The 53051-nt window shown below is 31.7% G+C and overlaps 4 protein-coding genes across 4 annotated transcripts; all 4 read left to right on the top strand.

Moving 5' to 3' along the window:
- Positions 1 to 2391: 2391 nt before the first annotated feature.
- On the top strand, positions 2392 to 8594 carry LOC135131575 (pickpocket protein 28-like). The gene is made up of 8 exons (XM_064059386.1): positions 2392 to 2612; positions 2664 to 2939; positions 3012 to 3111; positions 6353 to 6504; positions 6580 to 7052; positions 7107 to 7166; positions 8078 to 8273; positions 8330 to 8594. The coding sequence occupies exons 1-8, from the start codon at positions 2392 to 2394 to the stop codon at positions 8592 to 8594; spliced, it is 1743 nt and encodes a 580-aa protein (XP_063915456.1).
- Positions 8595 to 16011: 7417 nt separating this feature from the next.
- On the top strand, positions 16012 to 21825 carry LOC135132568 (pickpocket protein 28-like). Its single transcript, XM_064060692.1, has 8 exons — positions 16012 to 16240; positions 16292 to 16567; positions 16641 to 16740; positions 19354 to 19505; positions 19576 to 20048; positions 20101 to 20160; positions 20506 to 20701; positions 20758 to 21825. The coding sequence occupies exons 1-8, from the start codon at positions 16020 to 16022 to the stop codon at positions 21017 to 21019; spliced, it is 1740 nt and encodes a 579-aa protein (XP_063916762.1). The 5' UTR covers positions 16012 to 16019; the 3' UTR covers positions 21020 to 21825.
- A 3498-nt stretch (positions 21826 to 25323) lies between these two features.
- On the top strand, positions 25324 to 31649 carry LOC135132571 (pickpocket protein 28-like). The gene is made up of 9 exons (XM_064060694.1): positions 25324 to 25402; positions 25452 to 25634; positions 25684 to 25926; positions 29713 to 29970; positions 30020 to 30218; positions 30266 to 30536; positions 30589 to 30648; positions 31161 to 31365; positions 31418 to 31649. Exons 1-9 carry the CDS (start codon positions 25389 to 25391, stop codon positions 31647 to 31649), a joined length of 1665 nt encoding a protein of 554 aa, XP_063916764.1. The 5' UTR covers positions 25324 to 25388.
- A 10565-nt stretch (positions 31650 to 42214) lies between these two features.
- LOC135132569 (pickpocket protein 28-like) lies at positions 42215 to 45816 on the top strand. The gene is made up of 9 exons (XM_064060693.1): positions 42215 to 42291; positions 42341 to 42523; positions 42573 to 42815; positions 43883 to 44140; positions 44190 to 44388; positions 44436 to 44706; positions 44759 to 44818; positions 45329 to 45533; positions 45585 to 45816. Exons 1-9 carry the CDS (start codon positions 42278 to 42280, stop codon positions 45814 to 45816), a joined length of 1665 nt encoding a protein of 554 aa, XP_063916763.1. The 5' UTR covers positions 42215 to 42277.
- Positions 45817 to 53051: the final 7235 nt, after the last annotated feature.

The raw sequence follows: 53051 nt of genomic DNA, 5'->3' as shown, positions 1-53051 counted from the left end.
TCATCAGGTCAAATTTTAAATACTGTTTTTGATAAATAAGTCATTATATTTGATCTGAACATTCCACACCAGAACTTTTCAGAAATTTCGTTTTCCTATGGATGAATTTTCTGTAAGTGAGAAAAAGAAAACATGAAAAGTTATTTAATAGTAAGTTATATCATAAGTAAAGAAAAGTGGTACTTTTCCAGTGAGTGTAAAAGGTTTAACTTTTACACAAACATGGAAAACACTTTTCTTAGGCATTGAACATACTATTTTCTTGTGTTCAGTTTTTAAAACGTAAAACAGAATTTCAAAAATAATGTTTGAGTTATATACTTACTTATGATACGCTATTGTCTATAATTTTCATCAACGATGTTGTTTTGCGTCTAGAAGAGAGCTGCGATGTTTATATGTACGCGAATGATATAAAAATTGTTAACAATATCAATGACTGTAACATATTACAAGGCAAAATAAATGTGTTAACCCAAATGTTGTATTGAAAATAAGTTATTTTTAAATTATGATAAATGTTATTTCATGTCTTTCTTTAGAATAAGAGACCTATTTCTTATAACAATAATATAGGCAGTCAAATGTTGAAACGGTGTAGTTCTCAAAGATCAAGGTATAATTTTGGATTCATCTTTATCATTTATTCCGCATTATACATTTGTCCATCTATAAAGGAACTTTACATATGCTAGGTTTCATAATAAGGAAAACCAGAAAATTCGTCAATCCAGACTGTTTAATTCATCTATACACCTCATAGTCCTAGAATATTATACAATCGTGTGGTTTCCTTATTATAACGTACACATTACATTATTGCGCACTGCATTATTAGATATCCAAATATTTATCTAGATAATTTATTTAGATACAAATATCTAGATAATGCCCAACAATGCTGATTTCTCTAACTCACTTTTTAAGTGATACTCGACTTCTTCTTTTACTCTTTCGTCCATTGAGACCATATTTCGTCCAACAATATTTTTCATAACTTCCATTATTTGCTCTTTAACTTCTTCTATTTCATTCTTGTTTGCTTCTTTATCCATTTGAAATTTTTGATTTACGCTGGTGATTGTCATTTTTTTGCAGCCATCATTCTTCAGAATTCTTGTCCAATCTGCCCGGAAGTCGTCGTAAAACCAGTTATTAATCTCAAATCTCACTTTTTACATCAATGTTACTATAATCGGTGATTGAAATCGGCGTTCATAGAACTCAACAATTTATTTCTCAGTAACTCAAATTTACACGACTAATTACACAGCGATTATATACAAAATAATTCCGGCGCAACTTGACTGGACTCTGTCATGACTGAATTGAATTATTCCCGAAGGTGGCCTCTATTTAAACCCATACTCCCTTTCTAGATAGTCGGCGATCGAGGTTTTTCTTGAATAGCCATCATGACTTCCACTTCCAGACTCTTGTACAGTGAACGCCATCCCGACGCCGTCAGCCACGATGAATCACCCCATTATCGCCGTGCATACTAGAAAACCCTCGCGCAAACCATAGACGTCATACCGAGGCGGCGTATGAGTTTACTCCGATTTAAGTGACTATTTACCAGTAATTCAACCAAAATTTGTGAAGAAGATTTGCCGAAGTCTAAAGGGGTTCGCCAATCTTTAAGTTTTAGTGATTACAAGAATACATCTAAGTGACAAAAAAAATTACTGTTAGTCATTTCTAGCGATCTGGAATACCTAATAGGTACTTGTCCTAGGAAGCGAATGATTCGGAAACCTGGAATTCTACACAACTGCACATTGAATTTGAATGCTCAGTATTTTTCTTCCAAGTTTAAAATCCTCAGTAATTTTTTTTTTTACAACAGAGACCTAAAACTTACAACAGTTAACTTATTAAAACAAATATCAAGTTATAAAATCACAAATTTTAAAATTAAAAAGTTAATATCAAACCATCTGCCCTAATGGCAAAATTTGTAACAAAGAAATAAGTGCGCTTTAAATATTGACCTAACTATATTTGGATTCAATCTTTGGATACAAAACTTTTGAACTATAATTAGCTGTAATCAGTTCAAAAAATGAAAGCCTACCCTTCTAAAAAAATAATGAGATCGTCTCGTTTATTGAAAAATAATAATATCTACGAATAACTAAATCTCTTGACAGCAGCTTAATCACCATACGGTATCATTCACCCCCAGTAAAAAATTATAAAATATTCCCAAGCCACCGGGTGTGAATCTATTAATCTATTAGCGAACGTAAACAGGTATAATTTTATTAAATTTAATATATATACAAGTGTTCAGAAAAGGGCTGGAGAAGTGTGTAGGTAGTTCCACATGCAGAAATAAAAGAGATAAGACAACCCCATCTTTTCCATTAGTCAACATCGGAAGTAAGAATGGCAACCAGCCCAGATAAGACCGAAGCTATACATCCAGAAATTGGGCCTTTCGATAATGTGAAAATCATCGAACCTAAAAATAAATGTGTGGAACATAAAAAGTGCAAATATCCTGGTTTTCGCAGAAATATTTATGATTATTTTACGGAATTTTCGAGTAATACCGGAATCCATGGCTTCAAATATATGGGCGAGCAAGAAAGATCTTTCGCTGAAAAGTCTTAATGGTATGTTGTAAAAAGATTTCTAAATTAAACTTGAATTTATAGATTTTACTGGTTAATTCTCTTCTGTATTTCTCTGTTCTTCTGTATTTATCTAATATTACAAGCATGGCTAAAGTGGGATGAACCTCCAGTTTTGGTAAGTTTCGCCCAAAGCCCGACACCAGTGTGGCAGGTGCCTTTCCCAGCAATTACCATTTGCTCCGAAACCAAAACGAGGCAGAGAATGTATAATTTTACGAATTATTATCACAAAGTTATAGATGATATGATTATAAAAGAAAGAAATATCTCAGCAGCAAGCAGTCTCACCGATGAAGAGTAAGCCATTTTTATTTTATTATTTAATGTACTTTCTTATTACATGAATAATGTTTTTATGTAAAATTTTAGGATACAGAAATTTTCTGACATCTCGTTGATTTGTGATAATCATCTTTATTCGGAAGGAAATAAAACTACGGGTTTTGAAACCATTGAATACCTAATAAGTGTAAGAAACTTTAACTGTTAATGCACATGTTCACCGATTGCTTCCAATTTGCAGATCGCTTTTAAAGACATAATTATTTTAAGACAGCGTTTTCCTTCAACAAGTGTAAAACAATTGCGAAAACTAAATATTTTCATTTATAATCTAGCAAATACGTTTTACACAAATCTCTGAAAGAATGACATTTTAATTTAAAAATTTATAGCTGTAAAAAAGGTGGTCAATTTAAACATTTTACATACTGTTTAATAATCCACTTTTATTTTTTTAACATCTCTGGAATATAAATATAATACATTTATGTGAAAATCATTGTGGTTGTCAACCATAGTAACTATGGTAGTAAATGAAACGCAAGGAAATAATAATAATCATTTAAAAAGAATGTTAAACGTTTGAAAATAAAATATTGTATGTATTTCGGAGTGTAAGTGACTTTATGTGACTCGTATGGATTTAATTTTTTAATGGTCTATACTCCGTCACATAAAGTATCACTTAAACTTCCTAATAAAATAAGTATCTATTATTTGATTGACACGTGACATGGTTAGTACTATTTTATCACAAATTGCGAATTCTTTTTTTATTTCAATAACATAAGGTGCTACAAAAAGCGAGAATTATTTAGACACCGTTTTTTTCGTTATCTACAACTTTTATATGCACCGTGTTGATTAAAAATAATTTATTAGGACAGCCAATATTTGCAAATTTCCGTTTTTACATTTAAAATCCCTATGTTCCAAAAACGATTCAACAGAAATATTCACGAATTACCGACTATTTCCTTTGATTGGGCTAAATATTGCATACTCTTTGTTAAAATTCTTTAGCACACTGTTTTTTTTTTTACCTTAAAGCTCTGTACAGCCATGACCATGTGTATACTATACATTACTGTACAGGCTGATTTAGCGTAAATAACGAATTTGATTTGTCCCTAGAGGCACCCCAAAATAATTACATACATTTTTCTTCTGTTCCTTGATTCATAGTAAAAATTTAAAAAATATCATGAATCCAAGTTTGCATTTTTATGTCACTGTCAATTTTGAGCAGAGTGTCAAGAAAATGTTCTAGTGGCGACAGAAATATCCCGAACGTAGACATCCAATAGATACAATTTTCACAAGACTTTATAACACCAAACATTTGGCTTCTGAGTAAACGAAAAAAAAAATCGGTTGTCTGTAAAGTCGGTTTACTGACGATAGTTGAACGTGACAACGTCTTAAGAAAATACTGATGGAATGGTAGCATTTTTCAAAAGAAAGTTTTAATTTCATTTGTTTAATAGATTTGTATGTATATAGAGAAGGAGGTAATTAGAAATCACAATGAAATTGATCAAGTTAGATTTATTTATACGCATAAATACAATTATGTCAATTTTTTTTTACAATTTAATAGTTTTTACAAGTATAAATGTGCGTTGAGCAATTGTTTTACAACTGTTAAACATGTGTAATATTTAATTTCTTACAATCTGTGTTATTCTGTTGAGAATAGGACGATGATAGGAAAAGTAGGAAATGAAAGGGAGTGTTTCGAGTTTAATGTGTCTTGAAAAAATTGACACTACATTCACTTTTCACTGCACTTGATACTCGACCAAAACATGTAAATGTACTATAATATAGCAGCTGTCCACGCAGACGCATCGCTCACTCAAGTAGGAGAGAGACGGATGGCGAACGCTGCCGAACGCGAAGGCCGATTGTGCCTCTTTGTCGCTCGTTCCGCGTTCTCGCTTGCACTTCAAGCCTTACATGGAACGCCTCAGAGCGAGGTAACGCCGCATGAGTCATGTCGAGGTAACGCCGCATGAGTCATGTTTTTTCGTGCGTGCAGCCGGCTCAATCGAATTATAAGACGTTGTCACGTCAAAAATGTTTTAATCGCTACACATTTGGACAACGAGATCTGAGTTCTCTTTTTTTTTTCACATTGGGGAACGGATAATTGCGTGAGAAATTGGCGTAACTCAATCTTGCGTTTGTCGGATGTTAAAGACTAACACGTTCCATCCGTATCATATCTGATCATATGCAGTTAGTTCATGAACTACGAAAGACTGACTTTTCATGAAGATTTGCATTTTCCAATTTTTTTTGGAAACAGCTACTAAATGATCTCAATTTTATCAGGAACATTTTAGTGATGAATCTAAATTTTCAAACAATGCTAATATTAACAAACACATTTACATCACGCACAAAAAAATCCACCATGGATTCGTGAAATTCATGAGTAAGAGTAACAGTGACACTTTGTTTCGACGTTTTTAAAAGCCTAGACTTCGTGGATTCGGTTTTGACTATCTATCTTGAAAACATAAATGACGCCAGTTCTATTAAAGCACAGTTCAGCTATTGAACTATTAAAGCATTCATTTGGGGCCTTTAATAGCTCAGGTTATAAACGGAAGGGATAAAAAAAGAGTAAAAAATAATCGCATTCGAATATGATTGATATAGGGTATCAAACTAGGTAAATGCGAGATATTTATTTAGATTCTCGACACATTTTAAATACGATATCAACATCTTGAGCATGTTCCTTTTCTTTAAAACACTTATATCGATTGTAGTTAGGTACATTTTAAATCATACATGTATAGCTGCATAAACGAAACTATTTTCACAAATAAGGAAACATATAAAACTTTTTTTTCCAATTTCTACTAATAAAATGCTCATTTTGTATGTTAAATATAGCTATTAAAACAACAGTTTAATCGAAAGGATGAATAAAATGTTGATAGCAACACTTTATTATTCACACTGTCATTGACAACATGAATAAAGTAAAAAACTAAAAATTCGCACTACCACTGAAATTTTCGTTGCTATGGATGTGTGGATATTCAACTAAAATTTGCAACGCTTGATAGTCCACCTCCTGTAAAACAATCCTAATGAAAGTCCAGGAGCATCGTTTAAATTTGACCGTGACGAAAGTACACGCAGCTTAGGCAATTTACCTTTTTCAAATGTTCATCATATTAGTAATAGCACAATTAACATTTAAGTATATGGATTACCTAAACAATAAATTTTTTGAAAAATTTTGCGAAATAGGAAAAAATCTTGTATGATACACGTGAATAAACGAATTTTATCCACTCAAAAACATTATCACACTCAGCTTCACCTCTTGTGCTAAACCGTTTTTTTGTTGGATAAAATTCATTTTTATTCACTTAGGTATACCATAAATAGCTATTCTTAATTTGTAGCTCGCGCCACCATTTGAAGAGGTTTTCATGGGCTGTAAATGGACAAGCACGAACGAGACTTGCAATGACCTTTTCTCTCCAATGTTAACAGAAGATGGCATTTGTTTCACATTTAACATGCTAGATAGAAGCGAACTGTTTACAAATGCTGTGTAAGAAAATACTTGTTTTCTTTAATGTATACTATGTCTACGATTTATGTTATGCATAATTATAACCGATTCCAGCTACTTACATGGAGACTACATGGATCACGACAAGCGCTCAGACGGATGGACCCTTGAAGATGGTTACCCTCGAGTCGCAGGAAAAGACACATTTCCTAGAAGAGTTATGTCAGCAGGGTCGAAAGCTGGCCTATTTCTTCTTTTGAGAGCTTATGAACAAGATCTGGATTATGTTTGTCGTGGACCAGTACAAGGTTTTAAAGTATGGTTGCATGATCCAGCCGAAGTACCAAGGGTCGGAACCCAATATTTTAGAGCACCACTTAATCAGGAAATTGTAGTGGCAATTAAACCTGACCTGATGACAACTTCTGCAGGCTTAAAAAACTACGATCCACACCGAAGGCACTGTTTCTTCGCACAGGAGCGACAACTACAATTTTTCCAAAGCTACACACAGCAAAACTGTCAAGTGGAATGTGTTGCAAATTATACTCGAACTAGATGCGGTTGCGTCGCTTTCCACATGCCACGTAAGATTAAATAATTAATTTCAGTAAAATCTAATATTATTTATACTGTTGCAGATGAAGAATCGACGAAAATTTGTGGACCTGGAAGCAATCAATGCATATTCGAAGCAGAACGTAAGACCATATTATACTGATATTAGTGAGATTAGCTTCCCGACGAGTTGTCTAGCCTTCGGTGTGATTAATCACTTTGCAAATTTAGAGGAACGCGGTCGTTATCCGCAAAAGTGGCGACGCCAGTGTAGACAGGTGTAATTCAGCGTCCGGCGGGGTTTTGGTTCCCCCAAATAGCGCGAAAGTACGATCTTTCGGCAAGTGGGGGTAAACATATAGGTCGCCACACTACTAACATCTCACTAACACCTGGTTGCACATAGGCGACACACAATGAATTAGTAGACAACTCAATGGGATGGTGCTGTACTGATGAGATCAAACAAGATCGAAACTGCAGTCTACAGCTTCCCAACGGGTTGTCCCTAGCCTTCGGTGTGATTTATAATCACTTTGCAAATATACTGATATTATTTATATTATTGTTGTTGTTGTTGCTAATGATACCACCGCTAAAGTAATTCACAGACAAAAGTAATTAATAATTTACTTCTGAATCACTTATGGGTTGAACCATAAATTTTATTTTAGCTGGAAGAATAATTACTTTAGAACATTTTAAAAGCAACGATGTTTTCAACGTAAGTAACGGGTGATCAAAAAGTTTTCAGATTAGAGTTGGCCATGGAAATATTTGTCATGTCTTTGATTAAACTGCAAATGTCATGCATAACCTCATTTGTATTTCAATAATTTGGATTCTTGACATTTGCATTTTAATGAAAGACATGACAAATATTTCCATGGCCAACTCTAATCTGAAAACTTTTTGATCACCCGTTATTTTTAACAACAGAAAAATTATAAAAAGGCAATAAAATCGACAAATGATGTTTATATTATAAATATAAAAGCCGCAATAATTTTTCGAAAACATGTTTTACACATACAAAAAAAATATTTAATTTTAGAGGAGTTGCTAACTCGCGAAGTAGAATCAGGACTTCATCGTTTTGAAGGTGATGAAGAAGACAGTGTTTCAAAAACAGAGTGTGATTGCTTACCTGCCTGTACTTCCATAACGTATAATGCAGAAACTTCGCAAGTCGACTTCAATTGGCCTATGCTTTTTCAAGGATTCAAAGCTAATTTTAGTGAATTTCCAGGGTAATTTTCATTTTCCAATAATATTTCCCTCAATAAATTATTTAATGATTTTATAGGATTCAGATGACCAGGTTAACACTCTTTTTCAAGGATATGAATTTTCTCAATTCAGAACGAAATGAACAACAACTTTATGGACAATTAGATTTCCTTGCCAATTGTGGAGGATTATTGGGTGTGTTTACTGGATTTTCGTTCTTGTCGATCGTTGAAATTGTATATTTTCTGTCATTAAGACTACTGTGTAACATTAAAAAGTATGGTGTACACTTCTGGTCTGGATCGAAAACGTTATTAAATGACGACGCTTATCACAAGTAAACTCGTTAATGCTAATTTACTATTATTATTACTATTACTCATAAAAATCTTTTAATTTCAGGTTTAATAAATGTCAATTATTATAGATGAAAATTTTAAATATATATATTATAACTTTTCCAATAGTTTAGCCACATACTAATGTAAACAATACTAGACACACATGAAAATTAGAATGAATCCTTTTTTTTTAAGTTCTATTTTATTTCGTTAAAAATCCATCAACTAGATTAAAGTGTTTAATTTAAGTTATGGTAATAAAAGATTTTATCACCATAACAAATTTACTTGTTAAGCATGCTACATTCTGCATTCAGTGTATTCACTAAATAGTGTTTAATTTACTATAAAGAAAAATAGCACCATATCCATAACATATTAACTTCTTGGTCATTCTACAATATAAGTATATAGGGTGGAAATACTTAAAAATTGCTTACCACATTATTATAACAATATTGCATAGTTTTATGTATGGTATAAATTTAGAAATGCCGGGTGACTCGGAATTTATTTAATAGACAACCAACTCGCATATTAGTAACGTTCTTTTTATATCAATACCTAGTGAAATGCGATAAAAGTCAGATTTAATGTGACATTAATTAACACGAAAAGATTTTTAAGGTCGTTTCTTGTTTAACATGATAGAAACTCAGCTTTTGTCGCATGCACATATTGTCACGGTTAAATAAACTCCGATACAACCAGTCTACTTAAAAACATAATGTATTTTTATAAAGAATTACATATATTCACTTTCAATAAATATTGTTTAGTAGTAATTAGATGTTATTTAGACAGAACTTCCCTAGCTGCTGAAGTACAGTACAACATATCCAGTTTTTTCGAAACATTATAAAATTTGATTTTGTTCCACATAATGGTGGAGTATGGATACATATGGTTCCCGCACATTGCGCAAAACTATCGAAGTTACTTGGTAACACTCCCAAATGATTGTTTCCCTTCATTTTTCCAAAAGATTCTAGTCCAGCTTATTGACATAAATAATCAAGAACTGCAGAATCGAATACTTTCCAATTTTGGTGGTTTTAAAGTTATCATAAGCATGGTAAATTTTTGATCAAAATGTATTTGCTCATCTACCCTAAAAAATTGATGACGCACCTCAAAATTTTGCTGACCAAATCCTTACCATATTAAATGTTCAAAGTATGATGAATCTATACTTGTGATTTACCACTGCATTAATATTTTTTAGATTTGCTTATGCAGAGTGTCTAAAAAAAATTAATGATTGAGTCAATTTATTGTAATGATTATATCAAGAATTGCAAAACTGAATACTTGCAGACGTTTTGAAATTATTGTAAGCATGATAACTTTTTAATCAAAATGTAACTGTTCATCAACCCCAAAAAATTGATTACGTCATCTAAAAATTTTGCCGAATAAATCCATAATATCTATTTATTTTTCTACAATAATATCGGCTGAATACCGTGATTTTGTTTATATATCATATAACCTCATTAATAAAACAGGTCAATTGTTTGTTATGTTATTGAAAGTAGGTTGAGCATTATGTCCTATAGCAATTTTATAGTAGGTAATCAAATTAAAAAATTGGTGCTTATTAAATAAATATTAATGGCGCATTAAAGCTTTATGTTGAAGATTTGACCTGTTGAACTTAATTAAGTTAACGTTTTCATAAACCGGACTATAATAAAATTATGATCGCCGCCAGGCTTCTTAAATATATACAACAAAAGTCAAAACAAAATAAAGAGTGGAATTTTTTACTAGACATCAATTAAAGCTGTGTAAATAAATTTACAGTTTTTTTTATATTTCATAATCAAATGGATATGACGACAATCTCAACAATAAGGGAACATCGCCACTGCAAATCAGTATTCATCTACCTGTTAAGAAATCTGGTCATACATCTAACGCTACAGAATTTCAGACAATTTTTTTTCGGAACCTCAGATTTCATTATATGGGGATGAATTTTATACATAATTATTGCACATAATAATTCTTTATCACCAAGATTAATAAATACACTTGTCTAATCTTTTGCAGTAATGGAGGGTTCAGATTTGTTGTTGTTTAAAGTTTAACGTTTTATTTATCATCCTATCCTACAGATGTAATATGCCCTGTCAGGTTAGTAATTTATGCAGTTTATAATACTCTGTTATTTGATAATAATCACATATTATCGACTCTGTCTGCAATTATCTTTCTTCAATTGTAACCTGGAGGAATACAATGCAAATTTATAGTTATTAACAATTTCAGAAAAAAATAATTGTGTTTTCATATAATTTGTAATTTTCTCATCAAAACTTTCGTTGAATTAGCATTATGTTGATTGAAACAACGCACTGTACAGTGTATTCTCAAAAGAGAGTCAATTCCATTATCATGACGGTTCGAAGATAGTGTTACGATGAACAGATATTTTAAAATCGGCGTAGATAAAACTCAACAATTTATTTCTCAGTAACTTAAATTTACACGACTAATTACACAGCGATTATGTACAAAATAATTCCGGCCAAACTTGACTGGATTCTTTCTTCACTAAATTGACTGAATGCCTTGTCCCCGAAGGTGGCCTCTAAATATTCTGCGATCGAGGTTTTTCTGGACTAACTGTCGCGACTTCCGCTTCTAAGCTTTTCTTTAACAAACTTTTGTACTTCGTTAATTATAACTGCTTATATACGAAACTTCACCGATCATCGTGATTTTTGCAACAAGAGAAACTCCCGTATGAATAATTCCATTTCCAGCTGTTACTATATATTTGTCCAGCTTCAAAAACCAGAGTTTCAGTATTTTATTTTACACAAACATTATTATAAAAAAAAAATACAGAATGAAGCTTTAATAGAGGAAGAATAAGTGGAACTACGAATGTTTGTTTCTGTATCTCTAACAGTATCATAATACTTAGTACCAAAGTATTCTTAAACGATATTTGAAAATCGGATCAGTTTAATTAAAGCGACACTGCAAAAAAACATGGTAACATAAGTAACTATGAACTTTACTCTTTTAATTTCTCAACTATGATTTAATACAAATCTGAAGCGCTAGCAAAATCTTCAAATATATATATAAAATGTAAAAATAAATAGGAGTATGATAAACTACAAAAAAAAATTATAATCTCATCTTAACATTTTGACCAGTGCAGGTTAGTTAAAAAATTTTTGAATACTTGTAATATATCCCTGTAATTATGGTTTATGAATCCACTTTGATTTTGTTTATTAGTAATATAATTTTTATTGTTTAATTCTTCTTGTTCTTTAGATACATAATATGAGATTCGACAAACGTAGTTAGCCTTGTATACGAAATTCCCAGGTTTGATTTCGATCCCCAGCGTTTTAAATTTTTTTGTTGCTCTAATCAAGAATCGTTCACTCCATTTTCCCGAACATATGACAAAACAGTACTATTATTGTTAGTATTACATTGTACCCATTCAAATTGATATACGCGTCTGGCTAACGTGTGGATAACGTCATAGCAGAATTTTGTTATGGAAAAACTCACTTGAAACATACGTCTAGCCTGCTTCTTTACCTGTACTTTAACAGTTCGCATGCATTTGATCCCCCAAAATATAGTGTTTTTATAACTTAATTGCAGTACATTGCAAAAAGGAATGCAGAAAAAGTCGTGGTCTTAACAATCATCGACGACAGCACCAGAAAACCCGAAATCTTGGTTCGAACGCGTCTATAAAAACATTTAGTGTCTTTGGCATCAGCTATTTTAGATTCGTGTTTAGTCCTGTCGCTTTGAATAATGAGCGAAAGCTAGTTGAAAAACACTGCGAGCCCTGTAATCAACCTCCGAACCCGCTCTCTTGAAAGTTCGCTGCAGGGCTCGTTTTTTTTTATCTTTAAAATTTTGTTCTTAATCTAAGGGTTTTTAGGAGACCTCTTGTCGGTGAAGGTGACTGTATTACATTCAGTGGTGATAAGCAAATTTTTTTTTAAGATCCCAGTTGTTGGCAACTGTAGAATGGAACAACATAGAATTCAAATCCATCTCGTTTACATTTTGATTTATTGCTTTATAATACAATGTTCTTAACAGAAACTGTCCAGTCAAGTAGATGTCATTTACACTGACTTTAACAAGGCTTTTGATCAGATTGATCACTATGTACTCTTTGCGAAACTTAGCTCATTTGGACTTTCTAACTCATTACTTCAACTGTTTAAATCTCACCTCCTGGACAGGAAACTTTTTGTTAAGTATGAGAATTTTGTTGTGTGATATTGTGGACTTCTTGCCAAAAACTCTTCGCTGATGATCTTAAACAATTTTTGACAGTTAATACGATACAAGACTGTCAGCTTTTACAGGATAATTTACACTTATTATCTGCATGGAGTGAAAAAATCGTTTATTCTTAAATATCAACAAATGTGTTGTCAGCTACTCCAGGAAAGAAAAAACTACCATCTACGATTATTCGATTGATTCAGTGGTCTTAAGCAGATTGGACTCATTCAAAAATTTAGGGGTTACATTTGATTATAAATTCACTTTTAGAAATCATATCCTTGATTCTGTCAGCAAAGGCCACAAAATGTTTGGTTTCATTTACAGGAATTGTTCCGATTTTACTAATGTACAAGCTCTGCTTAATTTATTATTCGTTCATACGCTCTAGGTTAGAATATGCTACTGTTATATGGTACCCTATTTATTCTACCTATGTACATTTAGTTGAGTCAGTACAGCGGAAATATCTTAAATTTTTTTCATTCCTAATCGACGGTGTTTATCCTCCTCGGGGATATGATCACACCGCTCTGCTGGCCAGATTTAGTTGTAGCCTTCTTCACTAGGCGTTTCATTTTTAGTGTTAAACTCCTACATAGCCTTCTCACTTACAAAACCGACTGTATTCATTTTTGTTAAGTAAAATTGTATTTCGAATTCCTAGATTTAATAGCAGAAATTGTTTAACGTTTTACTGTAACACATGCAGAACTAATGTCTTAACCAGATCGCCGATAGTACTCATGTATGTTAATTACAATTTAATTAATAGTTTATGTGACATCAACCACGACTCGTGTAATCATATTTTGGATGTTATACTTCGTTATTTTATTTTAATATTGTTCGCTTATTGCTATTGGGTATGTTATAAAAGTTATCATTTTTATTTTACTTTAAGTATGGACCGTTATGCCTACATCTAGTATATTTTCTTTTGTATTTTCATTTCCTGTAGTTGGGTGTTTACCCATTGGAAATAAATGTATTATTATTATTATTATTATTATTGAGGTTTAAAACAAATTTAAAGGTCCACTGTTAGGGTCAGATGATCCGACTTACCGATAGAGTCGAGGTATTCTAAACTGACGAGAGAGTTATTGTCAGATAATATTATAAGTCCAGAGTGAAAAGCTGGCTCCTGGTTAGATCTATGTCCTATTGGTTGCGAACCACCCAATTTAAGTGAATATTTACCAGTAATTCAACCAAAAATTGCGAAGAGGCAGTGTAAGATCTGCCGGAGTGTAAAGGCGTTGATATATGTTCGGTATATTGAAGTCACAAAAGATAACGGTATTATATTATATTATGTTATATTTACCCGCGAGACTGAAATAAAGTCAACCAACATTCTATCATTGGCAATCGAGGACGACGGAGGTCAATAAACACAACCCACGACAAACGAAACAGTGTTATCAGATATTAAAAGAAATAGCTCCTGAACACCACAATTGTCAAATGATATAGGAGTATAGTAGCCTGCATAGATATTGTAGCCGTCCATAGAGTCGAAATTTGCGAATAAAAATAAAATAAAACCGGCTCAAACGGAGCCGACAACGGCTTGCAAGTTCTGTCACTGCGGCACGCGTCACCTCACACAGGGGTGTATTTAAGGCTGTTTGCACAAAATCTTACGGTCACTGTAATCTTACTATTTTCTATCTACGATAAACGATTTGTCACACAGCTACGAAACCGATGATCTAGAGAAAGATGGAAGTTTGAAAATTTATTTCAACAAGTGTAATAACCGTTTGGTGCAACACGATTGGTTCAAGCAAACTAAAATATGACAGGAAACAAACAGTCCACGTGGACTAGTTTATAGGTGTGTTTGCTGCAATGTTGCTGCTAAGATGACTAGGTTTTTCGCTCCACCTGCCTCCGCAACGATGAATATACCATACCACAACTTGTGTACAGTGAACAGAGGTTCGATTTTATTGACGAGATTCAGCTCAGAAATTAAACAGATTATATCATAACGGAAAAAATGACATTTAATATTAAATACGTCTCTGTGCAACGTGTGCCAGAGTGACGTCAGATTTTGCAAGCCACCGTCGGCTCCGTTTGAACCGGTTTTATTTTATTTTTATTCGCAAATTTCGACTCTATGGACGGCTACAATATCTATGCAGGCTACTATAACACAAAATTTCGAAAAGACTCGATGTGAAAGACACCTGCAAACATCACTACCCCCTCTACAGCCAATAGTTCGGAATATAGTGTAACTCTTCAAGGAAACCAAACCATTCATCCTGCAATGAAGCACAATATATGGTTTGTCGTGCTCAACGAAGGAACAAAAATCGTTATATGTGGCCGAGGGAGATGCAATATTAGAGTAGCCTATTGAACATAGAAAGTAGTTAAGGTATAGTGTGAATGAGAATATATATTAAAAATTTATTAACTACGGACGATTGCCTTTAGCTACTTGTCCTTGGAAGTGAGTGATCCGGAAGCCTGGAGTTCTGCTCAAGTACACATTGAATTTAAATTTTCAGTATTTTTCTTCAAAGTTCAACATGATCAATAAAATAGACACTTAAAACCTATAATGGTTAACTTATTGTTAAAAGAAATAAGTTATAAACTAAACAATTTTAAAATTAAACATTAAAAAAAACCCTCTACTCCAATAACAAAATAAATATATAACAAAGAAATAAGTCGGCTTTAAAAATTGACTAACTACATTTAAATTCAAATTTTAGATACAAAACTTTTGAACTATAATTAGCTGTAATCAGTTCAAGAGATGAAAGCCTACGCTTATAAAAAAATAATGAGACCGCCACGTTTATTGAAGAATAATAACAGACCTACCTACCCGTGAAATATCTACCAGTCACAAAGAACTAATTCTCTTGATAGCAGTTTATCATATTAATCACTATACGGCGTCATTCACCCCCAGCAAAAAATTATAAAATATTCCCAAGCCACCGGGTGTGAATCCATTGATATGTTAGTGAATGTAAACAGGTATAATTTTATGTATATACAAATGTTTACAAAAGGGCTGGAGGCGTGTGTGGGCAGTCCCACATGCAGATATAAAAGAGATAAGACAACCCCATCTTTCCCATTCAGTATTAGTCAACATCGGAAGTAAGAATGGCAACCAACCCAGATAACAACGAAGTTAAAGACCCAGAAATGGGGCCTTTAGATAATGTGAAATTCTTCGAACCTAAAAATAAATTTGAGGAACCTAAAAAGCGCAAATATCCTGGTTTTCGCAAAAATATTTATGATTATTTTACGGAATTTTCGAGTAATACCGGAATCCATGGCTTCAAATATATGGGCGAACAAGAAAGATCGTTCACTGAAAAGTCTTAATGGTATGTAGTGAAAAGATTTCTGAATTAAACGCGAATTTATAGATTTTACTGGTTAATTCTGTTCTGTATTTCTCTGTACTTCTGTATTTACTTAATAATCCAAACATGGCTAAAATGGGATCAATCTCCAGTTTTGGTAAGTTTCGCCCAAAGTCCTACACCAGTATGGCAGGTGCCATTCCCAGCAATTACCATTTGTTCTGAAACGAAAACTAGGCAAAGAGTATACAATTTTACGGATTATTATCACAAAGTTAGAGATGATATGATTGCAAAAGAAAAAAATATCTCGGCAGCAAGCAATCTCACAGATGAAGAGTAAGTCATTCATTTTTTTATTATTTAATATACCTACTTGCTTGTTACATGAATGTTTTACGTAAAATTTTAGGATACAGAAATTTTCTGATATCTCGTTGATCTGTGATAATCATCTTTATTCGGAAGGAAATAAAACTACGAGTTTTGAAACCATTGAATACCTAATAAGCGTAAGAAACTTTAACTGTTAACGCACATGTTCACCAATTGCTTATAATTTGCATTTCGCTTTTAAAGGCATAATCATTTTAAGAGCGTTTTCTATAACTCAGCGTAAAATTATTGCGGCAGCTAAATTATTTTATTAGAAAACAAATATAACTTGAGCGCACTTTAGGAGAGTAAAGCTACAGCTTTGAACAATTTATTGTCAGGGATATAATGGTGTAACTAACAAATAAAACTCGCAAATTTATAACCCAGTTATAGGCAAAAAAAATTCAACAGATGCTAGTAAACATCCGTGTAACGGTATTGCCGGTAGCATCTAAACTTATTATTACTTGTTTACCTCGCAACATTTGAGCATTTGTTTCTGCATGTTTGTAACTTCAAATAATCTCCAAAAAAACTGACATATTTTGGTTGTTTTTTTTATTTCTCAATTCTATTTGTACTACCTACATGTAAGTAGATATTGATGTTGATGTTGATGTTGACATTTAAATCATGCTCGAAAAAAGGGTTTAATGGTTATCTTCGTTAACAATAAATCTGATACATCTTAAGAAAACTGTAATAAATTAAATATAACTTTTTTGTTAATATTATCTTATTTCACATTACCTACCATACGATCGAAAAAAAAAATCTCTAGTAGGTCGCGCAATTTATTTTTAAAATAATGTTGTTGGCAACAACAATCTTTTCCTTACAGGGATTGACAATTAGAATCAAATAACTGTCAAATAGCTGCAATGCTAACATTATTATTTTAAAAATAAATTGCACACCCTACTAGAGGATTTTTTTCGATCATATGGTTTTAATTCAAAGAGAATGTATGACATTTTACGAGTTTAAAACCTAAAGGGACAGTTTTTCCAACATTTTAACTGAGATTTAGTTAATCACGCATTTAACGAGGCGTTTAGCGACGTCTGATTGGCATAGATTTGGTCACGTGGTACTTTAACGCTGTGTTAAAAATTTAATCGCAATTAAGTCAGACAGAACAAAAATACTTCTGTTAGATAGAATATAATTATTTCAAAAAATTCAAATTTGAACTGTAATTTATTTACAACGCATTGCGTAAATACAGAAAAAGTAACAATTTTTTAGTAATTATTTTTAAATATTTGCGTATTGCCAATTTCAGATATTAATGCATGTACTTAGGTATGTTCATACAAAGTTATCTAGCATAATCAGCAGCAATAAAGAATCGCCAAAAAGAATGAGTGTCAAAAATTAAGAAAAGCACTACTTAATAAACGGTTCTTACGAAAAAAACATTACACGGGTGTGCTAAACGCATTTTTATAAATAATTCATCGAATATCTAATTAAAGTTAATTTACCTACTTTAATGCCAACATATTTTGTCCAACATAAATAATCTGGACTCTGCACAACCACAATCATATCCTATACACATAATTATTCCGCTAAAACAACCCAATCCAATAGAGAGAGAGAGAGAGAGAGAGAGAGAGAGATAGTAAAAATCCATTTCTCTGTCGTCGGTTAGCAATTTTATTAAACAAATAATCTCCAAAACTATTGAACTGATTGTTGTGAAATTTTAAATGTATTTTAGAAACATCGTATAGATGATAAACCGCTATATAAAATTTGTTCGATCACCCCCACCAACATTATATGACGGCATGTCAAAATTTTATACAGTAATTCTTACTTCGATTTCATAAAGGTTTAACATACTTCTACACTTTTGACTTATAAATCCGCTTTAATTTTTTTTGACACAGAAAATTAAATTGTTTTAATCATAATTGTGTACCAACATTTTACAATTAAGCTTTTAAAGTGGAAAATTATTGAATGTCCTGAAATCTTGCAAACGTTGTAACATTATGTTAAGCATGGTAAATGGTGAATCAAAATGTATCGGTTTATTCCCTCCAAGAACTTGCTGACGTCATCTCAAAATTTTGTTGAATCTATCTCTGTCTATTCATGGAAAACGTGTAAAATATATTAAATGTCTACATTGTGGTTTATCATTGCTTTCATATTTCTTAGAATTACTTTTGCAGGAAAAAATTAGTAATTGATCTAATTTATTTCGGTTATTAAATTAAAAACGTATTTCCTCATTTTCTCCAAATTTTGGAAATACAATATTATTGTTATTAATATTACACTGTACCTGTCCAAATTGTGTCTTTAATAATTACTGTAACTATTAAAAATAACATTTCATTGTTTTGACGTTTAGTTTATTTGCTATTTAACAGTGACCTTTGTAATGATTACCAATCTTGAAAACATAGATTACACCAGATTTGTTAAAACACACAATTCAGCTATGAAACTATTTTAAAGCACTCATTTGGGTGCTTTAATAGTGCGGTTATGAATGGAAAATAGCAAAAAATACTAATCGTATTCGAGTATATTGATGAAGTATCAAACTAAACTTCCTTGAGCGTTACATGTGATTCATCATGCATTTTATTCACATATTTATTCACATCCTCGGCACATTTTAAATACATTACTTACCAACATCTACATCTATATCTAAGGCATGTTCTTATTCTTAAAAACTGTTTTCACAAGTATAACACTTCTTCGAAAATGGTGATGATTTGTAGATCGCACCACCATTTGGAGAGGTTTTCATGGGCTGTAAATGGACAAGCATGAACGAAACTTGCAATAACCTTTTCTCTCCAATGTTAACAGAAGATGGCATTTGTTTCACATTTAACATGCTAGACAGAAGCGAACTGTTTACAAATGCTGTGTAAGATAATACTTCTTTAAGGCATAGTATACCTACAATTTATACTATTCATAATCATAACCGATTCTAGCTACTTACACGGAGACTACATGGGTCACGACAAGCGATCAGAAGGATGGACACTTGAAAATGGTTATCCTAAAGACGAAGGAAAAGACACATTTCCTAGAAGAGCTATGTCAGCAGGGTCTAAAGCTGGCCTATTTCTTCTTTTAAGAGCTTATGAACAGGATCTGGATTATGTTTGTCGTGGACCAGTACAAGGCTTTAAAGTATTGTTGCATCACCCAGCCGAAGTACCAAGGGTCGGAACTCAATATTTTAGAGCACCACTTAATCAAGAAATTGTAGTGGCAATTAAACCTGACATGATGACAACTTCTGCAGGTTTAAGAAACTACGATCCACATCGAAGGCAATGTTTCTTCGCAGAAGAGCGACAACTACAATTTTTCCAAAATTACACACAGCAAAACTGTCAAGTGGAATGTGTTGCAAATTATACTCGAACTAGATGCGGTTGCGTCGCTTTCCATATGCCACGTAAGTTTATTCTCAATTTCAATAAAATCTAATCTTATTTAAACTGTTGCAGATGAAGAATCGACGAAAATTTGTGGATCTGGAAGTAACCAATGCATATTCGAAGCAGAACGTAAGATACTGATATTATTTATATTTATGCCACTGTTGTTGTTGTTGTTGTTACTAATGATGCCATCGCTAAAGTAATCCACAGACAAAAGTAACTAATAATTTACTTCTGAGTCACTTATGCGTTCAACCACAAATTTTATTTTGCCTAGAAGCTAAATATAAATAGGACATTTTAGAAGCAAGGATAATGTTTTCGACGAAACTATTTTTAACAACTAACAGCGAAATGATGAAAAAAGACAATAAACAAATGATGATGTTTTGTTATAAATATAAAAGACGCACGAATTTTCTTGAAATGTTACATTCACACATTTTCTATAAGAAAAATATTTAATTTTAGAGGAGTTGCTAACTCGCGAAGTAGAATCAGGACTTCATCGTTTTGAAGGTGATGAAGAAGAGGGTGTTTCAAAAGCAGAATGTGATTGTTTACCTGCCTGTACTTCCATAACGTATAATGCAGAAACTTCGCAAGCCGACTTCAATTGGCCTATGCTTTTTCAAGGATTCAAAGCTAATTTTAGTGAATTTCCAGGGTAATTTTTATTTTCCAATAATATTTCCCTCAATAAATTATTTAATGCTTTTATAGGATTCAGATGACCAGATTAACACTGTTTTTCAAGGATATGCAATTTATCACTTCAGAAAGAAATGAGCTTTATGGACAAACAGATTTCCTTGCCAACTGTGGAGGATTATTGGGTTTGTTTACTGGATTTTCGTTCTTGTCGATCGTTGAAATCGTATATTTTCTGTCATTAAGATTATTGTGTAACATTAAAATGTATGGGGTACACTTCTGGTCTGGATCGAAAACGTTATTAAATGACGATGCTTATCTACACAAGTAAATTTGTTAGTGCTAATTTATTATTATTACTATTACTCGTAAAAACCTTGTTTAATTTCAAGTTGAAATAAATCGCAAGTTATAGTTTCAATTTTTAATATGTAACTTTTCCGATAGTTTAACTACACTAAACACTAATAGACACACATGCAAATACACAGACTACTAATTTTGCAACCATGATTTTTCAAATTAGAATGAATTCTTTAAAGTTTTATTTGTATACCTATAAGGTAGTTCTTTACAAATCCATTAACTAGATTAAAGTATTTAATGTACCTACCACAAAAAATTTTATCACCATAACGTATTTGCTTGTTAAGCATTCTACATTCTGCATTCACTAGAAATAACAATTGTATTTATGCGTACTCATCAAACAGTGTTTAATGTACCATGAAAAACAAAATTTCACCATAACGGATTAACTTATTTTATTAGTTTTTTACATTGTATATACGGTGGAAATACTTACAAATTTCATAGCAGATTATTATAACAATGTTGTAGTTTTACGTGTGGTATAAATTTAGAAAATTTAGAAATGCCGGGTGACTCGGAATTTATTTAATAGATAACAACTTGCATATTAGTAAGCTTCTTCTCATTTCAGTACCTACTGAAATGCGATGAAAGTCAAATTTAATGTGACTACGGAAAGAATTTTTTGAAACAGAAAATTTTAAACAAAATTTAACAAATTCCGGCAGCCATGTGCTCAACAACCGAAATATTCTTGATGTATGTAAGTGTAAATGTATTACAAATTTTCTGTGATTAACTTATCTGTTATTATCAATTTTTTTTTTTTTTTAATATAAAAAGCAATATGTTGTCACGGTTAAATAAACTCTGATACAACCAGTCTAATTAAAAACATGTATTTTTATAAAGAATTATATTCACTTTCAATAAATATTGTTTAGTATTAAATAGGTGTTATTTAGACAAAACTTCCCTCTCTCTTGAAGTAAAGTACAACATATCCAGCTTTTTCGAAACATTATAAAATTTAATTTTGCTCCACATAATGGTGGAGTCTGGATTCAAATACTTCCCGCACATTGCGCAAAGTTGTCGGAGTTATTTGTTAACACTCCCAAATGAGAGATTCTAATCTAGTTATGTCAACCTTTGACTTAAAATGCTCAAAAAAAATCAAATGACGTGAGATTTGGTGAATTGGTTGGGTATTCTACAGGACCTCTACTGCCTCAGAAATTTATTGTCTAAGAAACTCACAACTAATACACAAGGAAGAAATGAATAGATACTCAACTAACGAACATGGCATTAGTCAGTAGTAACTGCTACTGTAAAAGTAGTAACTTGATATTTTTAGCACTGAAGATAGAATTCACTAAGATAACTTTTTAGATCCGTAATTGTCCAAGTAACTTGACAAACCTCTTCTTGTTGCTTGAGAAATTAAAACACTAAAGCAACATTATTTGCAAGACCTGAACAACAATATATCGAAGTTCTGGTTGTAAGAATGTGTCATTAGAATAAACAAGTGTCAATGTACTTTTCCACAAAACAATGAATCCATAGAATGTCTGAAATTGATTAAGATTCGATGCGACACACTATCAACAAACATAATTAAGAACCATCCAGATTAAACCAGCTTCCACAGAACAAAAATCTCTTTGAAATTGGTTCACCCGTTTGTCCACACCAGACAACAGCTTCAACGTTATAACACCTCTCCTTTTGCGTTGGAGGTTAAAAAATGAACTCTCTATCTTCCGCTAACTCACGCAACTTCATTCATCTATTGGTTAAGACCATATCATGGACTTTGACAATGATTTCTGGTATGACGGCAGTTTTTGAACCTCCAGAACGTGGTGCATCCTCAACGGTTCTTCTCCCGCGCTTGAACTCATTGTTGGAAAAATCTTTTGATGAATTTCTTTCTCAGTTTTCCGTTCCAAAAAGAAAAAATGAAATGTGAATCACACCACCAATTGCAATTTTCTCCATTTTAAAATCACTCGACACATGAGTAGATACTTAATTAACTCCTAAACGAAGAATTACTGACAAAATGACTTGACATATCAAATCGTCAGCCATAAGAAGCCTATGTGAAGTCTATTATTTATAAATATATTTATTGCTTTTAAAGAAAAAAAAAAAAGAATTGAAATCATTTATCCGTTTGAGAGCTATGGTGTAAAAGACAGACACAAAGACATCAGCTGATGATTTTAAAATGGCTGAAGCGAGTTTCATCAAACATAGCTAAGAACCATCCCGATTAAATTAGCTTTTAATGAAACAGCCGCATTAAAATCGGTTCATCCGTTTGGGCGCTAATTTAAAAGTCCCTATAGATAAAAACTTAAGTAGATCCCTTAAAATGAAATCCCGTAAAAAATTCATTTCTACTCTTTTTTACCGCATTTGACGTGTGAATCTCTTATTATCTTATATGATCATTTGAATGAGAAACATTAAATCAAAGTTAAAATAATGAATTGTAAAAGTAGATGATATTTAATTCGTATTTCAGTCTATTAACTACCAAAACTTTTAACAATATTGCAATTAAAACATATCATCTTGATTAAACAAAAATATACTTTTAATAAAATATATAAGTAAACACAAGAAAAAGTTAAAAATAATTATCAAACTCCTGCTTTTCTTCCACATTAAACACTCTGCGACTATTTTTCTTTGTTGGTGTTTCAATTTTTTAACAATATCTTCTTTGTCGTACTATAAAACATTTACGGGATCCTGCCATTTCCATTTTTTGGCCCCAGTGTTGGCATCACATTTACACATACCATTGACTCTGATCTGATCTTAACAATCTTCTTTTTTAGTCCCAGTTAGTGTTTTACTTTGGTAATAAACAAAAGGTATAAATTGTGTCAAAATACATATAACAAGGTGCTTATACTCTGCATATCATAGAAACAGATTTCTTTCAAAAAATTTAATAAACATTTGTTATTATACCATAGGTATACCGTTTGTCTCTCGTGGGTCAACGCTTCCACGTGTCTGAAATATGAGATTTTTTGGGATCATTATACATGTATGGCGCTATTAACTCGCTCTCCTAATCTCATCGCAGTGTTTAACGATTACCAAACTCTTCGTCCATGAGATGTCAGTGTAATTTTCCATACTCCATACAAAGGACTAGAGAAACAAATTTTCAAGGATAACATCTGACATATCTCAAATGCTTATATTAGCGAATATATTTTTATAATTTTTTTATTACAGAAACACATAAATAAATATGTTTCTAATGCATATATTCTACCACAGCACTGTCCAAATTAAATTGATAAGTTGATTTGATGGTGCTTTCCTCTTTTTTTATGAAGATTTAAATTAGAACTTTGATAATGCAACAATAATTTTAACAAATACAAAATCGAGATAATCTACTTTCACTTACATCATACATAAACATTTTTTTTAACTCGTGTGCAGTGAAATAATTAACATAATACCTTAATTTATCTACAATAATATCGGTTCGATACCCCGATTTTGTTTTTATACCATATAACCTCATTAACAAAACAGGTCAAGTGTTTGTTGTTATTGAAAAAATGTTAATGTCCTATAGCCATTTTATCGAAATCAAATTAAAAATTAGTGCTTATTGAATATTAATGACGCATTAATCTTCAAGATTTGACCTGTTGAACTTAATTAAGTTAACAGCGTTTCTGTAAACCGGACTATACCGCTAGACTTCTTAAGGACAAAAAAAAACTAAAAACAAAATAAACAGTGGCATTTTTTTTTGGAATCTCAGATTTCACTATATAGCGCTGAAAGTTTTAAATTTTGTGCATAATTATTGCACATAATTCGTTATCACCAAAATTAATAAATAGATTTGTCTAATCTTTTGCACTAATTGGGGTACAGATTTTTTGTTGTTTAAAGTTTAAACCGTTTTATTTATCATCCTACCTTGCGGATGCAATATGCCCTATTAAGTTATTAATTTATGTACAATTCACAATGCCCTGCCATTTGATAATTACAACTGTCTGCAGTTATCTTTCTTGAATCGTTACCTGGAGGAATACAATGCAAATCTGTAATCATTAGCAATTTCACAAAAAAATTAATTATCTTTGCATATAATTTGTACGTAATTTTCTCGTCAAAACTTTCGTTGAATTGGCATTATGCTGATTGAAACAACATACTGATGCAAGAATTTGGTGATGTAATTAGAAGATTTCAAGAAAATACCTAAAAGTTCAAGGTCTCTACTGTAATGCTATTCCTCTACGAATATTTCAAACAGTCATCTTTCACCATTCTTCGGGAGCTAAAAGAGTAACACAGTGTGTTCTTAAAAGAGAGTCAATTCCATTATCATGACAGTTCGAAGGTAGTATAGTGTGTGTAAAAGTATCGTCGCAATGCGTGCTTTGTTAAAGGATTTGCGCAGGAAACGAAACAGGTGATTTAGAACTGCAAAAAACTAACCATACAAACAGTGAAGACGGCAAACGCAACTACTCGTGTGGTCAAAATGTGCGTAACCATACTATGGAATTTTGTTCGTTTGGGACTATTCACGGAATACGCTATTTTGGAGAGAATCGTACCTTTATCGAAAAGTAACTTTCTTTTACAATGTATCTTTAAATTACTTCTTTACAATTACAGATTGTGGTGGGCGCTCAGTCTTACTCTGTCTTTATACTTCTGTATTTCGTTAATTATAACTGCTTATATACGATGGGAAACTTCACCAGTCATCGTGAGTTTTGCAACAAGAGAAACTCCCGTATGGATGATTCCATTTCCATCTGTTACTATTTGTCCAACTTCAAAAACTAGAGTTTCAGTATATAATTTTACACATTATTATCAAAAAAAAATACGGAATGAACCTTTAACAGAGGAAGAGTAAGTGAAATTAAAATTTTTTGTTTCTATGTCTCTAACAATATCATAATAGTATAAAAGTAAAGTCTTAGACGATGTATAATTTATGAATATGAAGTGTTTAATAATTGGTAGGACTGTCCCCATATTTTTCCAAATAATCCTTCTCTAAAATTCGCAAAACACTATTTGTTTGTAGTTTACAATGCATCCAAGTTTTTTAAAAAAATAGTCAATAAAAGAATTTATTTTATCGATTATCCATTTCTTAACGTTGCTACAATTAAAGCAACAATGTAATTTCCACAGTAACAAAATATCTCAGTGAATAAACGGAACTTGAGTGAATATTTTTGAGATTATTTCGCGAGTAGCTCCACAAATCGAATTTTCCTTGAATCTCATTAAAAACCTTAACTACACAGTAAACAAAGGCAGACATATTGGATTTTTAACGAAAAGACTGAAAATAATGTCTGGCCGATTTGGCAATGCAAGTTCTACAGACATAGAAAGTTCAATAAATTTGGTTTCCTGTGACTTGTTGTGTGCTCTAATCATTGCATAATCGCAACATAAGTTACCATTCGTGATCCAAATTAAATCTCGAAAAATTTCTTTTAGTCACTCGATGTTGTTGCAGGGAGATTTTTTCTTGACCAATTGCCATTAGAACAAATCACTCGACTGTGCCTCATGATTTATTCATGTCAATTGAACTCGAAAAAATTTCCTTAAGCAACAACATCTCGTCCAAAATGAAATTTATCCGAGTAAATTTGAAGCACTTATGAGAAAAAAAGAAAAAGAGAAAGACATGTCTGAATAACTTCAGACCATTTTTTTTGTTTTTTTTTTTTTGTTTTTTTATGTATTTCTAATTTCTGACGTGTCGTAAATGCGCCAGTATGTAAAGTGGCGAAATCTATCTGTCGATCTATCTATAAAAATTAATATAATGTGCCAAGATCCATACTATAGCCTACATTTAAAGTTTAGAATAATTTGGCTCTACAAGAGTGGCCAAGAAGTTTTAATTTTCACCACAATTGAAACAACCAAATTATTAATTTATCAACGTACCAAACAAAAATCTCGTGAATGAAACGTCCAAGTATGAGTATATTCCGCCAAAACTGTATTTGCTTTAGAAATTTCCCTCCTACTATTCCTAAGTATCGGATATGAAGAATTTGTTAATATTACAAAAATACGTTTTGAAAATATAATCTTTTAATTTCTCAACTATGAATTATTAATAATACAAATCCGGAACGCTAGCAAAAAGTTGAAATAAATACTTAAGTGAAAAAAGAAATACCATAAAATTTGTCTTTAATAAATAGGTACAAGCGGCCTTACTTTAACTTTTCGAGCATAAGCTAAGGAAATATTGTAATAGGCTTCATCTGACGAACGGCTACTTTCATGTTTCCTCAACATTTGGTGGATCCCTAAACTATGAAAAAATTTAATGACCTCATCTCAACATTTTGCCCAGTGAAGGTTATTTAACTTTTATAAAATACTCGTAATCTACTCTTGTCAGTGGCGGCTCCTCAGAGGAGGCAGGGGAGGCTGAGCCTCCTCTGTTTTGGAGCTGAGCTTCCTTTAATTTTTTCGATGAAAGAATTTGTATTTTTATAGACATTTGTTACTTTTCAGAATATTTTGTTTGATTTAATTTACTTTCATCATATATCAGGTTAAAATATCGAAAAAAATTATATTTGCGTCCTTACAATCATAATTCACACCACTCCGCGTTTGGCTCCAGCGGTAGAAGCTAGCCTCCGCCGAGAATGCATCTTACTATTGAGACCGCAACCTTGACCAGCGTTGCCACGCCGTTTTGCTTGCTATCGGTAGATTTCTTGGATAATTTTCGGTAAATTTCGGCATTTTTTCGGTAGATCGGTTTTTTGTGATAGAAAAGGTATTACACATAAATAATACGGTTTTTTTTTATCATATATGAAGAAGGTAGAAGTATTTTGTTATTAAAAAGAAACAAATAAAAAACAAATATTAACATAGATCATTTAAAAAAATATATCTATAAGTAAACATGCTAAAGGTAGTAGGAAGATTTTGTTAAAAATAAAAACACAATAAAACTATAATATTCCCCTTAATTATTGCCTCAGGTGCTGAACTGTTTCGGGGATATACCGAATTTTGTCTAACTAATTAAAAAATCCCCTTTTAATTATAACGCGCTTAAAAAGAATAGATATTTGACGCTATCTGTAAAAATGTATAGTGGTTACGCTGGTGCGTAATATAGGGAACTAAACAAATCCGCAGAACTAAATTTATACTGAAAAAATATTAAGAAATAAAATTATATAAAAAAAATTATTGAAAATTTACAAATACATTAAAAATAAAAATTTCTTGAATTATCGTAGACTTTTCGGTAGATTTGGTGTTTCAATCGGTAGATCGGTAGACAGAGCCCAAAATCGGTAGATCTACCGAAAATTCGGTAGAAGTGGCAACACTGACCTTGACGCATCATCATTCAGCACTGCATTGGGTAAAATGTTCATCGAGGTGCCGCTTCAGGCCGCTAGCCTACGGCTAGTGCATCTCTTTTCAGATCAAGTCGCACGGATAATTTTATCTCTTTCTTATTAACTGGCGCGATCGGGTGTAAATTGGAAAAACATTGAGGTGCTTTCGCGTGCTCCCTATTCAGTGGTGAATGGTGTTTAGGCTTTAGTACCTACGTAAAGCCTAAGGTGTTTTTTATATAATTTATTTGCGTTTTATTTCTGATCGTTAAAAACAGCTGGTATTATCGGCATATTAATATTACTTATACTTAACGAGAATGAGCAATGAAAATAAGTCAGTCTCATGTGCAGTGTAAAGGCATGAAAAATCACAGGAACATAATATTTTCTTCTACTACTTTAGATTCCGCTCATAAGAAGGATATTGAGAACTATAACGAGAAAGTTGGTGAAAATAGGGCAATTTTGAAAAGACTAATCGATGCAATGGTTTATCACTAGTGTTCTTTTCGTGAGCATGACAAAAAAAATTATTCAGATAATGAAGGATATAAAAAGTAGTGGTTTTCAAATTTGAGCCTCCTCTGAAGAAAACTTCACGAGCCGCCACTGACTCTTGTAATACTGTTTATGAATCCACTTTGATTTTGATTATTAGTATTATAATTTTTAAATTCTTCTTGTTCTATAGGTACATACATAACACTAGATTCCACAAACGTGAGTTGAGCATTTTAAACGAAATTCCCGGGTTCGATTTCGATCCCCGGTGTTTCCAATTTTTTTATTGATCAAATGACTCACTCCATTTTCCCGAAAATATGATAACACAGTTTTATTGTTGTTTGTATTACATTCCACCTATTAAAATGTTGACGACGTCATCGTAAAATGTTGTATGGAAAAACTCACTTGAAACATACGCATAGCTTTTCGTGTACTTTGACAGCCTACACAGTAAAGAAGTGGAAACAAGAAGGTACCGTCGCAAGAAGACTTTGGATAGGACGAGTCATTCTTTAATTTTGCACTTGATTGTACATATCGTGGGAAAATATTAATATTTTTAAAATTAAATAATAATAATAGTAATACCAATGGATCCTAAAATATATCCTTTCTTACCTCTTCGGTCTCCGTGATTAAACAGGCAGAGGGTTTCTAGAAACATACTCGTACTTAACAAAAATTACGATGCAAAACATGCAATAATTTCTAGTCAAAATTTGATATTAATTATTTCATTAAACTTGTATTCACTCCACTAATGTTATTTTCAATAACATAGGGATCGAAAGTTGGGATACTTGTCTTTTCTATGCAGTACAAACACTAATCTCAATTTCAACTCGGGAAAATTCACAGATGAAAAAATGATTGACTTTTTTGAAGAAGTTCAACCAAAATTTTACGAAGATAGTTTTGACTGTAAATACTTAGGGCGTAATTACAACTGCTCCGATCTTTTCACTCCCATTCTAACTGATGTTGGAATCTGCTATACTTTCAATTTAATGGACCGATCACAAATATTGTCAGATCTCGTGTAAGTGACCACAACAGAAAACAATTAAAAAATAAAATAAACATTTTAGGACCCACCACAAAAATTTCCACAAAACTGATGCATCTGATGACTGGACAATTGAACATGGTTATAAAGCTTCAGCTGGATTAAATACTTACCCTAGACGTGCTCTTTATGCAGGAGTCCCATACGGATTAGATATCAAACTGAAAGTACACATGGATGATTTGGATTCCACTTGTGGTGCTTTAATCAAAGGATTTATGGTAAAAATAAGTCACTTTATTTCAACTCACTGCAAAATACAGCTTAGGTACAAATTGCCCATCCTCAAAGACTGCCAAGGGTAAGAAATCAGCATTTCATTGTTCCCTTAGAACGAGTATCAAAAGCTGGAATCGCCCCAGATATGATGACTACGTCTGATGATGTCAAAAGATACAATGCAAAGAGAAGAAACTGTCATTTTCCATCTGAACGACCACTGAAGTATTTTAAAGTATACACACAAAATAATTGCGCTATTGAATGTAGAACCAACTACACATTAAGCCAGTGTGGTTGTGTTCCCTTTTATGTGCCAAGTGTGTTAAATTGCTTTTCTTAAAATTCCCACTTTGCCTCATTTGTTTGCAGGAGAAGAAGGAGTACCAATTTGTGGGGCTGAAAGTCTTCACTGCTTAAACACGGCCAAAAGTAAGTATCACGGGCGCTGGATGACACCTGCCACCACTTGTTTACTATTTTTTGATACATATTTTATACATTTTATGCCAATAAACATTTAGACAACTCATTGAAAATCTATAGACTGCAGTTTTGATCTAATGTTAGTCTGCTTGCTTATAAGGATAAATTTTAGAATACTAGACAATCATTGAAATATGCTGTACTGATAAGACCTACGGAGGTCGAAACTGCGCCCTTTAGATTTTCTCTCTACTTCAACTTTCAGTTTTGTTTTTATTTTATTATCTTTTTCCTATACATGTTTTATGAAGCTGGCATCATAAATTCATAATAACAATGTAAAAATAAAAATAAACAGTAACGTCTGTTATTACAGAACTAAATACATTTTTAAATGATTTCTCTTCATGTGTACAAAAATTGAGATAGAGACTCATTTCCGACTCTATGTCAAATGTTTGAAACCATATGTATTTCCCTGAATCACTTGCAGAGTTCCATTATCCTCTTGTTTTCAGAGAGAGAGCTTCTTGGAAATGTCCAGAAAAAAATTAATGCTCTAAATAAGGTCAAAAGCACAGAATATGACGACGTTCCCGACTGCCAGTGTCTTCCAATTTGTACTTCAATGTACTACAACATAGAAAACAGTCAGACTCCCTGGGACTGGAGAACAATCTACAAATACAACGAAAACCCTAATGTCAACAGCAGCGATAAAAAGTAATAATTTTATTAATTTTTCCAATTTAGTAAAACATATATCATCTTTTAGTTTAATGATCTCCCAACTGCAAGTATTTTTTAAAGGAAATCAATTTATTAATTCTGAAAGAAATGAACTCTATGGTTCCACTGAATTTCTAGCCAACGTTGGTGGCTTGTTAGGGTTATTTATAGGATTTTCTGCGTTATCTTTTGTTGAAATTATATATTATTTAACCTTAAGAATCGTATGTAACATTAGCATGTTTGGAAAAAATAATTGGTCAGGAAAAACTGACTAATTTCATATTTTACAAGAGCCCAACATAAATGTAAACATACATATTATAAACATTGAAAAAAAAAGATTAATAATAAATATACATATAATACATACCTGTTGATTTTTGTAAAAACTTAATAAATAAATAGGAACCTAATATCCTTTTTACTAAGTGTTTTCCACTTTTCATTTTAAGATCTTCGTTCCACAAAGCTTTTTTTTTTTAATTTAACAAAATTACTAAATTAAGAATGGATTGTAAAGTTAGAAACAACAACGGTTGAAATATTCTTCTTGATAAACCCAATATTTACACTACGACTTACGTACGCTCTTAGAAACCAAATTTGGTATAAGATTATTTCGACAGAACTTCGCTCGCCCCTGAAATACATTACAACATATCCAGCTTTTTCGAGAAAGTAAGTATGTGATTTGATATTGCGCCTTTATTTTTTTTTTTTTTTAAGATAACCCGTATAATTTAAAATAAAGATATGTATGTAACGTTAAACGAAAAGTAAAGAAGCGTGGTATGTGTATGTTTCAAAATGAATATTTCCATTGCAAAATTTATCATGACGTCATCAAAATTTTAAACTTGGATTGGTGCAGTGTAATACTAATAATAACAATATCGTATTTCCAAATTTTTGGAGAAAATAAGTGATCCGTTCTTGATTTAATCAATAACATAAAGTGACTGGTGATCTGAACTTCCGGGATAAGCCCAAGAAATGCTATTAAAACATGTGCAAAATGAAAATAATGAGACGTAATGTCAAACAACCGGAGACGTAATGATTCATTCATTCATTTTAAAAACATGAATGCACTGATAAACCACAAATATAGACTCATAATGTTTTGCACATTTTAGATATGATTTATTCAGCAAAATTTTAACATGACGTCCGCATTTTTTGGAGGGGCATAAACGGATACATTTTGATTAACAACTTACCATAGTCAATATAACTTTAAAAAACATCCAATTTTGCACTTTCAAAGGTCAATTATTAAACGTTAGAATATATTATATTATTATTATAATAATTGTCTATATTTCCAACAAGAGTAACTCAAATACCGGAAATTAGTCAAAGTACAAAATAAATTAGGAAAATATTAATGTACAAATAATAAAACAAATAACAAAGAAAACATTCAATAACTAAATTAAACATAGAGGGTTAAAATATCATCGAAATTCAACTACGGCTAATTATGGCATATTTAGCATTGGTAGATATAATAAGCTCACATAATATTGAACATAAGGAAAAAAGAAAGACAGAAATAGTGAGAGAGAACTAATTAGGAAAAGAGGATAGTGTTGAACTGTTGAAAGTTCTACGTATAAACGTTAACTTAATGAATTGCGCAATTTTTTATTTAAGTATAATACTAAAAATATCAAAAAAAGATTTAGAAAACCATTCGATTTAGCAAGATTCAGAACCATAAATTTGGTGAAACAAAATTCAGTATTACTATTATTATACTCTCATTATCAATGCAAGTTCCGTTTTGTTTGTAAAGTAAAAAGTAATAGGAATTATTAAAAACAGTTGTTCAAGGATGAAAAGTAATAAGCATTCATTACAAAAATTGAAACTCTATTTTACGTTGAATTCATACTTGTGGACAATTCCGGATTACAGAATCCGTGGTGATTGGATGGGGTGTAACAGGTTTCGATATAACGGACTTACATAATTAGGAATAGACAGTATTCTACTGCAACAAAATTCGATGTACATAACAAGATCAATAATTAAGATGTCAGGGTACGATATAACAGGATTCTATTTCTACTCAACAGAAAAAGCACCAAATTTGCGACAGATACAGTTTTCTTAAAATATTAGTTGCATACCGATACCAGTATCCATCCGTATTAATGGTTGCATACCCTTGATATCTCCAAATTTATACACCACATCGGTATAAAAAATATCATCTAATTACAACACTCACAAGTCATTGAATCAAGTAAGAAAAATCCAAAGATCAACTCAAGTTAAATCGGAAGTGCATAACCCCTAAAAAAACGTATTTTATCAGCACTGATCCTCTCAAAGAGTCAACACAAATTTTACATTGTCTGGCATGGTTTTTGTCATTCCGTACATCTGACGGTTAAAATGTATTTTTTTTTATTTGAATTACAGCTTTTCCTGAATTTTCATATTTTTAAAATTACATTTTGCTTTTATAATGTAATGAGTTACACGTCATCCTTCAAAAAATATTTTGCACTTGTGATATCTCCATAAAGTGAAAACCAGTAGTGTAAATAACACCCCCGCAGTATCTGTGCAGCAGGGGCGCAAATTCCAAAGTGGCTTGAACCAGTATATTTCAAGCAGTTATAAAACCAAGGAGAAATAAGTGTATTTAAGAACATGTTTTAATTCAATTGTTTATGTTTATATTTCGAAGGGATCCAACAGTTAGCACGTTCACATAACAAGCATCAGCAACGATATGTATTTGTGTTAAAATGATACGCAATTTGATTGATTTTGTCTCGTCAAAACAGGCTATAATTAATTAAGTCAGAGTTGACCAAAACATTCCGAACATTATTTTGGGTGAGCAGTTGATTTTATGAAACTTTGATTTTGCAATTTCGAAGTTAAGTAACATGTTGTTATACAATTTTGACATTTTTTCCAAAAAAAAAAAAACTCAGTACGGCAGGGGCGGCTGGTCAGGGGCGGCAGGGTCGGCCACGCCGTACCAGTCATTTTAAAATACTTAGTAAGCATTGAAATTAGAAAATAAAAAAAGAAATAAAGTTTGAATGTACGTTAGGATAGATCATATATATTAAAAATATATTTTATTATATTGTAGGTACAAAATAAAGCATTTGTTGCTAATTTTAAATGCTGATAAACACGGTTTGCCGGCGAGATTTCGGCACGCCGTATCCAGGAATGCATTATGCTCGATGTTTCGACTTCGTAGCAGCTTACGATTTCATCGTTCTCTTTGTCTAGTACACTGTAGTAGACAAAGACCTGGCGGAACGTATGTTGTGCCAGGTCCGGCGAAATCCTCCTTCGCCGTACCCAGCAACGCGAATTTAGTTTTTAAAACGCTTAATATTTAAGATAGCTAACCAAATTACAAAACAATAACGGCTTCGATGTTCTTCAGTGCATACTATTTTTTTTTTTTATAATAATTGTCGATTTAATACATTTTCCTGTGTATGAATAATAAACGAAAAAAATTACATTAAATTATCTAAAATTTTATTTTTCGTACATAACTTAGCTACAACATAAGTGCGCTTTTTCTGTATTTTTAGCATCTAAGCGTTTTCAGATATTTCAGAAACGAATTTAAAGTTTTAAATCATTTTAATTTTTCAATTATTCAATTAATTTATTTGACAATTTGTCATATACCTACATTAAAAAAAAAATAAATGTAAATGAAGATAGTTAAGAGTTGGTACTTTTGTTATTACTTTTTTTTATATTTTTTAACTGCATGTCATTATTTAATTATTATTATTTAATTGTGGATGTCCGGGGTCGGCAAGCCGTATAGCCGCCGGTCGACGCGGAACTCAGTAAAAATAATGTTTTCGGTGGTTCTCAATTAATGATAAAGCAGAACAAGTAGAATTAAGGATTAATAGTATTTGGAATCAAACTGACATTGTCAATTTCCTATAAAAAATTATTTTAACAGGTCGAAACATTTGAGATGTTTTGTACATCCTGGCACGTAAAATGTCAGTGGTTAATGAGTAGCAGCCATACATTACGAAAATATATAACACCAAGGTGTAGACTCAAAATATTTGGCCGACCCGAAATTTTGACCCACCAGCCGCCACTGCAGTACGGATTCATAAAGCACAAGTACAAAAGTATCTTATTCTATAAAATTTAAATAACATTTACAACTGCCAAGTTTCGGGATGACGTAATCTGATTGTTGGTGGCGATGATTAGATAAATTTTGGTTAACGTTTTACCATCTACTACACGATATTCTTAACATACGTGTAAAATTTGACAACAATTAGTCCAGTAGTTTCGAAGATTATCTGTCTAATAAAAACTTATACATACAAACAGAGAGACGGAAACGAGAGACGTATTTTTTCGTACTATAGAAGTCATGAAACGTTGACACGTTGAGAAAACATGAAAGTAGCCATTTGTCGGATGTACCCAATTACAATATTTCTTTAGCTTGCGCTCGAGAAGTAAAAGTAGAGATGCTCGGTAACAGTTTTTTTTTTCCAGTCAAAAATATCTAAACCACAGCTTTATGTACAACATCGCATAAATACGACCAATACCGTCCTAACTTAAATAGTGCTTTCAACTTAAAAAAAATGCCGTGTTAATGTATTGCTTACAATTTTTGTACGCTACAAAATTAATCCGAACTGAATAATAAATCCAAGAAAATAATAAATGATATTTTTCAAAAGTGAACTAATGGCAATTTTTCTACACAAATTAGATCTACATCCGCAAAAAGTAGCATTTAGCAACAATTCTATCCAACTTATGGCCTCATTATTTGCTTTTAATAAGCAACAGTGTTTTTTTTGTATGGATAAACAAACGAAAAGATATAAAAATCAGCGACGGCTCGTGATCTTTTGAAATAGGGGACACAACTTGATTGATGAGTTAAATATGAATATACTTAGTAGACGAAATTGTGTGTGACTTAAATACAAAAACATACTCAACAGAAATGAAAAAATATTTGTCCACATACCTTTGGTTTTAACTCATTGGTCATTCATTACTTATTGTCAAAGAGAGACACAAAACATGAACACTTTTTTTTATTAATAAATCGGGGGTGGGTCTCCCTAAATTTTTCAATCGAATTTTATCGTCGTAAGACAGAGGACAATTTTTTATTAAATATTCAACAGAATTCATTATTTTTATTTAAAATTAATCAGTTTCACTCACTGAAAACGAACTCCCATGCTTGAATTACTGCTAGCGGTCACTGTTTCAAATTTGACCCGATTCCTGTGACTAGGGGTGCGATTTTGTTTCTCGACCGAAGCGATAAAATAAATGTCATTACGTAGGTTTTAAATGCAAAAGTTTGCATTTATTCTTTGCATATAAGCTTATTAAATGCTCAAAAGTTTACAATTACCTTAATTTTAAGAACTTATAACTCAGAATTACGATTTTGAACTTCTATTTTGACATAAATTTCGAGGTTATGTCTCCAAAATTTATCACTTTACTCAGAGCTATCGATAAAAGATCGCTGCACGAAGACTTGATTTTGTGACAGAATCGAGAAATGTGACAGAAATGTAGCATCTCAACCAATCAGCAAACGAGATTTTATCGCTGACGGGTTTTTTTCGGTCGAGAAACAAAATCGCACCCTAGAGCCGGAGTTTCCATGGCAACGGTGAAAACAAAACGTCTAATTGAGTCATAATTTGGTCTCCGCATGATCTCCGCTTTTATCGAGACCAAAATACATTCGAAACCTTACCAACGATATATCCAAAACAAAACATCTTTAAATGTAAGCTTTGATACATTTGATAGAAATGGAGCGAGATAAAAAAAATTGTTTTGGTAATTATAACACAAACTTCCGAACAATTTTTTAAATATCAGAAATCACGATTTTGCCATGTCCAGTCTGTTTGTAGACGTTGTAATCTGGCACCAGCCGCCCCTGATAAAAATTAGATATGTATAAATCATCAAACGATAGTAGTAAAATAAAAAAATTACTTATTCGAACAGCGTTTGATTACTTTGTTATTATTTTGAGTTTATTTAAAATCTTTAATCATTATAATTATTATGCAGTCATGTAGTTAGCAATAGCACGAACACGTCTCTCGAATGAAATCCCATGATGCAAATATGCAAACAAAAATTTCCATTGTTAATTAAAAAATCAAAGGATGATCTCACAACTGATAACATTAAAACGCTCTCACTTACAAAATCTGGTTTAACTGTGTATATACCCACAACCTACATAAAACTGTGTGAGGATTGCCTATATAAACTTTATATTTATATATAACAGCAAAAAAAAAGTTTTGACTTTAGGACAAATAACAAATAATTTTTTTGTACTATTTTGTACTATTCATCTGTGAAGAACACTCAAGTATCAAAATCTCATGTTTACAACATAACGTTTTATGAATTCAAAAAATATTAATTAATTCAATACGAGCTCTGCAATTCTGATCTAATTTGAAACTTTAGCATATTTATGGAAACATGCAACTAGTTTTTATGGAACTCTCAAAATAAAAGAAACATAAATTGACATTTTCGCGATAATCTAACCATAATATAGAAAAATAACCAATCGATTAGTTTCGGAGACTATCAATTTAAAGTATATATTAAAGGTTTAATGAACTGCGGGACAAACAGACAGAAAAGCACCTACTTTCCAAGCTTTAGGACTAATAAAACTTCGTGAAACTACAATACATTTCTATTTGCGCACAGGAAATAAAGTAATAAAAATTAAAGATTAGGAGTTGTTTTAAGATCGCTTTAACCACACTTTATGCCTTCACCAAAAATTTGAAGCGTCATTTAAAAACGTTCCTTACGTGTCTGTATGTCGCTTAGCTTCAAAATGTGTAAGGAATATCACAGCTGAGTAATTTTTGAACTACATGCAAAACTAAAAGTTTAAAATTAATTAATAACAGATACGAAAAACCAAATTTTAACAAAGCAATATTTTACATTACTTGGCCAAAACGAAACACGTGCACACATCCACTCACTGCGCTGGCTGGAGCAACAGTGGTTGTGATGACATGATGTCTTATGGTACAAGAATTAAAATCAGTAAAAGACCTGACGTTAAAGAGTTTAAATTCCGGGTAAAAATTTAGTGTTACAACTTACCCCTGTTACAACAAGCCCCTAGTTCCCTTACAACATATCCAGCTTTTTCGAAACATTATAAAATTTAATTTTGGTCCACATAATGGTGAAGTCTGGATTCAAATACTTCCCGCACATTGCGCAAAGTTGTTAGAGTTATTTGTTAACACTCCCAAATGAGAGATTCTAATCTAGTTATGTCAACCTTTGACTTAAAATGCTCAAAAAAAATCAAATGACGTGAGAGTTGGTGAATTGGTTGGCCGTTCTACAGGACCTCTACTGCCTCGGAAATTTATTAATAAGAAACTCACAACTAATACACAAGGAAGAAATGAATAGATACTCAACTAACGAATTTGGCATTAGTCAGTAATAACTGCTACTGTAAAAAGTGGTAACTTGATATTTTTGGTACTGAAGATAGAATTCACTAAGACAACTTTTTAGATCCGTAATTGTCCAAGTAACTTGACAAATTTCTTCTTGTTTCTTGAGAAATTAAAACACTAAAGCAACATTATTTGCAAGGCCTGAACAATAATATATCGAAGTTCTGGTCGCAAGAATGTGTCAATACAATAAACAAGCATCAATGAACTTCTCTACAAAACAATGAATCCATAGAAAGTCTGAAATTGATTAAGATTCGATGCAACACACTATCAGCAAACATAATTAAAGACCATCCAGATTAAACCAGCTTTCAAAGAAAAAAATCGCTTTGAAATTGGTTCACCCATTTGTCCACACCAGACAACGGCTTCAACGTTATAACACCTCTCCTTTTGGGTTGGAGCTTAAAAAATGTACTTTCTAGCTTCCGCTAACTCACGCAACTTCATTCATCTATTGAGACCATATCACAGACTTTGACAATGATTTCTGGTATGACGGCAATTTCTGAACCTCCAGAATGTGGTGCATCCTCAACGGTTCTTCTCCCGCGTTTGAACTCATTGTTGGAAAAATCTTTTCATGAATTTCTTTCTCAGTTTTCCGTTCCAAAAAGAAAAAGTAAAATGTGAATCACACCACCTATTGCAATTTTCTCCATTTTTAAAATCACTCGACACATTAGTAGATATAGTCTTTGCCATTTCTATTGAAACACCACTTGTTAATCTTAAATTTGGCAACGTTCATATTCACACAATTTTCTAACTAAAAGCCGTTGCCAATCAACCGAAAACTGTTAGCAATTGCTAAATTTTAGGCAAAATCAACAGGTGGTGTTTCAATAGAAATGGCACGACCTTTACTTACATAAATCTTAAACGAAGAATTACTGACAAAATGACTTGACATATCAAAACGTCAGCTATGAGAAGCCTACGTGAAGTCTATTATTTATAAATATATTTATTTCTCTCAAAGAAAAAAAAAACGAATTGAAATCATTTAACCGTTTGAGAGCTATGGTGTAACAGACAGACAAAGACATCAGCTGGTGATTTTAAAATGGCTGAAGCGAGTTTCATCAAACATAGCTAAGAACCATCCCGATTAAATTAGTTTTCAATGAAAAAGCCGCATTAAAATCGGTTCATCCGTTTGAGAGCTAAATTAAAAGTCCCTATTGATGAAAACTTAAGCAGATCCCTTAAAATGAAATCCCGTAAAAAATTCATTTCTACTCTTTTTTTACCGAATTTAACGTGTGGATCTCTTATGAAATGTCTCATTTTACAAAAGTTGATTTTTTTTAGAGTATATGATCATTTGAATGAGAAACATTAAATCAAAGTTAAAATAATGAATTGTAAAAGTATATGATATTTAATTCGTATTTCAGTCTATTAACTACCAAAACTTTTAACAATATTGGAATTAAAACATATCTAAAAAATATACTTTTAATAAAATATATAAGTAAACACAAGAAAAAGTTAAAAATAATTATCAAACTCCTGCTTTTCTTCCACATTAAACACTCTGCGACAATTTTTCTTCGTTGGTGTTTCAATTTTTTAACAATATCTTCTTTGTCGTACTATAAAACATTTACGGGATCCTGCCATTTCCATTTTTTGGCCCCAGTGTCGGCATCACATTTACACATACCTTTGACTCTGATCTGATCTTAACAATCTTCTTTTTTAGTCCCAGTTAGTGTTTTACTTTGGTAATAAACAAAAGGTATAAATTGTGTCAAAATACATATAACAAGGTGCTTATACTCTGCATATCATAGAAACAGATTTCTTTCAAAAAATTTAATAAACATTTGTTATTATTGTTACCCTTTGTCTCTCGTGGGTCAACGCTTCCACGTGTCTGAAATATGACGTTTTTTGGGATCATTATACTACATATATGTATGGCGCTATTAACTCGCTCTCCTAATCTCATCGCAGTGTTTAACGATTACCAAACTCTTCGTCCATGAGATGTCAGTGTAATTTTCTATACTCCATACAAAGGACTAGAGAAAAAAAATTTCAAGGATAACATCTGACATATCTCAAATGCTTATATTAGCGGATATATTTTTATAATTTTTTTATTACAGAAACACATAAATATGTTTCTAATGCATATAATCTACCACAGCACTGTCCAAATTAAATTGATAAGTTGATTTGATGGTGCTTTCCTCTTTTTTTATGAAGATTTAAATTACAATTTTGCTAATGCAACAATAATTTTAAGAAATACAAATTCGAGATAATCTACTTTCACTTACATCATACATAAACATTTTTTTAACTCCTGTGCAGTGAAATAATTAACATAATACCTTAATTTATCTGCAATAATATCGGTTCGATACCCTGATTTTGTTTTTATACCATTTAACCTCATTAAGAAAACAGGTCAAGTGCTTGTTGTTATTGCAAAAATGTTAATGTCCTGTAGCCATTCTATCGAAATCAAATTAAAAATTAGTGCTTATTAAATATTAATGACGCATTAAAGCCTGATCTTCAAGATTTGACCTGTTGAACTTAATTAAGTTAACAGCGTTTCTGTAAACCGGACTATACCGCTAGACTTCTTAAGGACAAAAAAAAACTAAAAACGAAATAAACAGTGGCATTTTTTACTAAATATCAACTAAATCTATGTAAATAAATTTACAGATTTTTTTTATTTCATAGTGAACATGATTATTGCAGTGCTCATACACCTAATGCTACAAAATGTCCGACAATTTTTTTTTCGGAATCTCAGATTTCACTATATAGCGCTGAAAGTTTTAAATTTTGTGCATAATTATTACACATAATTCGTTATCACCAAAATTAATAAATAGACTTGTCTAATCTTTTGCACTAATGGGGTACAGATTTTTTGTTGTTTAAAGTTTAAACCGTTTTATTTATCATCCTACTTTGCGGATGCAATATGCCCTATTAAGTTATTAATTTATGTACAATTCACAATGCCCTTCTATTTGATAATTATAACTGTCTGCAGTTATCTTTCTTGAATCGTTACCTGGAGGAATAGGTACAATGCAAATCTGTAATCATTAGCAATTTCACAAAAAATTTAATTATCTTTGCATATAATTTGTACGTAATTTTCTCGTTAAAACTTTCGTTGAATTGGCATTATGCTGATTGAAACAACATACTGATGCAAGAATTTGGTGATGTAATTAGAAGATTTTAAGAAAATACCTAAAAGTTCAAGGTCTCTACTGTAATGCTATTCCTCTACGAATATTTCAAACAGTCATCTTTCACCATCCTTCGGGAGCTAAAAGAGTAACACAGAGTGTTCTTAAAAGAGAGTCAATTCCATTATCATGACAGTTCGAAGGTAGTATAGTGTGTGTAAAAGTATCGTCGCAATGCGTGCTTTGTTAAAGGATTTGCATAGGAAACGAAACAGGTGATTTAGAACTGCAAAAAACTAACCATACAAACAGTGAAGACGGCAAACGCAACTACTCGTGTGGTCAAAATGTGCGTAACTATACTATGGAATTTTGTTCGTTTGGGACTATTCACGGAATACGCTATTTTGGAGAGAATCGTACCTTTATCGAAAAGTAACTTTCTTTTACAATGTATTTTTAAATTAATTTCTTAAAATTACAGATTGTGGTGGGCGCTCAGTCTTACTCTGTCTTTATACTTCTGTATTTCGTTAATTATAACTGCTTATATACGATGGGAAACTTCACCGGTCATCGTGAGTTTTGCAACAAGAGAAACTCCCGTATGGATGATTCCATTTCCATCTGTTACTATTTGTCCAACTTCAAAAACCAGAGTTTCAATATATAATTTTACACATTATTATCAAAAAAAATTACGGAATGAACGTTTAACAGAGGAAGAGTAAGTGAAACTACAAATTTTGGTTTCTGTATCTCTAACAATATCATAATAGTATAAAAGTAAACTCTTAGACGATGTATAATTGTTGAATATGAAGAATTTAAAAAATTTTCCAGATAAATCTTCTCTAAAATTCGCAAAATACTATTTCTAAGTTTTGTAGTTTACAATACATCCAAGTTTTTTAGAAAAATAGTAGTTAATAAAGGAATTTATTTTATCGATTATCCAATTCTTAACGTTGCTACAATTAAAGCAACAATGTAATTTCCACAGTTACAAAATAACTCACTGAATAAACGGAACTTGAGTGAATATTTTGAACTTAAGAGATTATTTCGCGTGGAGCTCCACAAATAGAATTTTCCTTGAATCTCATTCAAAACCTTAACTACACAGTAAACAAAGGCAGTCATATTGAATTTTTCTACAAAAAGACTAAAAATAATGTCTGGACGATTTGGCAATGCAAGTTCTACATGAATCTATTCCACAAACGTGGGTTGAGCCTTTAAAACGAAATTCCCGGATTCGATTTCGATCCCCGGTGTTTCCAATTTTTTTATTGATCAAATGACTCACTCCATTTTCCGGAAAATATGATAACACATTTTTATTGTTGTTAATATTATATTGCACCTATTAAAATGTTGACGACGTCATCGTAAAATGTTGTATGGAAAAACTCACTTGAAACATACGCATAGCTTTTCGTGTACTTTGACAGCTCACACAGTAAAGAAGGGGAAACAAGAAGGTACCGTCGCAAGAAGACTAGGATAGAACGACAGTCATTCTTTAATTTTGCACTTGATTGTATATATCGTGCGAAAATATTAATATTTATAAAATTAAATAATAATAATAGTAATACCAATGGACCCTAAAATATATCCTTTCTTACCTCTTCGCTCTCCGTTATTAAACATACAGAGGGTTTCTAGAAACGTACTTGTCTTTAACAAAAATTACGATGCGAAACATGCAATAATTTCTAGTCAAAATTTGATGTTAATTATTTCATTAAACTTGTATTCACTCCAATAAACTTATTTTCATTAACATAGGGACCGAAAGTTGGGATACTTGTCTTTTCTATGCAGTACAAACATTAATCTCAATTTCAAGTCGGGAAAATTCACAGATGAAAAAATGATTGACTTTTTTGAAGAAGTTCAACCAAAATTTTACGAAGATAGTTTTGACTGTAAATACTTAGGGCGTAATTACAACTGCTCCGATCTTTTCACTCCCATTCTAACTGATGTTGGAATCTGCTATACTTTCAATTTAATGGACCGAACACAAATATTGTCAGATCTCGTGTAAGTGACCACAACAAAAAACGATTAAAAAATAAAATGAACATTTTAGGACCCACCACAAAAATTTCCACAAAACTAACGCATCTGACGACTGGACAATTGAACATGGTTATAAAGCTTCAGCTGGATTAAATACTTACCCTAGACGTCCTCTTTATGCAGGAGTCCCATACGGATTAGACATCAAACTAAAAGTACACATGGATGACTTGGATTCCACTTGTGGTGCTTTAATCAAAGGATTTATGGTAAAAATAAGTTACTTTATTTCAACTCACTGTAAAATACAGCTTAGGTACAAATCGCCCATCCTCAAAGATTGCCAAGGGTAAGAAATCAGCATTTCATTGTTCCCTTAGGACGAGTATCAAAAGCTGGAATCGCCCCAGATATGATGACTACGTCTGATGATGTAAAAAGATACAATGCAAAGAGAAGAAACTGTCATTTTCCATCCGAACGACCACTGAAGTATTTTAAAGTATACACACAAAATAATTGCGCTATTGAATGTAGAACCAACTACACATTAAGCCAATGTGGTTGTGTTCCCTTTTATGTGCCAAGTGTGTTAAATTACTTTTATTATAATTCCCACTTTGCCTCATTTGTTTGCAGGAGAAGAAGGAGTACCAATTTGTGGGGCTGAAAGTCTTCGCTGCTTAAACACGGCCAAAAGTAAGTATCACGGGCGCTGGATGACACCTGCCACCACTTGTTACTATTTCTTGATACATTTTTTATACATTTTATTCCAATAAACATTTAGACAACTCATTGAAAATCTATAGACTGCAGTTTTGATCTAATGTTAGTCTGCTTGCTTATAAGGATACATATTAAAATACTAGACAATCATTGAAATATGCTGTACTGATAAGACCTAACTGCAGCCTATAGATTTTCTCTCTGCTTCAATTTTCAGTTTTGTTTTTATTATAAAATAATAAGATAATAATATCTTTTTCCTACACATGTTTTATGAATCTGGCATCATAAATTCATAATAACAATGTAAAAATAAACAGTAACGTCTGTTGTTACAGAACTAAATTCATTTTTAAACGCTTTCTCTTCATGTGTACAAAAATTGAGATAGAGACTCATTTCCGGCTCTATGTCAAATGTTTGAAACCATATGCATTTCCCTAAATCACTTGCAGAGTTCCATTATCCTCTTGTTTTCAGAGAGAGAGCTTCTTGGAAATGTTCAGAAAAAAATTAATGCTCTAAATAAAGTCAAAAGCACAGAATATGAGGACGTTCCCGACTGCCAGTGTCTTCCAGTTTGTACTTCAATGTACTACAACATAGAAAACAGTCAGACTCCCTGGGACTGGAGAACAATCTACAAATACGACGAAAATCCTAATGTCAACAGCAGCGATAAAAAGTAATAATTTTATGAATCTTTCCAATTTACTAAAATTGACATATGTTTTAGTTTGGTGATCTCCCAACTGCAAGTATTTTTTAAAGGAAATCAATTTATTAATTCTGAAAGAAATGAACTCTATGGTTCCACTGAATTTCTAGCCAACGTTGGTGGCTTGTTAGGATTATTTATAGGATTTTCTGTGTTATCTTTTGTTGAAATTATATATTATTTAACCTTAAGAATCATATGTAACATTAGCATGTTTGGAAAAAATAATTGGTCAGGAAAAACTGACTAATTTCATTTTTTACAAGCGCCTAACATAAATGTAAACATGTTATAAATATTGAAAAAAAGTTTAATAATAAATATATAATAGATTCCTGTTGATTTTTGTCAAAACTTAATAAATAAGTAGGAACCTAATATCCTTTTTGCTAAATGTTTTCCACTTTTCATTTTAAGATCTTCGTTCCACAAAGCTTTTTTTTAATGTAACAAAATTACTAAATTAAGAATGGATTGCAAAGTTAGAAACAACAGCAGTTGAAATATTCTTCTTCATAAACCCAAATGTCCAATATTTACACTACGACTTACGTACGCTCTTGAAAACCAAATCTGGTATAAGCAGAGCTGTTCAGTACTTCAAGTAAAAGTACTTGAAGTAATACTTCAAGCACTTTAAGTACTTCAAGTACTTTACTTGAAGTACTTTTATATTTAGGTACTTGGTACTTGGTACTTGGAGTATTTCTAAAATGTACTTGAGTTTAGTACTTGATTTTGCCAAGTACTTTACCCCAAGTACTTCACTCAGTATTTTAAATACTCTTGAATTACTTGAAGTATGAAAGTGGAAATTTCAAATACTTTAGTCTCTATTTTACAAAGTTTTCACATCTCAAAATAGGGTCTGTTAAATACTTTTATTCTATTTTAGAACCATAATCTTATTTATAAGCACCCAAATGCGGGCTTAAATTGGCCTTTTTAGCACAAATCTGTCAAAAATTGCTAAGCAACAATTGATTGTTCATTTACACTAATCAATTAATTATTCAAACACGCTTCGATATTCAACGTTTTTCTTAACTTGGAAAAATAATATTTTATCAAATCATTACCTGACCGACTTCAAATTCTTCTAAACTTTCGTTTGTATAAAGGTTTTCCGCTTCTTTAACCTACATTTTGAAAAACGAATTATCAAATAATCAACGTGGTATCCATAACAACATCAAAATAATAGCCAGCTATGTATTAAAATTCGCATCGGCACAATTCACACAGTCTTGCCGAAAATACTCAATATTTCGTTAAAAATAGTTTAGAAACTAAAATAGAATAAAACGTTGTATGTACCACGTGCATAATTGTCGATTGTGGCACTCGGGAAATTAAAAGCCCTCCTTCGTCGGGCTTTAAACATTCCCTCGTGCCACAATCTCCCTGATTATGCCCTTAATACATAAATAACTAGAAGTTATTAATTCAATTATTTGATTAGATGTATTTTTATAGTAAAATCGTGTTTGTTTCCTGTGAGGTTATATTTTGATCTGTGATTGTGGATATCTTATCCACAATATGATGTACATTTCATAGGTACTTGCATAATGCCGATAGATAGTTAGGTAAGAAAATTAATGTCATATATATGTCATTTGAGAGTGGATGAGGACAGCAGAAGGGTCGGAGATCTGTGTAAAATTTTCAGCGATGTAAAGTTGTGAATATATGAATTTTGTCTTTTTTGTATTTTGGTCTGCAACTTAACTTTGGCGGTAGTTTTTCAGTACCTTCCCGGTACCCCAAAGGGAATCGGGTTTGTTGACGTACCTGCTAAAGTGTAAGGTCGGATTTGAAAATATTTGAGAAATGATTCAGTACTCGTTCAAAAAGATATTTATTCTTTCATTAGTTTCTTAACCCCGCCGTGTATTTGTCAGTAAGAAGCCTGGTCAAGGCGGAGAACTCGGCAGGGGATTATCCCTTTTATTATAATAGCAATAGCTGATGGCAGGTACAGACTTTCATATTCGCCTCTTCCTCGTAGAATTTAAACACAATTTTATGTTAAATATTTTGCAGTTTAATTTTCTTTATCATGTTAGACACTCGTTTTTTACCAAATTTTCTTTTTTTGTTTATACATGGTTCAGCCATATAAACTTAGTTTGTTATTACTACTTATATTTTCTCACATTACAGTTTCAAATGATCTGTTAAATTGTATGAATTATTTGAACACCAACAATTTAAAAAGACGTAATGCAGAAAAAAAATATTTTAAAAGTCGCACTAATTAGTGTCATTTACCTTTCCTGTGCGGATTTTATTTATTACCGTACAACAACCTTACGTATTACATTGCATCGCTTATTACATAAACCCAATATTGTTCAAAATGAAATATGTTTTGTGAAACTCGGCTCGTAGTACCAATGTTTTTTGTAATCCAGTTGATACGACCATGATTGTATGGTTTTGATGAGTACCGAATTGTACTTTGATATTGCTCGAAGGACCTTTGTTTTGTTGTGTGGGAAATAATAGACAGCGTTCGGTTTCGATGTTTAAATACAGGACGGTTACAGAAGTACTGAATTTACATTTGTATTTACAATTTCAGGTAAAGATACCCAAAAGGGTCAGTGGCCGCTTCCGTAAATGGAACAAAATACATATTCACATTATAAAAAAATACAAAGTTAATGAAATTCGCGATTAGTTAGTATAATTGCCTAGATAAATACACCCCTACGAAATATTTTAACAATAATAAATTTAGTACATATTTACCTGAATTTTCGCAAAAGCCGTTGTTAGGCATTCCCTGAAGTCATTGTAGTTATCAGTTACAAATGTCATCTTCTTTGGGTTTTCAGGTAAAAATAAAAAATAAGCCAATCGAAAATGTAAAGGAAAATTCTGAAAGTATTGTGGCATTAGAGGAACAAAATTTTGTATAAATGGACGGAACAGCATTACGAACCTATTATTTGTGATTTGTCAGTATAAAGTTACATACTTAGTTAGACAAACATTGTAATGATTACTGTTTACTATTTAGTCACTGTAGTATTTAGGTTAATTTAATAATTTTTAGAATAGTAAATACGTAAGTGGCAGACAGATATATTTAGGAATATGGGGCATTCATTCCAAGAAAATTCTCAGCATTTTTGGTAACCGCAAAAATAAAAAACCACAAATTACTTTGATCACCTTCATATTTTTCAAGAGTTATAGTTTTCGCTGAAAATGGACTCTCGTTTTAGGTATTTTATTTTTTATTTAAAAAATTCATACGTTTTTTGTGACAATGCAACATAGTGACTTAAACATTTTTATGTCACGAGCATGTATATGTATCGCACTGCTCTTAAAATTTTTTTTCTGAAAAATTTCAGTTTCACAAATCCGGCCCTGTGCACTTTCACAATGGGTAATGATTAAGGGTGCTGTAAACTACCGACAAACTTAAACACGGAACCGGTTCATAAAATTCATATATTTTTAACACAACTTTATTAAAAAATCAGAACGTTTTGGTGGTGAACCAAAATTTAAAATATTAAAAAAAGGCAACAGAATCCTGAGAAAATACCATACAGCGCCGATGTTTTTGTTATAAATTAATAGTAAGCTTACATAGACAACGCCGTCATGTATTTTATTTTAAATTTTAAATTAGAAATAGACGTTAATTTTGTCGAAGGCATTGTGTCAAGAGAAAGATGTAAAAGTATTTCAAAAGAATATTGTTTATAAATAACATAGTATTATTATTAAGTGAGCTACCATTCTGCATTTAAGTTGATGCTTATGCAATTTTTTATGTGGCGAAATATGTATTATTGTATTCTTAAATTCTGAGTATTAAAAAATTCAGTTCTAAAATATATTAAGCTTTTTTAAAAAAAACAGGAAAAGTTATCTAATTCTACGGTATTTCAAATAATTAGAAAATACTTGAAGCATTTTCAGTACTTCAAGTATTTGTAAGTACTTGAAGTACACCTCCAGTACTTCAAGTACTCGTAAGTACTTGAAGTAATGTACTTGGCTTGTACTTCAAGTACATCTGAAAAGTACTTGATACTTGAAATACTCTTGCTGAATGTAAGTACTTGGTACTTTACTTGAACACTATTTCAAGTAGTACTTTGTACTTGGTACTTCAAGTACTTTTTTTGAGTACTTTGAACAGCTCTGGGTATAAGATTATTTCGACAGAAATTCGCTTGCCCCTGAAATACATTACAACATATCCAGCTTTTTCGAGAAAATAAGTATGTGATTTGATTTTGCGCCTGTATTTTTTTTAAGATAACCCGTATAATTTAAAATAAAGATATGTATGTAATGTTAAACGAAAAGTAAAGAAGCGTGGTACGTGTATGTTTCAAATGAATATTTCCATTGCAAAATTTATCATGACGTCATCAAAATTTTGAACTTGGATTGGTGCAGTGTAATACTAATAATAACAATATCGTATTTCCAAATTTTTGGAGAAAATAAGTGATCCGTTCTTGATTTAATCAATAACATAACGTGACTGGTAATCTAAACTTCTGAGGTAAGCCGAAGAAATGCTACTGAAACATGTGCAAAATGAAAATAATGAGACGTAATGTCAAACAAACAGAGACGTAACGATTCATTCATTCATTTTAAAAGGATGAATGCAATGAAAAACCACAAATATAGACTCATAATGTTTGGCACATTTTAGATATGATTTATTCAGCAAAATTTTAACATGACGTCAGCAATTTTTTGGAGGGGCATAAACGGATACATTTTGATTAACAATGTACCATACTCAATATAACTTAAAAAAACATATGATTTTGCACTTTCAAAGCTCAATTATTAAACGTTATAATATATTATATTATTATTATAGTAACTGTCTATATTTCCAACAAGAGTAACCCAAATACCGGAAACCAGTAAAAGTACAAAATAAATTAGGAAAATATTAATGTACAACTAATAAAACAAATAACAAAGAAAACATTCAATAACTAAATTAAACATAGAGGGCTAAAATATCATCGAAATTCAACTGCGGCTAATTATGGCATATATAACATTGGTAGATATAATAAGCTCACATAATATTGAACATAAGGAAAAAAGAAAGTCAGAAATAGTGAGAGAGAACTAATTAGGAAAAGAGGATAGTGTTGAACTGTTGAAAGTTCGACATATAAACGTTAACTTAATGAATCGCGCAATGATTTATTTATAATCCTAAAAATATCAAAAAAATTCGATTTAGCAAGATTCAGAACGATAAAATTTGGTAAAACAAAATTCAGTATGACTATTATTATAATCTCATTCATTATCAATGCAAGTTCCGTTTTGTTTGTAAAGTAAAAAGTAATAGGAATTATTAAAAAGAGTTGTTCAAGGATGAAAAGTAATAAGCATTCATTACAAAAATTGAGACTCTATTGCTGAATTCATACTTGTGGACAATTCCGAAATTCCAAATTACAGAATCCGTGGTGATTGGATAGGGTGTAACAGGTTTCGATATAACGGACTTACATAATTAGGAATTGACAGTATTCTACTGCAACAAAATTCGATGTACATAACAAGATCAATAATTAAGATGTCAGGGTACGATATAACAGGATTCTATTTTTACTCAACAGAAAAAGCACCAAATTTGCGACAGATACAGTTTTCTTAGTTGCATACCGATACCTGCATCTATCCGTATTAATGGTTGCATACCCTTGATATCTCCAAATTTCTACACTACGTTGGTGTAAAACATGGTAGAAGGAGACATTCTACCATGGGTGTAAAAGATATCTTCTAATTACAATATTCACAAGTCAATAATCAAGTAAGAAAAATCCAAAGTTCAACTCAAGTTAAATCGGAAATGCATAACCCCTAAAAAAACGTATTTTATCAGCATCGATTTTCTCAGAGTCAACACAAATTTTACATTGTCTGGCATTGTTTTTATCATTCCGTACATTTGGCGGTTAAAATTCTTTTTTTTTTATTTGAATTACAGCTTTTCCTGTATTTTCAGATTTGAAAACCAGTAGCGTAAATAACACCCCCGCAGTATCTGTGCAGCAGGGGCGCAAATTCCAAAGTGGCTTGAGACAAAATGGAGAAAAAAGTGTATTTTCAGAACATATTTTAATTCAATTGTTTATGTTTATATTTCGAAGGGATCCAACAGTTAGCATGTTCACTTAACAAGCATCAGCAACGATATGCATTTGTGTTAAAATAAAATGCAATTTGATTGATTTTGTCTCGTCAATTAATTAATTAAGTCAGAGTTGACCAAAACATTCCGAACATTATTTTGGGTGAGCAGTTGATTTTATGAAATTTTGATTTTGCAATTTCGAAGTTAAGTAACATGTTGTTATACAATTTTGACATTTTTTCCAAAAAAAAAAACTCGGATTCATAAAGCACAAGTACAGAAGTATCTTATTCTATAAAATTTAAATAACATTTACAACTGCCAATTTTAGGGATGACGTGATCTGATTGCTGGTGGCGATGATTAGATAAATTTTGGTTAACGTTTTACCATCTACCATACGATATTCTTAACATACGTGTAAAATTTGACAACAATTAGTCCAGTAGTTTCGAAGATTATCTGTCTAATAAAAACTTATACATACAAACAGACAGACGGAAACGAGAGACGTATTTTTTCGTACTATAGAGGTCATGAAACGTGGACACGTTGAGAAAACATGAAAGTAGCCATTTGTCGGATGTACGCGATTACAATATTTCTTTAGCTTGCGCTCGAGCAGTAAAAGTAGAGATGCTCAGTAACAGTTTTTTCTTCCAGTCAAAAATGTCTAAACCACAACTATATCTATAACATCGCATAAATACAACATTACCACCAATACCGTCCTAACTTAAATACTGCTTTCAACTTAAAAAAAATGATGTGTTAATGTATTGCTTACAATTTTTGTACGCTACAAAATTAATCCGAACTGAATAATAAATCCTAGAAAATAATAAATGAAATTTTTCAAAAATGAAATTTTATATATTTTATCCTTAATCAAGTAATGGCAATTTTTCTACACAAATTAGATCTACATCCGCAAAAAATATTCCATTTAACAACAATTCTATCCAACCTATGACCTTATTTGCTTTTAACAGGCAACAGTGTTTTTTGTAAGCATAAACAAACGAAAAGGTATAAAAATCAGTGACGGCTCGTGATCTTTTGAAGTGGGGGACACAACTTGATTGATGAGTTAAATATGAATATAGTAGACGAATTGTGTGTGACTTAAATACAAAAACATACTCAATAGAAATGAAAAAATATTTGTCCACATACCTTTGGTTTTAACTCAGTGGTCATTCATTACTTATTGCTAAAGAGAGACACAAATGAAAACATTTTTTTATTTTTTTCACAACCGCAAATCCATAAAAATTTATCATATTGTTATGTTTCTCGTTTTGCCATGAACACTTTTTTTTATTAATAAA

This window comes from Zophobas morio, unplaced genomic scaffold (assembly GCF_036711695.1).
Source record: "Zophobas morio isolate AGI-343-1 ecotype UQ-CSIRO unplaced genomic scaffold, CSIRO_AGI_Zmor_V1 ptg000021l, whole genome shotgun sequence".
NCBI lineage: Eukaryota > Metazoa > Arthropoda > Insecta > Coleoptera > Tenebrionidae > Zophobas > Zophobas morio.
Note: the sequence above shows the minus strand (reverse complement) of the source record. Positions and strands in the feature narration are given on the sequence as shown.

Bases quoted from the DNA above. Each gene is read 5' to 3' on its own strand.
- LOC135132571 (XM_064060694.1), top strand. The intron at 29,971-30,019 runs GTAAGTGACCAC...TAAACATTTTAG, and splicing joins CAAATATTGTCAGATCTCGT to GACCCACCACAAAAATTTCC. The intron at 31,366-31,417 runs GTAATAATTTTA...ATCATCTTTTAG, and splicing joins GTCAACAGCAGCGATAAAAA to TTTAATGATCTCCCAACTGC.
- LOC135132568 (XM_064060692.1), top strand. From the start codon at position 16,020: ATGGCAACCAACCCAGATAACAACGAAGTTAAAGACCCAGAAATGGGG. The intron at 16,241-16,291 runs GTCTTAATGGTA...GCGAATTTATAG, and splicing joins GAAAGATCGTTCACTGAAAA to ATTTTACTGGTTAATTCTGT. The intron at 16,568-16,640 runs GTAAGTCATTCA...GTAAAATTTTAG, and splicing joins AGCAATCTCACAGATGAAGA to GATACAGAAATTTTCTGATA.
- LOC135132569 (XM_064060693.1), top strand. The intron at 42,524-42,572 runs GTAACTTTCTTT...TTAAAATTACAG, and splicing joins AATCGTACCTTTATCGAAAA to ATTGTGGTGGGCGCTCAGTC. The intron at 42,816-43,882 runs GTAAGTGAAACT...TCATTAACATAG, and splicing joins GAACGTTTAACAGAGGAAGA to GGACCGAAAGTTGGGATACT.
- LOC135131575 (XM_064059386.1), top strand. From the start codon at position 2,392: ATGGCAACCAGCCCAGATAAGACCGAAGCTATACATCCAGAAATTGGG. The intron at 2,613-2,663 runs GTCTTAATGGTA...TTGAATTTATAG, and splicing joins GAAAGATCTTTCGCTGAAAA to ATTTTACTGGTTAATTCTCT. The intron at 6,505-6,579 runs GTAAGAAAATAC...AACCGATTCCAG, and splicing joins GAACTGTTTACAAATGCTGT to CTACTTACATGGAGACTACA.